The sequence below is a fragment of the Camellia sinensis genome, chromosome 2 (assembly GCF_055761805.1).
Source record: "Camellia sinensis isolate YWXY chromosome 2, ASM5576180v1, whole genome shotgun sequence".
Lineage (NCBI taxonomy): Eukaryota > Viridiplantae > Streptophyta > Magnoliopsida > Ericales > Theaceae > Camellia > Camellia sinensis.
This window is the reverse complement of record NC_138962.1, coordinates 115,334,370-115,406,458: the sequence shown is the minus strand read 5'-3', so window position 1 is coordinate 115,406,458 and position 72,089 is coordinate 115,334,370. Positions and strand designations below refer to the sequence as shown.

The 72,089-nt window shown below is 35.3% G+C and overlaps 2 protein-coding genes, 1 long non-coding RNA gene and 4 other non-coding genes across 7 annotated transcripts; 1 reads left to right on the top strand and 6 right to left on the bottom strand.

The window, feature by feature from the left end:
* Positions 1–15,607: 15,607 nt before the first annotated feature.
* On the bottom strand, positions 15,608–16,027 carry LOC145818832 (uncharacterized). Its single transcript, XM_082912921.1, has one exon. The coding sequence runs from the start codon at positions 16,025–16,027 to the stop codon at positions 15,608–15,610; it is 420 nt and encodes a 139-aa protein (XP_082769047.1).
* Positions 16,028–30,955: 14,928 nt separating this feature from the next.
* On the top strand, positions 30,956–38,337 carry LOC145820289 (uncharacterized). The gene is made up of 2 exons (XR_014361559.1): positions 30,956–31,611; positions 38,190–38,337. It is a non-coding gene; the product is annotated as an uncharacterized LOC145820289 (long non-coding RNA).
* Positions 38,338–38,531: 194 nt separating this feature from the next.
* Positions 38,532–53,751, bottom strand: LOC114265711 (uncharacterized). Its single transcript, XM_082915456.1, has 4 exons — positions 53,633–53,751; positions 49,391–49,456; positions 39,872–40,905; positions 38,532–39,752 (listed from the first exon to the last, which is right to left on the bottom strand). The coding sequence occupies exons 3-4, from the start codon at positions 40,870–40,872 to the stop codon at positions 38,669–38,671; spliced, it is 2,085 nt and encodes a 694-aa protein (XP_082771582.1). The 5' UTR covers positions 40,873–40,905; positions 49,391–49,456; positions 53,633–53,751; the 3' UTR covers positions 38,532–38,668.
* Positions 51,385–51,473, bottom strand: LOC114321326 (small nucleolar RNA snoR26). Its single transcript, XR_003650240.2, has one exon. It is a non-coding gene; the product is annotated as a small nucleolar RNA snoR26 (small nucleolar RNA).
* Positions 51,535–51,625, bottom strand: LOC114321329 (small nucleolar RNA snoR27). The gene has a single exon (XR_003650243.2). It is a non-coding gene; the product is annotated as a small nucleolar RNA snoR27 (small nucleolar RNA).
* A 12,267-nt stretch (positions 53,752–66,018) lies between the features above and the next one.
* On the bottom strand, positions 66,019–66,107 carry LOC145820779 (small nucleolar RNA snoR26). Its single transcript, XR_014362840.1, has one exon. It is a non-coding gene; the product is annotated as a small nucleolar RNA snoR26 (small nucleolar RNA).
* Positions 66,108–66,143: 36 nt separating this feature from the next.
* On the bottom strand, positions 66,144–66,234 carry LOC145820786 (small nucleolar RNA snoR27). Its single transcript, XR_014362846.1, has one exon. It is a non-coding gene; the product is annotated as a small nucleolar RNA snoR27 (small nucleolar RNA).
* Between the last annotated feature and the right edge of the window lie 5,855 nt (positions 66,235–72,089).

Here is a 72,089-nt window from a genome sequence, read left to right as displayed (position 1 = left end):
TTAAATTCAAATGTTTTTGGCCCAAAAAGATTAGAAGCCCAACCCAACCACACACCCGCGCCCAAGCCCAGGCCCGGCCGGACGGACGGCGGCGGCGGCGCGCGCGCGTGTGGTGATTTTTGGGTCCAATGGGTCTAGCCCATTTTGCCCATAACCTCTCCCTCTAAAACACTTGGGTACCCCTTGGGGCACACCCCAAGTATCTCACCCTAAGCCTTATAAACCCTTTCAAAACCTCCCACCAAATCAATGTGGGACAAGCCAATTTACAACCTTAAGGAATTTCCACCAAAACTCCATTTTCATGGAGCACACTTTGGCTTCAATTTCCCATTCACTCGGTAATGGTTTTGAGCAACCAAATATACCACGTGAATCACAACGCGGCATAGAACGCGTTACCACTTTGACCCGAGTAAATCGACACTCGGGGCCCACCTAAAAAATAGACCGAACTTGAGGAAAAATTAACCATTTCCAACACAATCGACGATAAAGTATGGGCAGGTCATACAGCGGAAAATAAACATATTGCTATCTGATCTGCAGCATGTACATTTACATAGATGAAAATTTGGGGTCAAGAGAAGTTGATGCTCTGGGTGACATGGGTGTCGCAGTTCATTGGGTAACTCTGCACACCACTCATGGAGAAAGAAGTTACATTCAGCACAATAAAAAAAATGGAGCAGAAATGGTTTGTGCACACCCATTGCAATTTTCATCGTTCTTCATCACCTCATTCAAGAGGGGCAATTTGCTCCCAGTAGAGCACGACTCACTGTCAAGTTGTTTGTCGAACAAAATTAAAGGGTGGCCATGACTAACATGTTGGATCTTTGTCGCCCATTTATATTTCCCTTGTAATCTAATGCCCTTGATAAATTGGGTCATCAGATCAACAAATTCATTGGGTACTGGCAAATTGATCAAATTAGGATAAAAGATTTCAGCTTTAGTATCTGCTTTGCGCTCCCTGAAACCACAAAATGAAAAATAATTGGGTAAATTACACTCACCTGAGGTTTCTAAAAATTATAGGAACCTCCCTTTAATTTTAATAATTACAGAAATTTCTCTTATTTTTTCTGACATTGTCAAGATTCCCCCTCTCCCGTTAATTTAAGCCAAATGGTGTTAACTTGATTGTGCAAATGACTATAATACCCTTTACACTTAATACTCTTTAATTGTAATTTACATATATATTAAATTATCATTTTATTTCTCGCAAACTTTTTTGTATTTCCTTGACTTTGTATTTTTTTTTATTTACACTATTAAGTTTTGAACTTTTATAAGTTTAAAAAAAATAAATAAATAAACCATTAATGAAATTAAGAAGAATATCCATGTTTCTTATTTGAATTAATTTTGAGATTTAATTTAATAAAAATAATTTGAATGAAAGAACTAAAGATTTTAGATGTAATAAATAACAAATTATTTGAGAAATTTATTATTTTCAAATAATTTATTTCTTCAAGTAAAATTCTATTTTAATTAGATGTAAGAAATGACAAATTTAACTAGTTTGTTATTCTCAAATAATTTATTTATCTTTCAATCCCTATCATCTAATTTTAATTTATTGTAATGTGATTAGATATTTTTTTTACTTTTATATTTATTTTGAAAAATTATATTATTAAGGTGAGATATATTTACTTTTTTTTAATGATAATTAAAATTTGAGAATAATATAGGATTGTGAAAAGATAAAATGATAATTTTTTTTTTATATATTTGTAAGGTAACATTTGGTAATTTTTATAAGTCAATTTTTTTATTATAAATATGAAATGTTATTATGTTTATTTTTCTTAAAAAAAATTAATACACAAGTATGTTTACAAAACAAAATCAAAATTTATGTTTTGTAAGTTTCTATGGTATTGGGTGATACTAGCTAACATTGATGAAAGACAAAAAATGATGAAAAAAAATTGAGAAAAAAACATAGAGAAGAGAACAAAATAATAATAATAACAATAAATTATATGGTGTTGCTAGTTACTGCAGTGACACTATGAAAAAATGAATGAGAAAATAAACAGAAAGAAAAATGAAAGAAATAAAATAAAGAAAATGGAAAGAGATAGATAATTTCTCCAAATATGCATTTTTCATATGGAAAAAAAATCATATACCTATATGTATTTTTAAATTTTTATTCAAACTCTAATTTCTCAAAATAATATTTATAAAATTGGTGGTCTTTTTAAAAAATAAAACATCTTTTATACTTTGCTTCGAAATTTTCAAATGAATGATTGTATTTAATCTAATATAAGGTTTAACGGTGATCAATTTATTAGCCCTTTTTTTTTTTTTAAGATAAGGTAATGTTTGGTTATTCTACTATTATATATATGATTGTCTTAACAATTTAGAATTTTTTTAAATATTGTATAGAATTTAATAATTTTGTTTAACATTATTAAAACGATGTGTGGGTCTTTATTAATTTTTTGTAAAGCATCAGGGAGGTGAGTGAAATTTACTATTTGAATATATAAGGGCAATCTTAAAATTGTTTACTCATAATACGTGACATTAGCATGACATCATCATATTCTGTTAAATAAATTAACAGAAGATTAACGGTGGGGAATCTTAATAATAGTTTCAAAAAGAAGAATGGTTTCTGTAATTATTGAATCTATATGAGAGGCCCTTGTAATTATTAGAAACCTCATGCGAGGTGAGTGTAATTTACCCAAAATAATTGAATGTAATCAAATAATAAGGAAAGAACTGATGAGACAATTAAAAGAAGAGTTCTAAGGGAAAAAGAAGGTCAACCTGGATAGTTTGTTATTTGATGCTGTTATCCCCAAATCAACAAGATTAAACTCTGGTTTGCATTAAAACCACATAATCAAGGATGAAACATAATTAATTTTTTTTAAAAAAAAAAAAAAAAAACCAATTAAGAGGATTATGAAAGAAAATGAGTTGCAAGAAAAAAGGGTCAACATGTAACGTTCAGTCTCTGATGTTGCACAATTTATATGGACAAAATATTCGGATTCAGAGTCGGAACAATAATAAATGCAATTTCTTCAGTACACTCGCTTGTTATAGATTGCGTGGATCGGCCAAGTTTCAAATGGAATAGAATAGATGAGGGTGAGAGGGTGAGGGTGAGGGTGAGGGTTATTATTGAGTTTAATGGTGCTAGGCAATGAATCAGCACAATTCTGGTTGACCCAGAACCCACAGGTGGTACAAAGATAGGAGGTGCCTTCATGTTTTGTACCGTAAGCATCACAAAAGAACATGGCTGGCTTTTGAAGAGAGATCAACTGGTGTTGTGTATGACTTTTGTGCTCAATCCTCTGTTGAATACTATATGCCACCGAAGCACACTTCAAGTCAACATCGAAGTCGCATTTAACTAAGTCTTCAATTGTAACATGTCGGGAGTATGAAAGGAGAGTAATACTATAAATATATTTTTTGGGTTTTTCTTTTTAAGAAAAGTACATATATAAATTAAAACTATTTATTGTAGTGAAATTCTGCATTTCTCTTTCTATTTTTGGTCCTCTTCTGATTGTTCCCTAATTTTCCTTGTTTAAACTTGGCCAAAAATATATTAAAGCTAGTTGCAAAAATAATAGTTGCAACCACATTTGATACAGGGGTTTCTGGGTGAGAGAAAAAAAGGGTTGGACTTAGACATACTTTTACCTTGAGCCAAGAAATTTGGCTGACAACCAGCAGTATTTAAAAGTGATGAATGTTAAATAACTGTTTAGTTAATTGAACGAGGCTGGAAATTATGCATGTTTAGTACGAACACTGGTTGTATACAAAAACACTCTTTAACTATGTAGCTGATATTGTATAATTAATTGTATGGTGTAGGTATACGCTTTTCACTGGTTTCACTTTGACAACTGCAATTACTGAGTGGAGCAGCGTCTTGTATTCGGTAATTTATGCTTCATTTCCTACAATCTTTGTTGGAATCCTAGACAAGGATCTAAGTAGAATGACTCTTCTAAGGTATCCCCAGCTTTATGGGGCTGGACAGAGAGGGGAAAGCTATAATGCAAAACTATTTTGGATAACAATGGCGGCCACTTTGTGGCAAAGTATAGCTGCCTTCTTTCTCCCCCTCTTTGTGTACTGGCACAGCACCATTCATGGTTCGAGCTTAGGAGATCTTTGGACACTTGCAGTGGTGATTCTGGTTAATATACACCTGGCCATGGATGTGATTCGGTGGACTTGGATTACTCATGCAGCCGTTTGGGGATCTATAGTTGCAACCTTTATTTGTGTCCTCGTTATTGATGCTATACCTGGATTACCTGGTTACTGGTAAGATCACTTTGCTAATTTTTTGTTTACATATTGAATATATCTATTTATATTTGTGCACATGTATTTGCCTTCCTTTCTTGTATGCTTCTGTTGCCCATGGAAAATGAATGCTACATCATTGAATCGCATAGCATGATGGACTTTGCATTTGTGCTCACCCTTCTTGCTTGTGTGCCTTAGTTGCACACGACAATTGCATGATAGAGTAATTTTGTGTTAGTTTGCATTGCCAGCATTCTTAACATTTGTTATTGATACCTTTGAATGTTAGTTGCTGCATGCACTATGGCCTTTCTGTTAGGAAGCTCCTCTCAAACTAATTTTTTATTTCAGTTTGATAAAAGAAAAATGTAAGAAGCATGATATAAGCTGAAAAATAAAAAAGAAACCAAAAACTGAACACAAAAGACTTGCACTTCTGTGTAGGGTTGTGTCCCCAGTTGAGAAGCACTTGGAAAAACTCATAAAGTTTTTTCTGAAGAGAGTCAATTTAATATCCATGGATCTCACTTTCAGTTTGGCCTTATAAATAAACTCCAGATACATATACAATCACCCACAAACCATATCAGTTAAGTTGAGTGTCATGCGCCCCATGAGAGTCAAATATGAGACTTTTTACTTCCTATGTTCAAACCCTTAGCCACAGGGCCACCTGTGTGGGTTCTTTGAAGCTCAGCTCAAAATAAATTTTTCTAGAAAGTAAATTGGTCAAAGTACCTAGATTATTTTTTTTAAAGAGTTCATTATATACAAATTTTAAAGCATCTACAAAACAAAGGTCGGGTTGTGATCCCTAACTAACCACTACAAGCAGTGGTTTGCTACCAATAGCGGTTCCAGAAATTCTTTCTATTGTATTCTCTACAGAGACACTCCAAAACATGGGTATTAAATGTAAGCAAAGAAATCTTTTCTGGGAACATAAAACTAATTGCAATTTTACAAAAATTTTGTGATGCATAATAACGAGAAAAATTATCGGTGATCAAACAAACATCACACCTAATTAATAGCTACACCATACATAGTTCTAGGGTACAATGTCTCGTTCAAAAATAAGATTAGAGAATCCACAGAAAACAAAGAAGAGGGAGAGAATATTACATTGTAGAGTAAATATTGGGTATAAGGGATAACATATTCAATCATATTTTTATTGGTTAGTGACACCACCTAGGATTATGTCATTGTTAAAAGTCAATATTTATGAGTGTTACATGGTCTCCTATTTTTCACCATTTTTTTTTTTTTTTTTTTTTTTGTTGTGTAAATTGTAAGGTAATTATAGAATGTGTTGGGATTTGTGGGTGATAGAGGTTAGAGGCAATCGGTCGTTGACCTCTGGGAAGATGGTAGGCACTTCAATGACTTAAGATCACCGAAGGTGGAGGAGTAGAAGACCAAGGCAAGCTTAGAGAGGGAAGAGGTGGCAGTGAGAGACCTTAAACACTTAATGTATGTTATGTGATTCTTGTTGCTCTTGCTGTGTGTTTTGGGCTGCACTTATGATGCCGTTATATAGACTCTAGGAGTATTGGAGACCAAGCAACCTCAAGACAGGTGGCAAGTTCTCCTTAACTCGACAGGACGGTGATATCAGCCCTACTAGCTGTGTCCTATGATTCAGGTCCTCGGGGAGGTTGTATCATAGGAACTGCAAGGGTAGGTGTGATATCTTTTGAGGCGTATCATATGTGCATCAAATGTAAGTGTAAGGTCAACGTCTCTTTCTCTAAGCCAGGTCAAAGGGGGAGCTATCACTGCAGGGAGATAGCTACACGACCTTGACGATCCCGTGGTCTTAGCCTCCAATCCACAATCCTCTAATGATCCCAAGCGGGAGTGCCTAGGTCCTGCTCCCGACCTAGGCGGCCAAGAGGGTGAATGCATGGGTGAGCCAAGGGCTCACCTCAGTAGCCAAGTAAACATAGGTGAGCCAAACATATGTGAGGCAAGAGTCTGGCTATGTTGTTATGAAGCTGGGTGAGTGGGTAGACAATACATTTCTTGAGTTATGAAGGGCCATGAAGAGCTTTAAGTGAGCCAGCTTCATGTGGCCTTGTTTCATTCTTGGTGGTGCGCATGCCCCTGCTTAGGCTAGGCATACAATCTCGACTCATCGTGGTGCCTCAGGGGTCTGCCACGTGAATGCGTAATGGTGATGACATACTCATCGTGGTGCCTCGGGGGTCTGCCATGTAGATGTGTAGTGGTGTTGACGTGACGCCCGTTGGTCTCGCCACGTGCCAACTATAGTATAGATACCCACATTAATGCCCCCCTGTAGTTAAAATAACTCATGCAGTTAAAAAAAGTTTTGATTTCTTTTGAATTAAAGGGAGAGATACATTTCAATTTCATTTGGCACGAACTGGCCGGACGAAAATATGGACTTATTGGGCGATAGCCTCATTCCATGGGATCTCTATTACATCACATGAGATTTCAACTTCATTCCATAGGCACCAAATTCCGCCTGTTACTCTTTCCATGCCGCTGGGAGGTGGGTTCATGGTCTTGGTGTTGGAGTAACCCATGATTTGGCTCATGAACTGAGCCTCGCTTCCCCTTTTTTATTTGTGTTAGTGATGATGATGAGGTAGAAGCGTCCGCTAGAATGTAGGTGCATGTTGTGTTGGAGAAAGTTAGGGCGAGCGACGCCCTCAGTGTTGAAGAAGACGATGTTAAGTGGAATGTTGTAGGAGATGTTTGGCTGAGCGTTGCGGGGAGCGCTGTCTTCTCCCATGTTGAGATCTGCAAAGTTCTCTATGTCCCACCCAAGTCCCAAATCTTCATTTGGGTTTTCTAATGGTGCTGACATGATGGAGATGTGGTGGTCTAGGTCTCTCTCTGTCGGTCTTTTCGAGAGGATATTGATGGTGATCCTCTCGAAATGTAGGATTAATACTTGATTTGCCTGGCAGGTGGATCCTTGGAGAGTGAGGCTGATTTCTTGGTTTCGCAAAAACCAAGTGTGGGACAGTGGTATTGTGTAAAGTTCTGGAATGGTTAGTGCCTTGTACCATCCTCTTATTTTACCCCGAAATTCTTCTGGTACCTCTACGACTGTATGAGCAGATATTGGGTGTTGGATCCAAGGGGATTCGAATAGCAGATCTTGGAATTGCCATGGAGGCATGGAGAGCATCTTTTGAAAGAACTCACACACCGGGCGACGACGGTGAGCAGGAATGGAGCTTGAAACTCTGGAGTTGGAGCTTGAAGCTCTATAGTTTGAGCCTCTCTAGTTTGGAGCCTTGTTCACCGACGGCCAAATGGTGTTATCTTGATGCCCCTCTCCTCCGGAAGCCATTTAGAGAGAATGGGTTGTTGAAGTTGAGAGGAGAATGTTGGCGAGTGGATATGAATTTGCTTGTGTTGTTGTTGTTGTTTTTTTTTTTTTTTTGATGTCCCGTATTTGCTCTCTTATAAAGATGAGATTGCATTGGGAAAGAGAAGGTGAATTTACTAACTTTTGCAGCTTTACATTGGGAATGGGCGATCTATGAAGAAGACAACTCATAAATTGAAGTTATAGGTTTAGAGTAGACCTATTGATTTTGAAGTTGCTTATAATATAATGTGATAGCTTGTGTAGCTATTAGTAAAGTGACTTTTTGAAGGCTTTAAGGTATTTGCAGTCTGTAGCAAAAGAGTTTGATTAGTTTAAGGATTCATCTTTGGAAAGGTGCAATCCTGAATATGTGCGTATATATACACATTATTATATATATATATATATTTTGAATTCAAAGAAGTTTGTGTATATGACTTTAGCTTGTTCGAAACTGTTTGAAAGGGGAGTTCACCCTTCTTCTTTTTTTTTTTTTCTTTTTTTCTTTTTATGTACTCTGTGTATTTTGAATTTGACCAGAGCTATCCAAATTCTGGTTATTTCGTCCATTTCTCCTTTTATCCTTTGTGTAGACCCTGTTTGTTTTTTTTTTTTTTTTTGAACTGGATAAGAGTGGGACTCTGTATTATCCGGTTGCTGCCCACATCTTCTCCTTTTGCCCAATGTGTACAAGGATGTTTTATTGACATGGTTATCTGTAACTGGGTTTCCTATACCATTAGGAAAACTGTTTGGCAAATCTGGGTTTTTATGTTTTTCTTTTCAGCTTGAGTTCTAGGTTCCTTCATAATCTCTCATTCCAAGTTGAGTTCTGGGTTGTTAGAGAGAGAAAGGAAAGAAAAAAGGCGGGCTCGACAGCCGTGAGAGAGGAGAGAAAGTTTGTTGTTAACAATTCGGTTTGTGAATCAAAGAAGCGGATCAAAATCACGAAGAGAGAAGAGATACTGGTTGTGAGAGAGAGGAAGGAGGGAAGAAAGGTGCCGGCTAGTTGTGGTGGTTGTCGACCGCGAGCCGTAACAATTCTGTGAGGTGCGACATTGGAGGGCTGACCTTAGATACATTTTGCGACAGAGCAGGGTTAATTTTTCCATCCCTTTGATTCACCGAAGCTAGGGTTTGGAAGGGTAGTTGCCGTCGTCGATTCTTAAGGGAAGAGGCAAAATCTCAGTGACTGACCGGCTATAGAGAAGGTGAGAAGAGAGAAGGCTGAATTAGGAAGTGGCGGGCCACAGTTGGGAGTTGGGTGAGGAGGAGTTTGCGCGTTTGAAGTTGAGCTACGATCTGGGAATCATCTTCTTGGAGTTGTCTGCCGTGAGGTATGCTTCGAATCTCCCTTAGATTGGCTATATATGTGTTTATTTATTCGCTATATATATATATATGTATATATGTTTTGTCTGTTTTATGATGAAACAAAGAAAAAGAAAAGGGGGCAGACTATTGTAAAAATAAATAAATAAATGAGGAGGTAAGTCAAAAATGAAGGGTGCACTTTGGAGAGTTGTACAATAATAAAATTGTTATTATTTTAGTAAAGAGCCAAGGGTTCGAGAACCCTTTTTTTTCTTTTTTTTTTTACATATTGGAGAAATAGTCGGGAAATAAAAATAAAATATTAGACCAAGATATTAGGGAGTTACAAAAGAGGATTTCCACGCTTAGAATATTAGGGAGTTATGAGATTGGAGATTTCGAATAAAATATTAGAAATGTGGGGAGCTATGGAATTGGTGAGCCATAAAACTATTAGGAGAGCCCTGATTTTTGAGAGTTTGAAAAATGTTGGAGAGTTGAAAAAAAATGAAGACCTCTAAAATTAATAATAAAATATTAATGAACTAAGAAATTGGTGAGCTATGAAAATAATAGTAAAATATTAGTGAGCTACGAGAATGGTGAGCCAACACATGAAGAGTTATGGAATTGGAGAATTTTAACAAAAATATGAAATTGGTGAGCCATAAAAATATTAGGAGAGCCTGATTTTTGAGAGTTCGAAAAATGTTGGAGAGTTGAAAAAATGAAGACCTCTAAAATTAATAATAAAATATTAATGAACTAAGAAATTGGTGAGCTATGAAAATAATAGTAAAATATTAGTGAGCTATGAGAATGGTGAACTAACACATGAAGAGTTATGGAATTGGAGAACTCTAACAAAAATTAATAAAATATTGGTGAGCCATGAAATTAGTGAGCTAGGAACATAATAATAAAATATTAGTGATCTATGAAAATGGTGAGCTAACCCATGGAGAGTTATGGAATTGGAGAATTCTAACAAAAATTAATAAAATAGCGGTGAGCCATGAAATTGGTGAGCTAAGAAAATAATAATAAAATATTAGTGAGCTATGAGAATGATGAGCTAACACATGAAGAGTTATAGACTTGGAGAACTCTAACAAAAAATTAATAAAATATTGGTGAACCATGAAGTTGGTGAGCTAAGAAAATAATAAACTATTAGTGATTTATGAGAATGGTGAGCTAACCCGTGGAGAGTTACGGAATTGGAGAATTCTAACAAAAATTAATAAAATATTGGTGAGCCATGAAATTGTTGAGCTAAGAAAATAATAATAAAATATTAGTGAGCTACGAGAATGGTGAGCTAACACATGAGGAGTTATGGAATTGGAGAATTTTAACAAAAATTAATAAAATATTGGTGAGCCATGAAGTTGGTGAGCTAAGAAAATAATAATAAAATATTAGTGATCTATGAGAATGGTGAGCCAACACATGAAGAGTTATGGACTTGGAGAACTCTAACAAGAAATCAATAAAATATTGGTGAGTCATGATGTTGGTGAGCTATGACAATAATAATAAAATATTAGTGATCTATGAGAATTGTGAGCTAACCCGTGGAGAGTTATGGAATTAGAGAACTCTAACAAAAATTAATAAAATATTGGTGAGCCATGAAATTAGTGAGCTAAGAAAATAATAATAAAATATTAGTGAGCTACGAGAATGGTGAGCTAACACATGAAGAGTTATGGAATTGGAGAATTTTAACAAAACTTAATAAAATATTGGTGAGCCATGGAGTTGGTGAGCTAAGAAAATAATAATAAAATATTAGTGATCTATGAGAATGGTGAGCTAACACATGAAGAGTTATGGACTTGGAGAACTCTAACAAGAAATTAATAAAATATTGGTGAGCTATGACAATAATAATAAAATATTAGTGATCTATGAGAATGGTGAGTTAACCCGAGGAGAATTATGGAATTAGATAACTCTAACAAAAATTAATAAAATATTGGTGAGCCATGAAATTGGTGAGCTAAGAAAATAATAATAAAATATTAGTGATCTATGAGAATGGTGAGCTAACCCATGGAGAGTTATGGAATTGGAGAATTTTAACAAAAATTAATAAAATATTGGTGAGTCATGGAGTTGGTGAGCTATGACATGGAGAGCTACGAAATTGGTGAGCTATTACATATGGCTCTAACTCTAACACTTAGGAAAATTCTTGAAGATTGGGAACGTGCTCTAAACATAATAATAATAAAATATTAATGAGCCATGAAATTGGTGAGCTAAGAAAATAATAATAAAATATTGGTGAGCTATGAAATAATAATAAAATATTGGTGAGCCATGAAATTGGTGAGCTATGACATGGAGAGCTATGAAATTGGTGAGCTATCACATATGGCTCTAACTCTAACACTTAGGAAAATTCATGAAGATTGGGAACGAGCTCTAAACATAATAATAATAATAAAATATTGGTGAGCCATGAAATTGATGAGCTAAGAAAATAATAATAAAATATTGGTGAGCCATGAAATTAGTGAGCTATGACATGGAGAGCTATGAAATTGGTGAGCTATCACATATGGCTCTAACTCTAATACTTAGGAAAATTCATGAAGATTGGGAACGAGCTCTAAACATAATAGGAGAGCTATAAAAATATGAAGCTCTAACAAAGATTAATAAAATATTAGTGTTGTAAAATTGAAAGTCTAGTTAGCATCACATGGTGAGCCAAGAATTAGGAGAACCGCATCCGACTTTGATCTGCCACATATTGGGGAGGCGGGACTGAAATCTGGTCCGCCCCTTGTTGGGAGCTAGGAACTGGGTGACTTGAGGAGGTCATTGAGGGGAGTAACTCTATTCATATTGGTGAGCTAATGAAATGTGAGCTAATAAAATCAGAGAGCTGGTTTGAGGGATTTGAGAAAACATGAAGTAAAGTAAAGAGCTACAAAGTAAAAGAGTTATTCTTATTTATTAAAAAAAAAACAAATAATTATTATTTTTATTTATTTAGTTGATTAATTAATTAATTAATTAATAATAATAATATTATTATTATTATTATTATTATTTTTTTTTTTAAAGTATAAGTGTGATTCATGAATGCAAAACTTACTTGTTGCAATTTGGGGTAATGTAGGTAGAAATTGTTTGCTCAGAATGAAGCGGAAAGCCGTTGTATGTTCGTCGAAGAAAGTGGCCAAAAAGTTGCAAGCAAAGCAAGTGGGGAAAAGGCTGCTGAGGTGCCTTCTGTCGAGCACTGGTTTCGTGCTCCTTATTTTGTAGTCGGGGAGAGATTCTGGCAACAATTGGAGGATAAGAGGACTGTTAATCGATCTCAAGTTTTGTTGGGGGTACCCGAGGCAGAAGAAGGAGCAGAGGGGATGATAGCTCCAGAATCTATTATGCGGTTACACATAGAGCGCAGCCTCTACCCATATGCATTCCCAGCTCATGACAGCTATGCTTTTACCAAAAATGGTGGGGGTTTTGATACTTGGGCTGAGGAAGTGCTGACTAATCCTTCTTCTAAAGAGGTTTTAAAGAATGCAGGTGTGTATGGTGCTATAGTGGCAAGTGTGGGGTTAAATGTGAGAAGGGAGCCATCATGGTTGAGTGTGGTTTTTTTCCGTTGGAGTTCTAGTTCTCACACCTTTGTTACTCGGTGGGGGAAATTGACACCTACATTGGAGGATGTCTGCGCATTGACTAGTTTGCCTATACTTGGTGTTGCAGATCCACTTTCTAATACATCTGTTCCGAGTCATCTAAAGATTGTGTCGATTTTGAAAGCCTCAATTTCAGAAGCAGGATTCTTATTGAGCGACTACGATAAAGGAGGAGTGTATCTTGGGCCGCAGCGTCGGGAGCATTGTAAGAATACCTTTGGGGGATGGCTGCGATATTGGTATCGAGATTTGAATCCATCTCCGGCAGAAGGAACCGAGATAGAAGAAAATGGGGTAAATGGGCCTGGATATGAAAAGTATAAGCATAATTCCACCTACCTTGCTGCTTTCCTTGTATATTGGTTGAGTCGATATATCTTGAAGGGAGCACCCAAGGATGGAGTAGACCCGTCTGTGTTTGATATTGCTGCTTATCTTGCAAGTGGTCTTTCAGTTGCACTTGGGCCACTGTTTTTGGGGACTCTATACAGACGGCTTGATATGTATCAGGTTGGAGCAAAGAACTCGAAGGGTCGGTATGATGTTATTAGTTTTGTATCGACTTCCTTCCTGTAGATGTTCTTGTATGAACGGTTTCCTAGGCTTGCTCCTAGGCCGACTGATTTTGAGCCTGGAGAGGGGCGAGAGCGCCGAGCTACAAGGTGGTACGGGACACGCATTCGGGGGCCGCTGATGGATATTTTTGATGATGAGAGTGAGTTTATAGCTCGTCCGTACGTTCCTCCTGTGGTCGGGGTGGTTCCGTTTCGGATGTATGACTCGAGAGATTCTGAGGTGGCTTTTGATAGTCGACTAAGTAATGCCGAGACAATGACGGCTTGTAGCTTCTTGTCATGTTCCTTGCCTTATTTTATAGGAAGAGCTTATGGCTCTATATCCTATAATCCGGCGAGAGTGGCTCGCCAATTTGGAGTTGATCAGGGGGTCCCTAGTCCTAGCATAGTCCTTCCTGTAGCTGATACTTTTGAGCAGTTATTTTGTCATACTCATCTTCCGAGACTCCAGAAGTATGGCAAGTTTATTCGGACGAGGACTGATCGTGTAGGTGGGGTAACAGTTGGTTGGCGACATTATTGGAGGGAGACTTTTGCCACCTTTCAAGAGTTTCTCGGGGGTGATATTGGGGACTTAGAGTTTATATGCATTCCATCGGATATCGAACTGTGTCAACCGTGCGTGAAGGGCCAGACTGAATTGGCTAGAGGCGAGTTGTCTCGATTTGCACGCTTAGAGTTACTCTCTGATGTGTTGACTTAGGTGAGGGTGGTTGGTACAGACGGTTTTCGAGGGGAAGTTGGTACATCCAAACGACGCCCAAGCCAGCCTAGGAATGAGCCTTCCCAGAGAATGAAGGTTAGCTTTTTTTTTCTTTTTTCTTTTTTGTGATTTTCTTTCTTGTTGTGTTTCCTTTATGTGCTTCTAAGTTTGGCACTTCGTTTCTTCAGGTACAAAGGTCAGCTATCCATCATGATGTTTCTGTGGCACCTAGGGTGGCGGGCGTGCCTTCTGAGGAGGAGAACTCTGCTGATGATTTGCTTCCACGTCGGCGATTGCGGAAACAAAGTAATGCTAAAGGTTTTAGTGATTCCAAAAGTGAGGGTGACGATGGGGATAGCTCAGAGGCCAATTTGAATGCGAGGGATGACGATGTTGTTAAGGTTACATTCGAGCGGGCAGATGTTCCTCTTGATAGGATGAGATCTGAGGTTGTTGCGCCATGTGGTGAGAGTAGAATGACTTTTGCGCCTCCTCTATTGCAGTTAGGGCATCTGGTGGCACAGTCAGTTAGGCTTGGGGAGTCCGATGTTGATGACCCGACTGGTCAGTTGCTTTTGTCTGATGTTCAGTCTCGCCTGCCTCCTGGTGGAGTCCCTACCATATCTTTATTCGGTGGGAGTAGTGGTTTTTCATCAGTTGATGCTCGTCTTAGTGTGCCTTCAGTTGTGGCTTTAGTTGGTGCTCAGACTAGCCTTCCTTTGGTGGATGTTCAGCCTGGTACTTTGCTTGCTTCGTTGGGAGTTGTTACTAGTTTGTCACTTGGTAAAAGTGGTAGTTATGCCCATGATGATACTATTACTCCCGACGGTCGGGCGAGTTTACCTTTCTTGGATGGCGAGTTTACCGTGACCCGTCTTGATGGTGGTTGCATATCCTTGGCAGGGGCTGATGGCAAGGGGCAAGTCCTCGATCCTAAGGTACTGTTTGCTGGCGTGCGAGATGAATGTTTGCCTAGACTGAGTTTTATTTTTTATCATAGGCCCAGCACTTTCATGCGTTTGGAGGCTATGTTCTTACGACGCTATTTGTTAGAGGCGTTCGGTGATATGCTCAGTGGGTTTCATGGTCTTACTCCGGAGACTTCTATTGATATGTTTCAATCATTTCAGGCTGCTGTGGCTGAGTTTCAGTGGCATGAGTTTGAGGTGAGCTGGCTGAGAGAGAGTTTGTCTCGTATGGAGGTGCAGGTAAAGAATCACCATCTCAAGTTTGAGCTAGCGGAAATGGACACGGCTTTGATGGAATCGGCGTCTTCTAGGGAAAAGGCTATGGTGGAGTTAGAGCGGGCGACCAAGGCATTGGCGGATGTGGACTTGGCGATATCGAGTTTGAGAGAGAGGAGAGCCATGGTAGAGGCTCAACTTATTAGTGTGGAAGATGAGGCTTTTGACTTAGATAGCCAGATAGGTCCAAGTTAGACAAGTTGAAGAATTTCTTGTACTGGTTGAGCTAAGACCCTAAGCACTGTATATATTTTTGTTTTCTCTCTCTATCTTTTTTTTTTTTTTGGATTGATAATTTATTAATAGTTACACAAAACGTAATGAGAATGGAGATAGCAAATGATTGTTTATTTAACATAAGCATGAGCTGATGTCTTACATTGCCATTACATCAGTAAGAGTAAATTTCTCAGGGGTGATTCTTCACTCTTATCCTAAGGGAAATAGGCCTTTAGCCATTTGGCATTGATAGGGCTCAAGAGAGCTTGCGAGTTTGGTTCAGAAATTCTATAATAACCATTCTCGTTGGCCTCTCTTACTACGTAAGGTCCTTGCCACTTAGGAGTGAACTTGTGGGTAGCGATTCCTCTCATGACATGAGGTGCAGCACGAAGTACCAAGTCACCTTCTTGGAATTGTCTGGGGCGCACCAAGGTATCATAGGCTCGAGCTATGCGACTTTGGTAAACTTTGAGGTTAGCCAGGGCCTTGTCCCTTCTTTCATCAAGGATCTCCAATTCATAGGATCTGGAGTCTGGAGTAACTTCACTTCGGAGGGCCATGCGAGCTGAGGGTATGGCAATTTCCACTGGAAGAACTGCTTCCGTGCCGTATACCAATGAGAATGGGGTCATTTGAGTCGGCCGTCTTTTGGATGTTCTGTAAGCCTAGAGCGCCATTGGGAGTACGTGCGCCCAATCCCTTTGATAATCCTTGAGAGTCCGTGAAAGGATTCTAAGGAGTGTTTTGTTGGTCGCTTCTGCTTGCCCATTCCCTTGGGGATAGTAAGGCGTTGATTTATGGTGCGTGATGTCATAGGAGACAAGGAGTTGTCCGACTTGGCGGTTGACAAAAGGGGTCCCATTGTCTGAAAGAATTACTCTAGGTATGCCGAAATGACATATGATGAATTCTCGGATGAAGTTGGAGATAGCAGCTCCTGTTGCCTTTTTTAGAGGGATGGCTTCTACCCATTTAGTATAGGTCTCTGTAGCCGCTACAATCCATATGTGTCCCCTTGATGGCGGAGAGATGGGGCCATTGAGATCCATAGCCCACGTGTGGAAAGGCCATGGTGGGCTCGAACTATGTAGATCAGTGGCGGGTGCATGAATGAGATTTCCATGGAGTTGGCAAGGTTTGCAGCGTTTGGCGTACATTTTGGCATCTGTCTCCATGGTAGGCCAATAATACCCTAAATGTAGAAGATGTTGAAATAGTTTCGCTCCCCTTTGGTGCTCTGATCCGTGAGTAAGTTCCAAAACTTTATGGATTTCGGCTCCTGACAAGCAACGTAATGGCTTTCCATCGAAGCCATGCCTGAAAAGTTGCTCTCCTTGCAAAAAGAATTTCGGAGCTCGCTTCTTGATTATTGCGGCTGCAGAGCGTTCTGGTGGCAATGATTCATCTTTGAGGTAATCTATGTATACCTGACGCCAGTCGGAGGTGATTTCTGTGAAGTTGCATTCGGCCTTTGGAGGGAATTCCTGACATTTGGTGCACTTCCCTTGAAGGTCATTCGCTTCCTTGGCCATGGTAGGCCAATAATACCCTTGTCGTTGTAGCCTCCTGTAGAGGCTTACATCTCCTATCCCACAGGAGCGATTGTGCACCCCTTCTAATTTGGACTTGGCTTCGATAAGGTCAATGCATCGTGCCAATAAACCACCGGGCCCTCTATAGTAGAGGACTCCTTGATAAACTGTGAAGTGTTTGGTCTCACTCAAAGGTAGTTTACCTGAGGGGGTACAGAGCTCATCAATGATTGGGGCTCTTCAATCGGTGGGTTCTTTTTCAGGGAAGATAGTTGTTACTGAGCATGGCACGGAGCGTTTCAGGACTTCTATCTTGGTTGATTCTTCTGAGAATTCCACCTTAGAGGCCAAGGTGGTGAGGGCGTCCGGGTGTCGATTGTTGGAGCGAGGAGCGTGTTCTAGCCTTACCATGTCGAATTTGTCTGTCAACCTTTGGACGATGGTTCTGTATGAAGCCAAAGGGGCTCTTTGATAGCATAGTCTCCATTGGTCTGCTTGACCACCATATTAGAGTCGCCTTTGATACATAAGAGACTTACTCCTAGATGGAGTGCTACCAAAAGCCCTAGTATCAGGGCTTCATACTCTGCCTCATTGTTAGAGCATCGAAAATCTAGTTTATATGACAAATTGACTTCGGTTAGGTTTGCGGAAATAAGGACTATTCCAGCTCATTCCCCTTTGGAGGTGGATGACCCATCAAAACTCAGACTCCATTCTCCTTCAGCGTTTACTTTAGCAGCTTGGAACTCATCTCCTGGCAGCTCATTCGGGGGCGGCTCATGTTCTCCCCTGGGGAAATGAGCCAGGAGGTCAGCTAGCGCTTGGCTCTTAATGGCCTTGGGAGCTTTACAGGTGATATCATATTCTGCTAGCGAGAGAAGCCAGTGGGCTGGCCTGCCGGAAAGAGCAGGTCTGGTGAGAAGGAATCGGATGGGATCACTCCTGGTCATGAGATGAATGGGGTAAGAAAGGAGGTAATGTCGGAGCTTTTTAGCAGCGAAGACTAGGGCAAGGCAATGCCGCTAGATGGGGGAGTATCGGATTTCAGCCCCTTGGATAACCCTGCTTATGTAGTATACGGGTCATTCAAGTCCGTCGATTTCTTGGGCGAGCAAAGCTCCAATTGACTTCGGTGTGAAAGTGATGTAGAGAAGTAAAGGCCTTGCTAGTTGAGGGGGAGTCATGGAAAGAGGGGAGGTCAAAGCTAACTTCACCCCTTCGAATGTTTGTTGGTGCTCTTCATTCCATGTGAACCTGACATCTTTCTTTAGCAATGAGTTGAAGGGTTGTATTATTTCAGCCATAGCAGGGATAAATCTTCTTAGATAAGATGCCCGACCAAGGAAGGTTCTCAGCTCATCTATACTCGTTGGTTGTGGCATATTTCTGATGGCGACGACCTTTGCTGGGTCGGGGTCTATCCCATGGCAATGAACAATGGAGCCAAGGAACTTGCCGGCAGTGACTCCGAATGCGCACTTAAGCGGGTTCATTTGAAGTCTGTATTTCTTGCAACGTTCAAAGACTTTTTGAAGGTCTTTGAGGTGATTAGCTTCTTCTTTGGATTTTACAACTAAATCATCAATGTAACACTCTAGGGTTTTGTGCAACATATCGTGGAAGATGGCTGTCATAGCTCTTTCAATTCAAAAGGCATTACGGTATAGAAAAAGTTACCTATGGAAGTGCGAAATGCCGTCTTGGGGGCATCCTCTGGAGCCATTTTAATTTGGTTGTAGCCACTGAAACTGTCCATGAATGAAAACATATGGTGTCCAGCTGCCGAATCAATCAAGGTGTCTATGTTTGGGAGTGGGAACTCATCTTTGGGGCAAGATTTGTTCAGGTCTCTAAAGTCAACGCATACTCGAATTTGTCTATTCTTTTTTATGACTGGGACGATGCTAGAAAGCCATGTGGGGTGCTGGATAGGTTTAATGAATCCTGCTCCAAGCAGCTTTACTACTTCGTCCTTGATGTTGAGCTCTACCTCAGGCTTATAAAATCTGACACCTTGCTTGACTGGGTGAGCCAGGGGGATGACGTTCAAGCGGTGCATGGTAACTTCTTTGTCTAGGCCTGGCATTTCTTCATATGTCCACGCAAAGACGTTCGAATACTTCTTGATTAGCTCGACGAGGGGCCCTCTCTGTTCTTCTGGCAAATCTTTGCAAATGAAGATAGGACGTCTGCGTTTTCCTTCAGGGGCTATGTGTAGACACCCCATTTTTGACCGACCTTAAGACTCAGACGTCACCGATTGAGCGCTCGGTGATGGTGCATATTGTGCTCGTTCAGAAGTTTTAGAGTCTCGGCTGCGAGCCTTGCTTCCGGACTTCCGGGCTCTTTCGTGTCTTGCCTCAGTTTGCGAACCAGGCTCCGTTTTCTCTGTTTTCTCTTCCTGAAGGAAGGGAGAGGTCTCGTAGATCATCTCTCAGTGGCCGTAGGCTACGTTTCGTGGTCGTAGGCCATTTTTCCCGTTTGGAGCTCGGTTTCTGGTTTTTCGGAGCCGTTGGCCGTGTGCCTCGGTTCGGGACCGCTTAACCACCTCCGTTTGCTCCGATTTTTGGCATGCATCTTATTTACTCCCTTTTGAAGGACACTGCGGTCCGAAAAACACCAACTTCGTGGTCATACGCCACTTCCGGTACCTAACAGTCAGTTTTCAGGGCCCCGGGCTGCGTGTTTCGGCCCCCGAACTTTCATTTTGCATCGGTTTGAGTTCATTTTTGGAAGGGACCTTTGTTTCATTGTTAGAAAGGTCGTAGAATGGTGGGAGGCCAGTAATTGTTTTGACAACCATTTTTATTCCTCCATCGCCCTCCGTCGCCCGTTTTTCTCACTTGAAAGCCAATGTTGACCACCCTAAGGCCACTTTTTCTAGCCCTAAACCACATATTTGTGTTGTAGACACTTGGGAGGCCACAAATATCATATGGCCGGCCAGTAATTGTGTGTGACCCTTTTGAACCCCTCCTAAAAGTGGCCTTTTCTCTCTCCTGGTTCATTCTCTCCAGTTTTTGACCACATGGTTGTGTTGTGCACACATGAGAGGCCCTCTTTTTGGCATGGCCGGCCATTAATCTTCATTGACCCTTTTGACCCTTGGCTGACCGGCCATGGAGAAGGCCGACCGGCCACCTAAACCCTAGATAAGCAACCGACCTTGATCCTCTCTCCAGGTACATTACAAATCTGTATTTTGTTTCCCCCCAGATTGTGTATTCGGGGGGGGCCAACTTTTGGGGGGAAATTTGAATTCCATTTCCCCCCCCCCTTTTTCCCCTTCTTTTGCATATATAACCAGCCCCCCCTAGCTGTGTTTTAAGGGTTAGAAAGTTTGGTTTAAGTCTCCTATATTGTATCTCTCTCTCTCTACACTCCAACCCTCAAAACCTCTCAAATCCTACACGCATTCTACTCCATCTCCAAGCCAACCAACCCACACTTTATTCTAGCAGCTTGGAGGTTCTTTCCAGAGGCTAGGATCACTACTTCTCAGGCCAAGAGTCGCTGGTTCATTGGTCTACAAGGGTGAGTCTCTATTTTCCCTCTTTTGTGCTTTATTTTGTTCTATATCTAAGCCATACTTGCTTACATTTTTGGGCTCCGACCCTAACTGAAAATAGCATTTTTTTAAGGTTTTTTTTCATGTTTGTTTAAGGACCTCTCCCTGTTTGAGGCTTTCTTTTTACACTTGCTTCTTTACCTCTCTTGTATGCCTCTTTCTTGCATAGTATTTTAGGCTCATTTGTAAATTTTTTTGAGCTTGGTTATAAACTGAAAAGTGGATTATTTTGAGCCCTTCTTCAACATTGTTGAAGGGTTCTTCACTGTTTGAGGCTTCCATCTGTCACTTGCCTCTTTATCTCTCTTTTTGCCATATTTTTGCATGTTTTGTTATCCCCTTGTGCTTGTATTTTTGGGCTCTGGTCCGAACTGTAAATATCCTTATTTTGACCCTCTCTTCATGTTTGATCAAGGGACCTTTGCTTTTTGAAGCTCCCTTTTTGCTCTTTGTGTTTAAACCTCTTTTTAGGCCTTATTTTGCATAGTATTTTAAGCTTGCATATGCACTGTTTTGGGTTTGGTCACTAACTGAAAAATACCATGTTTTGGGCCCCTCTTCAACTTTGTTTAAGGGCCCTCCTATGTTTGAGGCCAGAAACCATCACTTGCCTCTTTGTCTCCCTTTTGGCTCATTTCTTGCACAATGTTTTAGGCCTGTTTGTGTTTAGATCCGTGGCTTTCTGTAAACTGTAAAGTGCTTCATTTTGAGACCCTCTTCAACTTTGTTGAAGAGCTCTTGGCCATTTAGGGCCATAATATTCTACTTGCTTCATTACCTCTCTTACGGGGCCATTTTTGCATACTAGCTTAGTCCTATTTGTGTTCATTGTTTGGCCTTGCTTAAAACTGTAAATATGCTTATTTTGGGATTGTATTGATTCTTTATTCACACTTCATGTTCAAATAATGCATGCTTTGCATAGCCATAGGTCATTCCATGTACCTAATTTCATGTTTCGGGTCTCATTCCATGTATCGGGTGCCATGTTTCCATGTTCTGGGGCTGTTTTGCATCATATTTGCTACTGAAATTTTCATGCTAGTATGCCATATTCCATGCCTTGCCATGTCTTGTTAGAGTGGCATTTGGTGCCTTAGGGTCGATCCTCGATTTGCGTGCACGTGAGCACGCATTTCGAGTTGTCTCATTTTCATCGTATGGCCTCCTATGTGAGTGTGGCTGAGGTCCACTTGTGTTGGTGTAAGTCCATTATACATTGTGTATGCCATTCCATTTCATAGCATTGTGTATGCTAGGTTGTATGTTAGCGCATTGTGTATGCCATGTTACCTCGTGCATCGTGTATGCCATTTCATAGCATTGTGCATGTTAGGTTGTATCTTAGTTGCATTCATGCATGTCATGCATATTGCATTGTGCTTGGGGTAGGAGTTAGCCCGAGCACGAGAAACGAGGTATGTTTCGTACTCCGAGTGACGGAACGTGTCCCAATTCCCTGTCACCGACACTCCGGATTACCCATGATGGAGTTTAGGTCTTGTTGTGTTTATGTGCGCATTCATTTCATATTGAGTTGTGCAATTCGACTCCTCGGCCATCATGCATCGAGATGCGCGATTGGTGGCACGAGGATCAAGGCATGCATACATGTGTAAAAATACATTGGCCCTGTTTGGTAGAGCTGTGGGAAAGTGCTTATAGCTTATGCCTAAACAGCTTATGGCTTATAACTATGAACATAAGCTGATTTCTAACTTATAAATTAAGCATCTCCTGCCCCACTCAAAGAATAAGCTGATTTCTGACTTCTAAAAAGTTATAAGCTATAAGCTAAAAGCTAAACCAAACACATCAAAATAACTTAAATTAAGCTGAAAGCTGAAATAAGCAGCTTTTAAGCTACACCAAACAGGGCCATTGCCATGCCCCTTTCTTGCTCTCTGTTGCAGCAAATCAAGAATCAGCAGCCTTCCAGAGCTTGGCACGCATTCCATGAATAAATTGCAAACAGAGGCTAATCGGGGCATCGCCGTGGATTTCCGCGCAAGGCAACCCGAGCATGCATCATTCATCATCCGGAGCGGAGTCAAGGCAGTCCCTAGCTTGCATGCTAGTTTACAGCTTTCTTAGATTAATTTGTTAATTGATTAGAATTTTGTATTTATTCGGACTGTATTATTCATTTGGGACTGTCTATTATTTATTCAAACCCTCTGTGCGAGGGCAATGTTGTAATAAGTGTGCGTGTGTGTGATGTATGTCTTTCAACCCCACGTCTTTCTTCATTTTTATTTACCAGCTTATGATGGTTAGATTAGGGCATGTTTCAAATAGCATACAGTATGATAGCATGTTTGCATTCATTCATCTGTATTGCATGCACCGGGCTCGGCGCATCATACTAACTGCATTTGTATCTCAATTTCAAGTTGAATACATGTTAGCTGTTGCATCTCATATGCCGTGTTTAGAATAGCCGAGCCTGCTATAGTTGTATTTTTGGATGTGTTGCATTAGGCATTTCTGTATAGTTAGGATCATGCATGGATTTCTAATTAGCTTCTGTTTTGGCTTGGAGTACTCGGTGAGTTTTTACGCTTTAGCATCCTTGCATGTGTGTGAGTGAATGCCATGAATAGCATGCTTACCATGAGGCTATATGCTTATGTGATATAACTGCCTGAATGCCTGTGGGTGAAGGTTGGGTTATTTGGATTGGAACAAATCATTGACTGTGAGTTTTAAGCCCACTAGATAGTGGCAAAACCATCTTTTCTAAGCCCACCCGAGGGTGGCAAATCCACGTCTTAGCCTACTTGCGAGTAGCACCATCAAACCATCTTTCAAAAACAAACACGAAATGTTTTGTTCCAATTCAGGCGACCCGGTCTATACTTGTATATTGTGCGCGTCACATAGTAAACTTAGGCTAAAAAATCGGAATAAGAACACACAATGTTTTCAAAACTTGATATCATGGTTAGTAGAGGCCGATCTTTGATCGGGCGAGCAGGGGTGCTCACGAAGTGACCTTCCCCAATCGTACCCAAGTTCCCGAGCCGAGGCAACTTTGGTGATGACAGACACGTAGCCTTAGGCAACGAGTCAGGATTTCCTAAATTCTCCCAAAATAAATATTTAGGTGGCGACTCTGTATCTGGCAAAGCAGTCCATGTTTGGCACTTCTTTCAAAAATCTGTTTTCTCAAAATGATTTGCCGGATTTGGACTCTTTGGTTCAGACTTAGAACCGTGACAATTTGAGAGTCCGAACTGTAGTGAGCCCAAAATGAACGGAACGGGACCTCATCCCTCCCGGGGCGTTTGGGGACGTCTACACTATGTTGATTTCTTCCAGTTCTTGCTTTTGGGGCCGAGGGCCGTCTTGTAAGCATTCTGGAGCAGGCCTAACTTCTTGTAGTCCATCTTTCTTTGGGGTTACAACTGAGGTGGTAGGGGCTTGGTTAGGGGATGAAGTGGATACCTTAGATTCGACTTTTGAGCCCCCAACTCTATCCAAGTGACTTGTTGATGGACTATTGAATTTGTCGAAATGCTTTTCTATTACTGGGAGAGCCATGACTTTCTTTTCCTTTCTGTTTCTCTTGTCCTTGCTTTTTTTATTCTTTGCCCTTTGAGGGTGTTGGGCCAGTGTAGATAGAGTGCAGCAAAGATAGTCTCTTTCATTTGGTTTGTGATAAGCGATTGCCATTTCGTCTGGCTGGGGGTTGGCATTGGTGACACTTGCCAACCCCAGAGACCGTCATAAATGGTATACCACTCTGCCATCTTCTGTTTGGAGCCTCGTCACTTTAGGAAGCTTTCTTGAAGGTTCTGATCTGGCAAACGTCTTTCTCCGAGGTGGTGATGCATCTTCTTCCGAGAGGTCATCCCAATTTGGTATGGGAGTTCCTCGGAGTGGCAGGGGGGCTCGTCCTCATCAACATGATTGTAAAATACTGCATCCGCCATATGAGCTTCATCAACTCGAAAGGGTTTTTGAGAGCCAGTTATGGCCACTACCTCATTGTTGTAAATTGCTTTGACACATTGATGGTAAGTGGAGGGGATTGCGGCATATCTATGGAGCCAAGTTCTCCCTAAAAGATTTTGGTAGGTTGTCTCAGCCTCTATGACATGGAACTTAGTGGTGGAACGGATCGGTCCAACTGCTAATTCTAGTTGGATATGCCCTATGGTTTTGATTTTTTGATTTCCAAAACCGGTGATGGAAATGGGTTGTCTGACTAGGTGTTTTTGTGAGATCCCTGCTGCCTGGAAAGTAGAATAGGGCATTACATTTAGTGAAGCCCCTCCATCCATGAATTCTCTTTGAAACTCCATCCCATTGATGAACACTGGGACGTAGAGGGAACGATTGTGTGGGAACGGTACTTGCTTGTCTGCTTCAGTAAAGGTTATTGCCAAGGAGTTATCTCGGAACACTTTCCTAACCGATCCGCTTACACTCATACATGCCTCACCATTTTGCTCCGCAAGCCTTAGAAAGGCCTTGGTGGCTTCGAAACGTGTTGCTTCAGACAAACCGAATTGGTCGAAGAACCATTTGAACTTTGTTGATTTCTTAAGTGCTATCGCGCGCCGGGTCTCAAAGTTTGGACAAGTGAGGGGTGCGAGCTCAGAGAGCTCACACACTATTGGTTCTTCCGTCTCGTCATAATGCGAAAGCATCATGACCGTCTTGCCATTATCCTTGTGACGGGGGAGAGGATCTTTTAAGACGTCCTCTGTCTGGTGACGAGGTAGCTCCAAAGCGTCGTCAGCCATCATCTTTCTGACTAGGGATCTGAGCGCCTAACATTCAGCGGTACGATGTTTAACAGAGCGATGATATATGCAGTAGTCCGCCCGGGCTTGATCTTTTTTGGTGACAGGTTGCCTTGGTTCAAGGAGATGAACTTTTCCATCTTCTACCCAGGCGTTGAGGAGTGCTTGTGCCTCGGCCATCGAGATAGGCAACAGTGGGGGAACTTGGTCAAATTTTCTTTTCTTTGCTTGGAGATTTGTTCTTCCTCCATTGGAACCTCTTGCTGCATATATGGCGTGGTTGCGTCTGTTAGGCCTTCACGAGGAAGGTGGAGGTGCCGCTGTCCGCCATGAATGTTTCCCTCCGTGCCCCCGATCTTACTGTTTCGCTTATGTTTTGAGCTGCAGCGCATAAGGCAGAAAAGTCAGGGAAGTAGTGATTGACCAACTGGAGCTTGTAAGTTGTGAGCATCCCTTCGATGCACATTGACACCAGTTGATGCTCTTCCATCGGGTCTTGAATGTCTACTGCTTTTTCCCTGAAGCGGCGAACATAAACAAGGATGTCCTCCCCAAGTCACTGTGTTTCCCTCATAAGATGAAGAGTGGTTAGCCTTTCTTCAACGTAAAAGAACTTGATATAGAATTGTTTTACTAAGTCTTCCCACGAAGAAATAGAGCCAGCAGCGAGGTTGGCGTACTATGAGAATGCCCGATCTGTGAGGGACTTGGAGAATTCTCTCATGCGGAGGTTTCGGTCTTCTCAATGGGCACCAAGGGCGTCAAGGAAGCGCGAAACGTGCTCCGTAGCGTTCCCTTTTCGTCCGTCAAAATGAACAAACTTGGGTACAGTGTACCCTGCCGGATATGGGAGACTTGCGATATTAATAGGGTATGGGGGACGGAGATCCAGTTCTTGAGAGATAGGGATGTGACCTTTGTTTGTCTGAAGGAGGTTGTGTATGTGTTCCTTTACTTCGTCCAGTGTCAGGGGTTAGACTGAAGGAACCTGGTCTGACGGGAGAGCTGGAGAGCAAGTTGAAACCACCGCGGCAGGAGTTCCGCCGACCAAACCGACTGGTGGCAAGGGTGTTTGGCTTGGAGCCTGTGGGGGGTGCAGTACGGCTGTCTGCCCTCCTACTAGGTTTTGTAAGTTGTTTCGAAGAGCGGGGTTAGCCTCTGAGCCATTATGAGCTGATGGCAAAACTCCATTTTGTGATGACGAAAGGGGGTTAGATGTTGATGGAAGTGTAGGCGCCCTTTGTAAGGCTAATAAGGCATCCATCAAGAGTTGTTGGTTCTGTTGGAGAGAGGTGACATTCTCAACCAAAGCACGGAGTTGTTCCGCTATGGCCGGTTGAGAGGATTGTTCCTCCGGAAAGCCGTCGGGGTTGTGTTCCGAGGTCTCCACCAAAGCCTCCCTACCGCCACCTTGGGATGTTGCTGTACCGGTTCTGGTATTCTTTTTGGGTGCCATGTGAAGTGGGCACCACTCTTCCCCAGTGGAGTATAATGTGGGTGATAGAGGTTAGAGGCGATCGGTCGTTGACCTCTGGGAAGATGGTAGGCACTTCAATGACTTAAGATCACCGGAGGTGGAGGAGTAGAAGACCAAGGCAAGCTTAGAGAGGGAAGAGGTGGCAGTGAGAGACCTTAAACACTTAATGTATGTTATGTGATTCTCGTTGCTCTTGCTGTGTGTTTTGGGCTGCACTTATGATGTCGTTATATAAACTCCAGGAGTATTGGAGCCCAAGCAACCTCAAGACAGGTGGCAAGTTCTCCTTAACTCGACAGGACGGTGATATCAGCCCTACTAGCTGTGTCCTATGATTCAGGTCCTCGGGGAGGTTGTATCATAGGAACTGCAAGGGTAGGTGTGATATCTTTTAAGGCGTATCATATGTGCATCAGATGTAAGTGTAAAGTCAACGTCTCTTTCTCTAAGCCAGGTCAAAAGGGGAGCTATCACTGCAGGAAGATAGCTACACGACCTTGACGATCCCGAGGTCTTAGCCTCCAATCCACAATCCTCCAATTATCCCAAGCGGGAGTGCCTAGGTCCTGTCCCCGACCTAGCCAGCCAAGAGGGTGAATGCATGGGTGAGCCAAGGGCTCACCTCAGTAGCCAAGTAAACATAGGTAAGCCAAACATATGTGAGGCAAGAGTCTGGCTATGTTGTTATGGAGCTGGGTGAGTGGGTAGACAATACATTTCTTGAGTTATAAAGGGCCATGAAGAGCTCTAAGTGAGCCAGCTCCATGTGGCCTTGTTTCATTCTTGGTGGTGCGCATGCCCCCGCTTAGGCTAGGCATACAATCTCGACTCGTCGTGGTGCCTCAGGGGTCTACCACGTGAATGCGTAATGGTGATGACATACTCATCGTGGTGCCTCGGGGGTCTGCCACGTGGATGTGTAGTGGTGTTGATGTGACGCCCGTTGGGCTCGCCACGTGCCAAGTATAGTATAGATACCCACAGGATTCATGACTAATTTTCCACTCTTTGCATATGTCATATATATAGGTAAGCCAAAAAAAAAACTGAATATAATGAATGCCTAGCGCCACCCTACTAAGGGCAGAGGATGAACGTAGTTGTCTTTAGTGTACCATTGGTGGCTTTATCTGTTTAGTGACCATCTGTGACAGTTGAACTGCAAAGTTGCTACTTTCTTTAAAATTGCTTTGCAATTTATATAATGAATAAGCACGAGCATTTATTACCGAATCCATTTTCTTATAAATGGAAAAATGTTCTTCTGCTCTTGACTTTCATAATATCAATTCTCATTATTGTTTGCTTAGCAGATCAAAGACTGAAGTACAACTCTTAAAATTAATTTTGTAGGGCCATTGTACATCTTGCTCAAACAGGATTGTTTTGGTGGTGCTTGTTTGGCATCCCAATCGAAGCATTGATTCCTCGTTTTGTTGTAAAAATTTTTGTTCAATACTATGGAGCTGATGATATTCAGATTGCAAGAGAAGCCGAGAAGTTTGGGGGGTTTAGGGAGTTTGGAGGTGCAAAGATTGAAATGAACCCAATTTTCGATCCCCCGAGGAGATGACTAGGTGATTTTGCTGTGTGCATCTAATCTTCTTCTTTTTTGTAAAAACTGTAGTTGTCATATTCTTTTAGGCTTTTTTTTAAAAATTATTTTATTTTATCTTCTTTTTTTTTTCTCTGTGTCAAGTATATCATATTATTTAGGCTGCATCATAATATATCTCCCTTTCACTCTAGCCACATTTCGATTGTTTGCTATCGGAAGGATAGAAATTGTAATACTTGAGTTTGTATCCTTCCTATTGTAATTTTTCACAGAATGATGCAATGTAAATTAGAGCGCTGTTTACAACACAAAATCATTACCATTGTTATACATTTATTTGTTACGATGAAAGAGTTAATTTTCTCAGGCTTTGGAGTTGTGTATAGTATTCTTGGTTTTGGTGTTGTGGTTAATTTCATATGTTAATTTAAGATAACAGTGTGATACAAGGAAATGTGGTTAGTTTCAGATTTTATTATCAGAAAACATTTTGGGAACATGGTTTTGGTGTTGTAGTTATCACATCCCAACTGTTGTTGTGAAGATGAGTGTCTTCCTTTTCTATGAGCTTGCTGTTGCTGCTGCTGCTATCAAAATTGATTGGTGACAGCTGTGTTTGACTCTTTCCAGCTGATCTATGCTTTTTATTTATTTTTTTTTTAATTTTTTTTTTTATAAATATGTTTGTGACTGTAATGATTGTATTGTGTTAGCAGTCAGTGGATTGTTCTTTACCAAATGAACAATATTATGGAGGAATCTACATATTGGTGCACTTTTTTTTTTTTTTTTCTTTTTTTTTTTTGTGCTCGCACGCACATCTGAAAATTTTGAAAATCAATAAAAGCTTTGTGGATATCATAGAATTCTTACTGTGCTGCCGGAAAATATTGGGATATCATAGAATTTTTGTTTTGACCTGGCCCTAGCCGGCCGGGCCTACCCTCCTGCCTTAGATCATTTCTTCCATTCTGGATGCAAGCTGCTAGTGGGCATAAACGAATAAAGTCACCGATTAGGATTTAGGGTTTTTTTATACTAAATTTGAAAAAAAATTCTGTGATGTTCAGAAAAATAAATAAATACACTAACCATCCATAAGGTTCAGGCAAAAATTACAATATGCCTATAAATTTGGTATAATTACATTGATCTATTTTTTCGTAATGTTAAAGCAATAGGAATTAATGCATAAAAGTGTGTAAACATAAGCATAAACAAGAAATAATATATATTTCAGTGTAAATATGATGTCAATATCATTTTTTTTCATATATAGGACTAACGAATTCTTGATGAAAAAATGGCACAGTTTTAAAACCTTAAGGTAATCCAATATAATTATGCTAAATTAGTTTGATTACGTAAGCTTAATTAGTAATTTAAAAAATAATGTTTAAGCCATAATTTACTGGAATCAGTTCTTTTTTTTTTTTTTCTAAAAACCGAATTTTGCAAAACTATAAGGTAACAAGATCTTATATTATCATTTTGAATTCTTATAATGATTTTTTATTTTATTTTATTTTATTTTATTTATATCTTAATTTATGTAAGTGATAGAGACCCTGCAAAAGGCGTTGGAGAGCCTCTCTCTGAAGCGATTTCCAACGTCTTTTTGGCAAGCTCCAAAAATATTTTCATAGTGTAGATCTGGATTTTTTTATACCTAAAAAGAAAGGTTTGAGAGCTTAGAATATCTAACGTTTTGTTTGTTTAGGCAGAAAATATTTTTTGAAAAATATTTTTTGTACTTTCTAGTGTTTGGTATAATGAAAAACGAAAGTCAACGGAAAATATTTTCCATAATCAACAGAAAACAAGCATATTTGAACATAAAAATATTTTCCATTTTTACGAGGTGAAAAACGTTTTTTGAACTAAAATTTTACCATTTCCACCTCCACCAACACACCCCTCTCACTTTCACTACTACATCACCATCACCATGGCCACTGCCACCATCATCGTCGTCACCGTTACTGTCGTCCCACCACCACCACCAAACATAGAAAAATATTTTATTCGAAAAACATTTTCAGAAAATATTTTCTTCGAAAAACATTTTCAAAAAATATTTTTCGTTCAAACAAACAGAGCATAAGGTACGACACTCTCTCTCATATCTTCCCTACTCATTAACCAATCATATTAGTTACACATTAGTGATCTTGTAAATCATTTTTTAATTTAAAAAGTATTTAGAATGGTCTAAATAAATATATTTTTAACTTTTCATTAAAAAAAATATGCAAAAAAAAAAATAGACAAATAATATAGAATAATGCTTGGGACCCCCTTTTGGGGGTCACCCCTCGAGCAAGGATCCTCTAGAGTGATTTTTTCCTAAAGTTTCCTAAAGTACTACAGTGTATGGTTGAGATTTATTGGCAAGTCACATCAATTTTTCTGATGTGACTTGCCAGTAAATCTCAACCACACAATATAACACTCTAGGAAACTTTAGGGAAATTTTACTCTAGAGGATCCTTGGTGCACCCCCTCACCCCCCTCTTGCCACGTGGCGGGTGATGATTGGAGGAGCAGGAAAAAAAAGAAAAAGAAAAAAAAAATGTGACCAATGAGAGAGAGAGAAGGTCAAAGGGGTTGAGAGGAAAAGGGGATGAATCATTGTTAAATAATATAATAAAAAAAATTAAAAAAAATACACGTCGGTAGTGCACCCCAAACCTCTAAAAATCTAAAATCAGAGTGTAGCAGAGCTTGAAGCGTGGTGTTACTGAAAATCGGAGTGTTCATGGGTCGATGAGCAATGGGATCGGCGAGTTTCGGATCAAAATTCCCGGTCGATCGAGTGTTACGGTGATTTTTGGGAGGAAAAAAAATCTTATCGTAACCCTAACCCTAATTTTGTGTCTACTAGGGTTGTGAGAGATGGGTATTGAGAGAGGTTAGGGTTGGGGAAGAGAGGCGGTGGTAGTAGTGGTGATGGGGTGGGGATGAAGAGAGAGGGGGACCTGGTGGCGGAGGTGGTGGTGACGATTAAGGGATTGGGAGATGGGTTTATGAGGTTGGAGAGGATGAATATGGACATGGTGAGGGAAGTCGAGGCGATGCAATGGACATGGAGATGAAGTGGACCGAGATGCTTCTCGAATCACAGGAGCGGATTGTGGAGTTCTTTGGGAAGGCTTTATCGGAGAAGAGAAACAAGAAGGCTAAGAGGATGCCAACGCCAAAAGCTTAGATTTTGGGCTGCCATGGGAATTGCAGAGTTCATAGTTGGAAGATTCAGAGAAAAATGCTTTTTCAGGTGTTGTGGAGCTCTCTGAAGCTGGCAAACTTGGGTTCGCATAGCTCTTGTATGTAAGTTGTCTTTTTTGTAACTTTGTCTCAATTGATTTTTAGAGCAATTGAACAATTGGAACTGAATAATTGTAGCTTGTTTTAGATGAATTTAGGTTAATTTCAAACTTGACAATCAAAGTGTTCTTTTATTGTTTTTGATTCTTTGTATGAGAGTTATGCTTTTTATCCAATTGCATTAGTTTGCGATGGCTACTTGATTGGAAAACAGAAGACTTGCAATTTGGTTTTGATGGCTGGAAATTGATTTGATGTCTATTGTACTTAGTTTGCTAGTATAACTGGAAAACAGAAGACTTGCAATTGGTACTTAGTTTGCTAGTATAACTGGAGTTGGGAGATAGAGATTGGGATACAGTATAGGAATTGAAATTGAAGATGTGATACTAAAGATTAGTTGTGTGGTAGAGGAATGCTTACTAAGAAAGATGTTTCAATGGTTGTTGGCCATTTCAAAAGCATTTGAAGTCGATTATTATATCTAAATGCAATAAAATGCTGGGTGCTTGTTTTTTAAATTCTAGAAAAATATTTCATGTTGTAAATAAATTACATTTTCTTTTAAAAGAATTTCAAGAGGTTTTGCCCAAGTATTTTCTTGGGGTGCCAAAATGTTTTCCCCAAATATTTAGCCAATGTTTGGATCATGGGTTTTGATAAGGATTTGAATAGGAAAAGGTAAAAAGTGAGGACAATGTGACTGAAATATAATCAGATGGAGGTAGGCCACTATGTCAAAAAGCCATCATATTTCGTTGATGGATAATAGAGATGAGCTGCCATTGAGATGATACTTTAGTAAATAGAATATTACCTATAACAATTTTCCTAGTACTTATGTGATATTATATATATATATATATATATCATTGTCTGGTGGTGGTAATTATAATTTATAATCATTACTTTGTATTTTATAGATTGTATTCCAAATTCCAATTAAACTTAGATTATGTAAGTTTTGTTGGTTGCTCTAACCTTTGAGATTTTTGTTTTTGCTTAGTGTGTTTGTATTATTGGGTGAAATTCTAGAAGAGGGTTGAAAAGGTTTTATTTCGGGTCTCTAGGGTTTGTTGTGCATGGCAGAAGGGCAAGTATGTGAATATTTCATTTGATGTCGTAATTTAGCAGACTTGCAGTTGATAATTTCCTTATCTTTGTCAATCATATCCTTTAATTAATGATATTTAGGAGATATGCTCCATTTAAATTGTGACAAAAAAGGTTGTCCATTCTTACTGAATACTTCAGTTCATCTGAGAGTGAAGCTTTAGTTGTAGAAGTTTGTTTTGCAACTTCCTTTATCTTTTGTGGTTATGATCTCAAGACTGAGATGTCAATCCATTTTAGTTTGTCAAGTTGGCTTGTTGAATTTCCATGTTTAGTTTAGCCCATTTGTGTTAGCATAGAACAAGTCAAAGTTTGGAATTGGTTGTGCAAGTAAAAGGTTGTGAATTTCTTTAGGAATTGCATACATAGGGACACTTTAGTGTTTCCCAGTATACTCTTATTCAGGCACAAGAGTGATGTGATTTTTATGTAATCTGCTGGTGTATCACTTTTGTTTTTCATTTGTCTTCAATAATTACTTCAAAGGAAATGTGAGATTGTAGCACACCCCAAATTCAGATATGACCGGCTGTGGCCCACAGAGACTTAGCCCAAGGCACACGTAAGCCTAAATATGAACTCAAAATCACAAAGAATAAATGTGACGATAGCCCAAAAATAAATAAATCAAAACCTAATCCAATGACATGTCACAAGTATAAATGGTAAAACCAACCATAACTAACTTCCAAAAATATATACTAAACGGAACACAAACCGCCCACAAAATAAAATAATTCTAAATAAAATCCAACCACAATGTATGCACAAAATCGACATAACAAGCTAAAACAAAATAATGAATGTCCTAGAAATCCATGCAATTGAATTCCCGCTACGCTATGAGTCCACTTTAAGTCCTTCTAACACTTCGAAATGGTAAACAACTAAGTTTATAATTTTCTAGCAAGTATGTTGCAAGTTCAAGCCCAGCTTGATTCCCAAAAAACCCAACTAAATGTATGTCTCAAGGCATTGATAATGCAAACCGTGGTGGTGTTTTGATTCCTGAGGGAAGTTGGGGTCAATTGTGGAGTTTAAATCTTGCTGTAGAATAGAGGCAAATGGTTCATATCTGTAATATATGGGTTTCTTTGTGAAACTCTTTTATACATTTCATTATCAACAATGCTCATTGCATAGCTGACTATCTGCCAACAATTATCAATCAAGCTAATTAACAACAATAAATTGAAAAAAAAGATAAAATTAACCTAAATAATTAACTAAGGCATTATGCTAAGAGCTTGGACACAACGATATAAAAATTTTATATTGTTTCTCGTTTATCATTGATTTCAAATTACTTTTTCAAATTTGTAATGCGTGTGTTTCCAAAGTGTCTTTAAAGCATATCTAATGTGTAGAAATTTTTTAAAAACACTACAACAAAACTGAGTTTTTACCACATCAACAACATACGACAAATACAAGTCGTAATTTTTCAATTTTACGACTTTCTTTTTTTGCATGTCGTAAATAATCTACAATAAATGCAAGTCGTAATAAATTTTTTGATGATATGCATAGAGCATGCTGTTGATACATCAAATATACACGGCACACAATTACTAACCATTGAAAATATTTCACTTTATGCGACACACAATTGCTGTCGCGAAAGGTATGACTTAAAAAAAGTAGGTGGGAAAATAAAAGCTCTAGTGCCAAACACTAGCAAAAATATTAAGTTAAAAACAATCAAATATATCAAAAGAGCCCTAACTCTTTGTCTCCACACTCTACGTTTCTGATAACTAAATCACCCCTCCTCTTCTGTTCTCTTCTCTTGGGGTTTGGATCCTATGTCCTTTATCTTCACTGAAGGGAGCATTTTTGTTTAGGGTTTACAACATCTGTTCTCTCAACTCTCGCAACTGCTCTGTCAATGTCGATCGACGATCTCAAGTTTCGTCTCTGAACAACACTTGCTTCTATCGTTGGTGTCATCTGCAGCAAACAAAATATCTGGCATGTTCTTCTTCTTTGTCTAATCCTATCTTCAATGCTGTATTTTATTTGGTTTTTTGCCATAGATTCGTGCTCTTGTTTTATTCATGGTGCGTTCCCTTCAAAATCTGCCTACTATGTGTTTGACAATATGTCTACACAAGATATTCACATGTCTCTGCCTCCATAAATTGTCCACCAAGTGCTTGTGAATTTGTCTAAACCAAAAATTCAATTGTGTTACCATATCTCTTCTCTCAGCATAAATACAAATACAAAACCATAAAAAAATAAAAAAATAAATTCAGTCCTTGGGTATTTTATAGTAGGTAAAACCATACCGTCATGTTAAAAAAAAAAAAAAAAAAAAAATTCTTTTGTTATGATGTTCATACACTTGCAATGTTCAAGTATCTTCAGAACAACAAAAAAAACACAAAAATAAAGGCTCCAATTTATTTTATTCAAAGTTTATGTAGAAAGTTACTATTGTGATTGGGCCTTCAAATCCACCGGGAATTCGAAACAGATTCTTAGACATTCAAAAGCTTCCATTAATATCATTGACTTACAATCCACTTGACAGGAAATAAACCAAACAAAGAAACAAGATCCAAAATATGATGAATTTTCTAATACTTTTGAACCAGAATTTCAATTGTTTGGCCATGTCTCATTCCATAAGTGTAGATACAAATACAAAAAGATTAAGAAAACATAATAAATCAGTGACCATTGTTTGGCTGGCCATGTCTCATTCCATGAGCATAGATACAAATACAAAAAGATTAAAAAAACATAATAAATCAGTGGCCATTGTTTGGCCATATGTTTGGCTACACTTTTTTGAGTTAATTTCAGAATTTGTTTTTGACAAGTGTTTTTGGACAAGTGACCATTGTTTGATTGTTGGAGTTAAATTCAATTGCCGATTCAAATGTTAATTAAGAAAGTTTTTTTTTTTTTCTCTTGTTAAGAAAATAAAATAAGTTAGAATTCAAGTTGATAAAAATTGTGGGTTTAATTATTTAAAATGAATGCGTGGTTGTTTAGCTTGAAACAATAGTGTGGGAGTTTTCATTGTCTTTTACATTTAGGAATGTACATAGCAATGAGTGGATAGACTGCAATAGAATGAATTGACAATAGCCATTTTTCTCCACCTTCTTAAAGGCAAAAAGCAATTCCTTGAGTAGCATTCAATGATTATCATGTGGTCTTTTTGAGTTATCCATTTGAATGGGATCTCAGTCATTTCCAAAATTGAGATTATATAGCCAATGTATCAATCATTCATAGTTTAGTCTTGATTTTCATAGCTTTTGAGTTGTCTTCCAGAGGAATAGCCATGTAGTTGCAATTTTCATGCCGCAATTCATTATGTACAAAATTTTGGGACCTTTTGGGATGCTACTTTCCAGCTTGATGAAGGGATTTTGAATTGTATCTTCGCTAGTAGTGATTGAAGATGCAAAGCTATGAAGAGAGGCTACCTATGGATAAAGCGGAGTAAGTATGTCAATATGAACCGTTTATTTCCTTTTGCTCATTGAGATGTGAAGTAATTCAATTTAGAAAAATTGACTAGAGTAGGTTTGCAGCATCATTGGTGGTGTAGAATCACTCTTGAACCCACTCTTAAAGTAAGTCATGTTGGACCTCTCACCATGTATATTTGTTAATTCTGTAACTTTTAGTAATTCTTCTAGTTGAATCCTTAGATTTTATCTCGTCTGATGTACCAGACATTGCCATAATTGGTTATGCTAGCTATGATTCATCTCTTTTGCATCTTAAAATTATTTTGATACATAATGACTATGGAAAATTGACTGTGTTATTGGCAATATTTTAGGATGCTACTCACTAGATACCGGTAGCATCAATTTTTTTATTTTATTTTATTCTTTATGATTTGGATATAAGATATTTAGTAGCTCAAGGCACCTTAATTATATTGTAAGCATCTTATTCTTAGCTAACAATAGCGCGACCCCCACGCGTATGGCGTGTCTGGTTCTAACTAGTATATATATATATATATCAACGTCGCCAAGATTATCATACTCTATTACTGATTTAGTATTTAATCATTGTATAGCCTCTTAACTTTTAGAAAGCACTAATCACTCTGTTTGTTTTCATTTTTTAGAATTCACTTTTCAAAAAATTCTACTTCTTATTTTCCGTATTTTTTTTTGTTTTTACAGAATTTTTTTAATATTTTAAGGAATTTCTTTAAAAATTTTAGACACACCTAACATAAATACACTTAAAAAGTATAATTTTTGTGAAAAAAATCTTTAAAAAATTCACTAAATACCAAAAATACAAAAAAATATGAAAATTCAGTATATTTTTCATATTTTTGTGTATTTATTAATTTTTAAAAATATGTTTTCACAAATATTTTACTTTTTAGATATATCTAAGTAAGGTGCATCTAAAAAAGTTTTTTAAAAAAAAATGCTTAAAATTTTAAAAATATTCATTAAAAACAAAGAACACGAAAAACAAAATATCCAATTTTCAAAAAACAAAAACCAAACGAATTGAATAGTATCTCAAATGTTTAAAGATGTGAAAAGGCTATCTGGGATAAGTGGGCTTTATGAAACATTTGGGAACTATGGTTAGCTCACAGCAAAGAGTTTGAATGCAGAACCGTAAGGTATGTTCATTTTTCCTAACCTTTATTATCTTAATTCACGACTCTCTAAACAATTTTGAATCTTCCATAGAAGTTTCTAGTGTTATGTCATCAATTAGTTTGGGCAGTAAATGATTGGAAGCAGATAACGGGCATTTTGCTCTTTTAAGATATGCATTGGTTTCTTAGTATTATAGAACTGAACTTTCATAAAAGTTCTTGGAATTTTGTCTTTAATTGTAAAGTGTAAACCATGTGATTTATCAGCTTCTTCTATTGGGATAATTCTATGTGCTTCTCTAATATTTAAAATGTTGACATTGGTCCTTCTATATATTTGTTGTTTTGGTTTCAATCAAATGTTTTCTTTGGTTGATTTAAGGCATACTGTCTATTTATTTACTTTTTTACTTTTTCAGTTTCAATCAAATGTTCTTTTTTTGGTTGAATTAATTGGTTCATATTATTTTCAACTATTCATCTTTGCATCACTGGGAAACTTCGATTTATTTAGTGTGATCATTAAAGCAAACTCATTACCTATGCGAGTAGGGATGTAATATATTTTTATTAACTATATAGTATTTCTTAGTTTTTTAGTGCAAGACTATTGTAGCACTTTAGACATGATCATTGATTAAATAAACTAACAGGACTAAGTTCTGACTAAGTTCTGACTGTTTCTCTAACCAATAAGTTGTCTAATTTTATGTCGTTAATATTATTGTTTAGTCTTGAGATTTCTTCATGTTATGATTTAATTTTATCAATTGATTTCAATTTGGGTGAGTTGACTAAAGTTGTTCCCATCATAATCTGTTGCATTTCAGCTTGTCCACATTTGTCTTTCTTGTAGTCTTTCTTGTAGATTGTGAGACTTCCAAGTCAAGCTGCCAGGTTTTCTAAAGTGGGCGTTGAGCTGAGCCTCTTCCTTGTTCCTCAGGCTGCCGCTTGACGGGATGATATTTCGACATGGCCCGTAATAAGACAAAAGGCCCCTCATTAGTGGTTTTGAATTTAAGGATAGTTTTTAGATGGTTTAGAACTTAAAGAATTTTTTGGATCGTTTTGGATTTGATGAGAGAAATAAAAAGAAAAAAAAAAAAAAGAAAAAGAAAAGGAAGAAGAAATAATTGATAAGATTTAAATTTTAAACTATATTTAGTTTAGTTGACAAATGAAAAAAGAAAAAAGCCAAGTCCACTCAAAATACAAAAAGTGAGATTATTTCCCTCTCACTTTCTTTTCTCTTATACTTTCCATTATAATCAAACAAAAAATAAGATTACATTTTCTTTTCCTTTTCATTTTCTCATCAAATTCTCAAAACAAACACGGCTTAAGATATTATGGATGAGGACAATGTGGATGGAGCATAATGTTACACTGCTCACATTTGAAGCCTATTTCCCTCGCAATGAGTTGTGCTACAAGAGGCAGGGAATTGATATGCTTGTGACAGTAGGCACAGTTAAAACTCTCGTCTGTCACTGGAACATAGATGAGACAGTGTGGGTGCCTATCAAAGTTATAAGTGCTTCCCCACTTGATATTTTGAACTTCCTTTCTCTCCGTACAAATACATTTGGCACAAGCAGACTGATCGATGCAGTGATAGAACCACCAGTTGGGGTCTATTTCTTCCTCGCAAAATTCACAGATATACTCATCGGGTCCATCCTTAATGGGTGCATAAATTAGGGTGAAGGGATGATGTTCATCATACCTATGCTTAATTGTATCTGGTAGCAGAGCACATGAGGAGTGTAAGTTGAAATTGCAAATGTCACATCCAAATGCAAACATCCGAACCCTTCGAGGACATGCAGCACAACCTGCGCTGATACATTCTTTCTTTAGGAAGAGGGGATGCTCATGAACTTTATGAATGATAGCTTTGGGTAGGAAAGCGCACTTAACATCGAGGTCGCAATTGTTAAAGAAACTCAAACATTCATCTTTGATACATCGTAAGGCAAATCCATTGCAATAATAGCCGCAACCTTTGCAATTGAACAATCCTCTAGGTACAGGGGGCTTTTTGAGGAGGATGAGCTGGTGTGGGTGACACGGATGCTCCAATTCATTTGGTAGCTCGGCACACCATTTGTGGAGAAAGAAATCACATAGACCACAACTGTAAAATGGAGCCGAAATTTTTCTCACACAAGCATTGCATATTTTGTCCTTATTCAGCTCATTCAAGATAAGTAGTTCGTTCTCATAGCACAAATTGTTGTCTCCTTGCACATCGAAAAGGATTAATGGATGATGATGACTAAAATGGTTGAGGTCTGCTTCTCTCTTGTTGTCTCCCATGCTGCTTTGCTTCAAAAATAGGTCAATTGCACTAATTGAGTCATCAGCCATTGGCAAGTGAATCAAATTGGCCTCGTCAATATTCTCAACCTCAATTGCACTTTCTCTTTCCCTAAATCCACAAAATAACAATAGAAAACACATCAAATGAGGAGAAAAGCATGGTCAATAAACTTTTTCTTGTCAAAAGGGAAAATAAAAATCGAGATCAGGGTAAATGCGAAAGCATACTTTGTCTTTGTTGAGCACTTGACATCAATGCAATAGTGGCATCCTATACAAACATATAACCAAAACCTTCCTCCCACCATTGAATTTTCACAAATGTCGCACAGACTAAAACAGTAATGATATTCATGAGTAGGATAGATGAGGGTGAGAGGGTGAATGTGAGTGTGGTGTTTAAAGGTGGGTGTTAATGAAGCACAGTCCTTATGGATCCAGAAACTGCATGTGCCACACATATAAGACATGCCTTCACGCTTTGTGCCACAAGCATCACATTGGAAGGAGGCCAACCTGGACACGAGGCTTAATGGGTGTTTGTGACTTTCATGTTTAAGCTTCGGTGCCCTCAAAGCACAACATATGTCGAGGTTGAAATTGCAGATGGAACAACGATATATGAATTCTTTCAAATCTATATGACAGCCGTCACATATGAATTTATTAGCCACTACTTGGAGGAGGGCAAGCGGGTGCTCAGGGTGCATTGGGTGTTCCATCTCTGCGGGTAGTTGTGCACACAATTTGTGGAAATAGATAGAGGGAGAGCAATTTGTGCATTTGTACGCTGCTGTTGAACCTGTGATCTGCTCCAAACACACATCGCAAGAAACCCTCTCATCAACATCATTCTTCTCATCTTCATTGAGGATCATCAACTGATGTTTACTGCTAAAATGTTGGCCTCTAACCGTACATCTGATGTCCACGTCAAAATTGCAACGCCAACAACGATAGGCGAATCCACATATTTTTTTGCTACAAACATCACACCTTGTTGAAGACCACCTTGTTTGTTGGAGCGTAAGGGAATGGGCGTGGATCGGGTGTTTCATCTCCTCGGGAAATTTAGCACAAAATTTGTGTAAAAATAATATACAATTTTTGCAACTGAATGCAGAACCAGAGATGTTTTCCCAACACATGTTGCAGACAATTGCCTCACCATCGTCGTTCACTTCACCGAGGATCAACGGATGTTCATGGCTAAAATGTTGAAGCTCCATTTCTCTCTCACTACAATGTGGGTTTGTGTTTGTCTTTGATGATGTAAGTTCCCACAGCAACAAAAGCTTATTATAAGAATAATCGGTAATGATGCATTCTATTAAAAGTGGTGCTCTAGTATTACTAATAAGTTGACAAGCAGTTTAAATAAAAAAAACAAAAAAAACAAAACACAAGTAATGAATTATGTCCACTGTTACATCACTAATAATGTTTTTAGAACACTACTTTTAATAGTCTCAACATTATTGTAAAAATAATATATTGCACAGACTATAGTAAAAAACAGAAGTTGACATGTATGGATAGATTATTGGTTGTTGACAGCTGTTTCCAGCTTGACACAACAACTACATTGAAATATGTAAACCAAAATGAATTGTTTATGTAAGTGATAGAAATGCCAAAAAGAGTAGAATTAATAGAGCAAGGATTCTTTAAAGTGATTTTTTTCTAAAATTTTTTAGAGTGATACATTGTGTGGTTGAAATTTACTGACAAGTCACATCAATTTTTTCTGATGTGACTTGCCAGTAAATCTCAACCACACAATGTAACACTCTAGGAAACTTTAGAAAAATTTCACTCTAGATCCTTTGTGGAATTAATATATTGAAAAATGATTATCAAATATGCCCATGAATTTCATTGGTTGACGAGTACTGCTCAGCAAACATGGTATAGAGAACACTATCATTGAAGTGAATCATTTTTCAAGATTGGGTGTTATACGGAATAATAAAATTATTTAAATTATTAATTAAAATAAAATTTTAATATTATTAAAAATTATTAATTAACCTGAAGATTTAATAATAAAAAGACTTATTTATTATAAAATTAGAAAACTCAAGGGGCATAATATAATTTCTAAAACCACATAGAATAATTTGTAATTTAACTAAATCTCAAGAGGTGTGTTTGTAATTTATCCCAAAAAATTAGATCTAATTTTCAAGGCTAGTGATATGACAATCAATTAGGATATTCTCTCTCATATTTCTCCAATAATCAATTAATCATATCACTTACACATTATTAAATTTATTATAAAATAAATCTAAAAAATAAATTTATATAGTATCATTTTCTAGTAATTAATGATATACATGTTTTATGACAAAAACTTAAGCCGTTTGACATTTGTCAAAAATGTTTGGGACCCTTTTGGGGATAATTCTGACACCTTCAAAGTGATCCTAGCCTTTTATGTATGTATGAGGCCGACTAACATATGTATGAGATTCATATCACGAGTGATCCAAATTAAAAAAGTCTTGTGAAGTCTTATGAAGGTGAGGGTCTCAATCATTATTTGACATTTATATAAGGGACAATTACATTGACATCGTGTCAGTGTATATTAATTACAAAAATAATAATAATAATAATTTTAATTATTATTTTTATAATGCATTTGACCTTTTTGTAAATAGTTTTTTTCCTCAACCCATTATAAAGTTATTTCCTCGTTATATAACAGCTTCTACAATTTCGGGTAAATTATAAATATATGTTTTGAGATTTACTTAAAAAGTAAATTATCCCTTATGGTTTAGAAAATTACAAATACCTATCTGTTAGAATTTTTTATTTGACAGAATTAATTGAAAAAAATAAAAATTTCTAACTATTCATTTATACAATAATAAAATTATCTGCATTATTAATTGAAATAAAATTTTAACATTATTAAAAACTGTTAATTAACCTGATGATTTATTAATAAAAAGACCTATTTGTTATAAAATTATAAATCGTAGGAGGCATAATGTAATTTCTAGAACCACATGGGGTAATTTGTAATTTAAGTAAATCTCAGGGGATGTATTTGTAATTTATCCTAGATTATATTATAAATATATAAGTGATCTCATAAAAATGTGTAATTAAAACAAATTTGAGTAAGTGATCTTAAAAAAATTGAAACAATATAAAATCATACAAGTTTTCACAAACTCAAATAAGTAATCTCATAAAAATGACTAAGTTAACACAAATTTTCTATAAATGATCTCATAAATTTTTTTGTGGAAGACAAAATCACATAAATTTTCACAAAATCACATAAGTGATCTAACAAAAATACGTAAGTAACACAAATTCGAGCAAGTTATTTCAAAAAATTTTGATTTAACAAAAATATGTAAATTTTTACAAACTCACGTAAGTGATCTCATAAAAGTGCGTAAGTAAAACCAAATTTCTCCTAAGTCATCTCATAAAAATTTTGAACAATATAAAAATACGTAAGTTTACACAAACTCACGTAAGTAATCTCACAAAAATGCATAAGTAACACAAATTCAAGTAAGCCATTTGAGAGTGTTTGGTTTGTATTTTGAGATAAATTTTCAAAAAATAATTTGGGGAGAGAGTTTAGAAATTTTTTTGGTTTATTTGGTTATATATTTTGAAAATAGTTTTGGAGTTTGAGAGTTTGGGATGATTTGATATTTTGTTATAATTAAGTAGATGTGTGTGAGAGAAAAAATGAGTAAAAATGAGAGATGAGAGGAAAAAAAAAAGTGATTGATTAATGTATAAGAGAGAGAAAGTGATTTGGAAATTTTTTTTCAAAAAATTTGAACCAAACAAAATTTTGAAAAATTTTCTCAAAAATTATATCTTGAGCTACAAACTAAACAAGCTCTTTGATTTCACAAAAATGCACAAGTTTTCACAAACTTACGTAAGTGATCATGCAAATATGCGTAAGTGAACACAAATTTTTCGTAAGTCATCTCATAAAAATTTTGAACACAAAAATACGTAGTTTTCACAAACTCACGTAAGTAATCTCACAAAAATAAGTAAGTAACACAAATTTGAGTAAGCCATTTGAGAAAACTTTGATCTCGCAAAAGCGTAAATTTTTCACAAACTCACATAAGTGATCTCATAAAAATGTATAAGTAAATACAAATTTCTCATAAGTCATCTCATAAAAATTTTAAACAACACAAAATCAAGTAAGTTTTCACAAAATCAAGTAAGTGATCTCAAAAAAATGCGCAAGTAACACAAATTTGACTAAGTCATTTGAGAAAACTTTGATATTACAAAAATGCATAAGTTTTCACAAACTCACATAAGTGTTCTCACAAAAATGCATAAGTAAATACAAATTTTCTGTAAGTCATCTCATAAAAATTTTAAACAATACAAAAATACGTAAATTTTCACAAACCTACGTAAGTAATATCACAAAAATGAGTAAGTAACACAAATTCGAGTAAATCATTTGAGAAAACTTTGATTTCACAAAAATGCATAAGTGAATACAAATTTTCCGAAAGTCATCTCATAATAGTTTTGAACAACACAAAATCAAGTAAGTTTTCACAAAATTACACAAGTGATTTCAAAAAAATGCGTAAGTAACACAAATTCGAGTAATTCATTTGAGAAAATTTTGACCACACAAAAATACATAACTCTGTTTGGAAGGATTTTCAAATCCTAATTCTACCCCCACATTGTAACATCATGTTTTGATAGAGTTTTGGAATTAGTTTTCCACAACAAACACAAAACTCTGTGTAAAGCGCGATTTTCAATTTTATTTTTTTTTTAAATTTAGCCTAACCGGTCGTCCCACCGGACGTCCCACCAGTCGTCCGACCGATTGACCGGAATAGTGCAATTATTATTATTATTATTGTTGTTGTTGTTGTTGTTGTTGTTGTTGTTGCAATTGATATGCTAATTTTTATATATTCCAAAAAAATATTTCCCGAATTTTTAAAAAAATTTTATGTGCTTTAATAGAATTTTGAGTTTTATGTTTGGTTATAAGTTGTAAGTTTTTATATCAAATGTTATATCAAAAATTCCCCACTCAATTCAAAACTATTTTCAAAACTCTTTCACCAAACAAATTTTTCACACTCAAATCATAATTCCAAAACTCACAAACTCAAAATACAACTCATACCATCAAATCATAGTTAGAAAGCTCTACCAAACGCAACCTAAGTTTTCACAAATTCACGTAAGTGATTTCAAAAAAATGCATAAGTAACACAAATTCAGGTAAGTTATATGAGAAAACTTTGATTTCTCAAAAATGCTAAGATTTTTCACAAACTCACATAAGTAATCTCACAAAAATACATAAATGAGCACAAATTTCCCGTAAGTCATTTGATAAAAATTTTGAACAACATAAAATCAAGTAAGTTTTCACAAACTCACGTAAGTGATCTCATAAAAGTGTGTAAGTAACACAAATTCGAGTAAGTCATTTGAGTAAATTTTGACCAACACAAAATCAAGTAAGTTTTCTGAAAATCACGTAAGTGACCACACAAAAATATATAAGGAACACAAATTTGAATAGTTATTGGTCAATTTATCCAATCAATTGGCGAATCTAATCGATTGGCCAACTGATTGGTTGTGTCCAAGCCATTCGATCAATTGCAAAATCGATCGGAGTGGCCAATTTTTCCAATCAATTCTTTTGTAAAATTTTAGATGTGCAATCAATTGTAAAATCGATTGGTGGTGGCCAAGCCTTCCAATCAATTAGCAAATCGATTAGTGGTGGCCAATCCATCCAATCAAATGCACAATCAATTCTTTTGCATGGTGTTAGACCGTCATCAACAAATATTCAAGTTGGAGACAACAAGTGTTACTTGAAATAACGAGGGCACGTCAGTGGATGTTGGTGTATGGTGATGTCCATACAATACAATCGATAGATTGGTGATCTGATGGAAAAGAGGCTTATAATCAATTGGAAATATGAAAGACCTATGAGTTAAGGAAGAAAGATGTTGCCAGTGGCTTCATTGTCGAGTAACAAGCGAGTATAACAAACGATTGTCTAGATTTTTAATTATTTAAAGGTAATTTCATTTTTTTATTATTTTGTTGTCTAATTAATTCTAAAATATTAAATTACGAAAATTTTAATACTGTGTAATTAAAAGTTGATAGTAATAATTATTTCATTGTCTTCAACTAGTGAAATTTCATTATCTTTAAATAGTGAAATTTAACCTTAATATTAGTAACAAAGTGAAATTTTTACTAAAGGAGTAAAAATTATAAAATTAAAACCAAAGACAGACTAGCGAGTAAATGGAAAAACTATGAGTTAAACAGAAAGATGTTGCTAGTGATTTCGTTATCGAATAACAAGTGATTGTCACTAAATTTTTAATTAGCTTATGATTATTTAATTTTTTTTTAATTAATTCTATGATGTGTGTAGTTGCCAAAATTTTAATATTGTTTAATTAAAACTTGATAGTAATAATTATTTCATTATCTCCAACTAGCGAAATTTCCTTCTCTTCAAATAGTGAAATTTAGCTTTAATGTTTAGGTGAAATTTAAGTATTAGCAAGTGAAATTTCTAGTAAATGAGTAAAATTTATAAAATTAAATGCCAAATACGGACTAACGAGTAGATTAATATATTTATTGAAGGGTTTAATTGTATCATTTTATAGTTCATATAGTAAAGTGATACTTTGTGATAGTTTGAGTGGAGAGGAGTAAATTTATACTTCATGATAGCTTTAGGACAGTCAAATAATAAGGAAGTGTAGGATATTTTCGTATAGCGGGAGAGAGGCCTACAACAATGTAGAATTGCAGAAGAATCACGAGTTCAATGAGAAAAAAGTAAGTTTTGATCCCTTTGACAATTGCCTCTACAAATTTTAATTTTTCCATCGACAAAATAGAGAAAAAGAGACATAGAAAGGTAGAAAAATAAAAATAAAAATAAAGGCTCATGATGGATCTAGATGAATGTTAGTAGATCTAAAATTTTATTGCTGCAACAATGGTGATGGACAATCATGAGACAGAGCTTGCATGGTGATGAACAATCATGATGGATATTCAATTATTTATTTATTAGAATAAAAAATAATATATATATATATATATATTTTTTTAAATTTGAAAAAACTAATTCTATTTTTGATTTAGAATTGCAAAAATTATTTTTGAATTTTCAATACTTTTTTTTAAAGTGAATTTTATTAATATTTTAATTAAAAATTTTAATTTTTAAATTCAGTTAATCTAAATATAATTAAATATTAAATATTTATAAAAAAATCTATAAATACAAAAAAATATAAAAAATAAATGATTTTTTCTTTATATTTTTAAAATTTATACTTTTAAATGTATCTAAATTTTGTACTTTTTTTCCTCAAACTAAGTCATAAAACTCTAATAAAATAAAATGATAAACAATAAATAATAATTAAAAAATATTAATTTAACAAGCATAGCCTATTTTTTCCATTTAGAAACAAATTAGAAACAAATTTTTTCACAAAATTTTACCTTAATTTGAAATTTCCACTCAAAATTTGGACCCTCAAAATTTTGCCCTAATCTCTCCTACGTTTCTCATCTCTCTCTCTCTCTTTCAATTTTTTTTTTTTTTTTTTACTTTTTTAAGTGCACTTTACTTAGATATATATCTAAAAAATAAAATATTTGCAAAAAAATATTTTAAAAAATCAATAAATATATAAGAATACAAAAATATATTGAATTTTCATAATTTTTTTTTTTTGTATTTTTGGTATGTAGTGAATTTTTTAAAAAAAAATTTCACAAATATTATACTTTTCAAGTATATTTATGTTAGGTGCATCTAAAAATTAAAAAAAAAAAATTACTTCAAATATTAAAAGAATTAAGTGAAAATAAAAAAACATGAAAAATAAAAAATTTTAATTTTCTGAAAAGTGAATCCTGAAAACTCAAACCAAACAAGCAGATTGGTTGCTTAGGCCTTGAAGATGGTGCCATGCCATCCAGTTTGAATCCCATTAGTTTCAACTCCTCGGTTTTTATTTTTTGCATAGACATACCCCTTGACTTGATGGATAAATTAAATTGATGTATTTTTTTGAATTCTAAAATTAGTTTGATTTAGAAGAATTGGGAAATCACTTTCCAGACAATTCTACGTTTGACACTGTGTTGCATGCCTTGCACGTAGCCACCTTACTAGCATACATATGCATACATGTTTCTTTCATATATATATATATATATATATATAATGTGAATTGTAGCAAGTGTGAATTTTTTAGAAATGTGAAAGTTGTAATTGTGAACATTTATACTTAAAACTGCAACACAAAATCCTTTTTTATCAATAAAACTTACTAAAACACTATCACATTTTAAAATAATTTAAAAAGAGGATTAATTACATTTTACCTTTTTGTAGTTACGTCTAAAAATATATGGACTTTTAAAAATTAACTGTGTTTGTTTTACAAGCACTAAATTGAATGCGTGAGGCAGATATTGGCCTCAAATAGATTATTAAAATGACATGTTTGCCCTTTTTTCTTTCTTTTCCTCTTTTTTCTTTTCTTGTCTGGCCCTTTCGTCACTATACTGCAACATTGCTGAACCATCCACTCTGCCCTTCTTTTGTTTTTCTTCTTGCCACTACCTCCTATCTTCTCTCTCTCATTTTTTTCTCTTCTTTTTTGCCATGGCTGCTGAGTATATATATGTATATATTTATATATTCGTGGGTTGTGTGGGGTCTTTTTCTTGCCTAGTTTGGCTGAAACCAAAAAAAATAAAAATAAATAAATAATACTAGGCCTCGTTTGGAAACAAGCTATTTTAGTAAGTTTTTGACTTTTTACGAAAAGATGTGCAGAAAAGTAGAGAGATGATGTGACAACTTTTAGTAACTTTTTAACTAAAATAGCCACTCCCCAAACGAGGCTTAAGGATCATTCACTCACCTCCCTGATGTTTTACAAAAAATTAATAAAGACCCATACATCATTTTAATACTGTAAAACAAAATTATTAAATTCTATATAATATTTAAAAAAATTCTAAATTGTTAAGACAATCATGTATATAATAGTAGAATAACCAAACATTACCTTATCTTAAAAAAAAAAAAAGAGCTAATAAACTGATCACCATTAAATTTTATATTCGATTAAATACAATCATTCATTTGAAAATTACGAAACAAAGTATAAAAGATGTTTTATTTTTTAAAAAGACCACCAATTTTATAAATAATTATTTTGAGAAATTAGAGTTTGAATAAAAATTTAAAAATACATATAAGTATTTGATTTTTTTTCCATATAAAAAATACATATTTGGAGAAATTATCTATCTCTTTCCATTTTCTTTATTTTATTTCTTTCATTTTTCTTTCTGTTTATTTTCTCATTCATTTTTTCATAATGTCACTGCAGCAAATAACAATACCATATAATTTATTATTATTATTATTTGTTCTCTTCTCTATTTTTTTTCTCAAATTTTTTCTCTTTCATCAATGTTAACAGAAGATTAACGGTGGGAAATCTTAATAAAAGAATGATTTCTGTAATTATTGAAACTATATGAGAGGCCCCTATAATTATTAAAAACCTCATGCGAGGTGAGTGTAATTTACCCAAAATAATTGAATGTAATCAAATAATAAGGAAAGAACTGATGAGACAATTAAAAGAAGAGTTCCATGGGAAAAAGAAGGTCAACCTGGATAGTTTGTTATTTGATGCTGTTATCCCCGAATCAACAAGATTAAACTCTGGTTTGCCTTCTCTGAAACCACATAATCAAAATGAGATAATTAGTTGCTCACGCGCAGCAAGAAATTTTCACAACACCATCATCATCTTATATGTGCTCTGTTTTGAGGATTAGGGGATGGTCATGGCTGAAGTGTTCAAGCTCCATCCTCTCTCTGCCTCTGCCTCTCTATCTTCCTGACAACAATTGATTTATGATTGTGTTCATAGATTTACAGATTCCTTTGGACTTTCATGGCCTACAATGTTCAAACTAGGCATGCTCATACTTTTCTAATTTATTCCACATGCATTGAATTGATTGAGCAAGACAATTATTGTTTTGAATAATTGTAAACATAATTTTCCTATCAAAAAAATATATATATACAAAATAATGTGATCTTGTGTAACTCTTTTATTTCAAAGCAAAATATTCATTATGTTGGATCATTTAGCATAAATTTTATGTATTAAAATTATGTTTGTAGATTATTTTTTTTTATAATTTTAATTTTTCAAAGAGTTCATAGAACAATTTATTTTATTTTATTTATTTGTATTTGTATATGTATTTGAGTATATTGGGAAAATTTAGCCAAAACCTTTAATTGGACCCTTATTTAGCGAAAAGCAAAATACTCATCATGGTTAAATCATTCAGTATAAATTTTAAGAAAATTGAGCAAAACTCCTCCATTAGACCATTATTAAGTGAAAAAGACAGTCTAATTTATTTTGCTTCATAAACTCCTTAAGGAAAAAACATATAATTGAGTAAAGACAAAATAAAATTTCTTTTTTTTCTTAGACAATATTGCCGAGTATCATATTATTGTGAAATAAAATAACATGTTACTGTTAGAGTAATTGTGAGCAGAGTAACATGTTACTGTTTAAATCAATTTCAACGGTAATATTTTTTTTTATAAAGAATTTCATAATCAATATGGATCTTATTTGATAGATTTTAATGAGAAAATTTTAAAAAACACTAATTTTTTTTAAAACCAAGCATCTACAATATTATTTTAAAATTTAATATTTTAATAATAATAATAATGTGTTAGATATTTTTTTTAAAAAAATTTATGCTTATCTTTAATATATTAAAATTTTATTAGGAGTGAATTTTGACTAAATCACCTTATTTTTTAGACGGATAGTTGGGCAGAACTGATAAGGTCCTGCTACTTGCTATCTAGCCACGACTTTATGATTACTTCAAAATATTTTTTAGACAGATAGTTGAGCGGAACTGTTAAGGTCTTGTTGGCTGCTATCTAGCTACCACAACTTTATGATTACTTCAAGATTGCTATCTACCTGCCACAACTTTATGATTACTTCAAGATATTTTTCAGACAAATAGGTTCAAAAACTTTTCTGACGATTAAGACTTTCTAATTTTTTTTAATCAAATTAATTATTTTTATTGTTTAATTAAAATAAAAATAAAAAATCGTTAAATTTTAACACCATTAAATTAAATATCAAATTATTTATTTTATTTTTGATAGTTTTGGCTCAATAAATATAGCTAATAGACTAATAGTTTTGGTTAGACATATATTTATAAAAAAAATATTATTTATGATATTTTGGAGTTAGTCATAAATAATTGAGAAAATTGGTGAAAAATTAATTCTTGCAATTGTCTAAGCTATATTGTGTACGAAATAATGTTTACTTAAAATTTGCAAAGCTATATTGTGTCCGGTGAAGGTTTTACCCAAACAATAATACTACAGAAACTATTCAAATGTACTTTGTTTTACTCAAACAAATATACATTTGAAGGTTTTCAAAATGTATTCTTTAATGTTAGTTTGGCCATTAGAGTGGTTCATATCATCAAATGAAAGCATCATGCAAAAAATATTACTTTGAAGTGGTACAATAATGAAGTTGAAAACACAACCTAGAGAGAAAATAGGAGAAAACAGAAAATGACAAAATGAAAAGCATCTCAGAGTTAACATTCCCCATAGTTTTCTTCACTAGCAATCAAAGTGCAAGGATAACAAAAGATTACTCATCACTGATCCTCACATAAATCCATAGCTTCCATAAAAGAACACATAAAAACTAATGAACCAAAAACAAGTGGTAAATGGATCTCAGAATAATATGAATATCTTCAATCCCTTTAAAGGGAATTATAGATAGATAACGTAGTTTTTATCAATCATCATTGATCCTATCCAAAAAACACAATTGAGCAAAACAAAAAACTTTAGTACTTTAAAAAAAAAAAAAAAAAAAAAAAAAAAAAAGCAGCCAAGCCAGACAAAGAGAGAGCTATATCCATAGATTTCTGAAGCAGAAATCAAAGCAAAACAACTAACAAAGTAACAAACAGATCAAGCATAAAATAAGCTGTTAAAGCATAAAGATTGAAATTTTTTACACAATACAAGTGATAGAATTTTCTAAAAATCAGGAATCAAACACTTTAAACTCGTTATATGGACTTTTATATTCCCCAATATGAACCTTTGTTAACAAGACATAAATTGGGTATAGGTACGAGATGTATGGGACACATGAATTTTGCAGTAGTTTTTTTGTTTTTTTGTCTTAACGGAATAACAGAGCCATTTTCGATTGGATTTTTTTTTCTTTTATGAATTGCAATTCAAGGTTATGTTTTGTCTAGATTCAGTACAGCTTCCTAATCTCTGAGAGAGAGAGAGCTAGAGAGAGAGATATGCAGGTTCATTGTATTGTGGATGGTGTGTTAAGTTTACATAAGCTTCCTAATCTCTGTGAGAGAGAAAGAGTAATGTAGGTTCACAGTAGTCTGGATTGTGGTTGTGGATGCTTTAAATTTAAATACGGTTAAAAAACTGAGGAATTAAACTGGTCCGTGAATGTTTTCAAAAACTGAGGAATCTAACTCAGCCTAATCAGATTTTTTTTTTCTTTTCTAGTAGTGAAGCCCAAAGAATAGCAACAGCCAGCACAAGTTTTCCTAAAGAATCATTCCAATAATGGTAGCCTTGACAACACCTAAAGTAATATCATACAATGATGGAACAAAAAGTTACTCTAGTAATGTCTTTTTTAACCTTCCTCACACTAGCACCTTCTACATGCACAAAATTATAGGTCCAATGTGTTGTTGATCTGCTTTAATAAATGTAAACATCTAAAACTTGACTCTGCATTTTGTACATTATTTAACAATTATGTCATCTACAATGTCTGACTAGGGGTGTGCACGATGCGGGTCGGTGCGGTTTAGGAGAAAAATAAAAATCGTATGGCGGGTGGCGGATTAATAAAAATGTCATTAAAATTTGCCATTTTTCTTATAAAAAGCTGGCGGTTCGGTTGGCAAATAATGGCGGATTTTCCTTGGTAGTTTGGATGGATTGACAGTTTATAAAAATATAATTCAAATTACAAAACTTGAATCAAATAATAAAAAGATTTGATTTATAAATTAACTAAAATAGTCAAAATTAAAATATTCATCTAACATAACATTAAACATAAACAAACTAATAAACTAAAAAAAATAACCATGCCACTTCAAATCAACAGCAATTTAGTGATTGCAATATGCAAATATCAATGACATTATTAATCAGTGAACTAATGTTGCAACAAAAGGGCATCTTACAAACCAAATGGAAACATGTTACAAAAAAAAGGGGCTCATTGCTTCACTGCTAAAACTTTTAAAATCAAATGACTTCATAAATTTTAGAATACAACTTGTTTTCACAATCCCTAATGGTTCATCATTATCCAAAGAAGTGAGACATACCATTACAGAACAGAAAATATTACAATTTATAATTGCAAACAGACCATCATCCTATGCTGTTGGTTTACATCAGGGAAAATAAACAACCAATTAACTTTACTTATTCGGCATTGCAAAGAAATTCCATGAGGATGTTAAGTAATGCGTGTGACAAAAACTAGACCTAATAACAGTATTCTTACCTCAAAAGAAAGTTCATAGTCATCATACTCTTACCGGTTTATGTAGAACAGCAGATAAATAAACCTATGGTTTCCCCGACCCATTCCCCTTGTCTCCCACAACCCATTTGGTCTTTTTGTACCCAAACCGTTCGATTAACCGGGTTAAAGCCATTTTCTTTTCATCAGCGAGAGAAAAAGAAAAAAGCAGAGAGGAGAGAGAGATCAGCGAGAGAGAGAAGAGCAGAGAGAGAGCAGCGAGAGAGTCACGTACCGACGCGACGAGTCGACGACGACGAGTAGGCGCCGATCGGCAAGGGAAGGAGACAGCGGCGGTGGTGACAGCCGATCGGCGAGGTGAGGAATGAGACCAAAGACAGCTATGAATCGATATGAATGAATGAGATGAAATGTGTGGTGTCAATTAGGTTTAATTGAAGAATTATTCTGTGTGTGTGAGTATATGTGTGTGGGTGTAATCTACGGCTGAAATTTCTTGCTGTGTGTGTATGTGTAACACAGTTTTTTTTTTTTTTTTTTTTGCATCAGAGGCGGTGCGGGTCGGTTACAACCGCGGGTTGGCAAAATTTCACCCGCCACCGGCATTGAGCCGCCGACTTGGAACCCCAACCCGCCCACCAAAGTTGAAAAATGCACGGTTCAAAGCGATTCAAAGCGATTTTGGTAGTTTTTTGCGGTATTATGCACACCCCTATGTCTGACTATGAAATTTTAGTCATTATATTCAATAAAGTAAAATAAAAATATTTAGGCCTCGTTTGGGAACATGTTGTTTTAGTAACTTTTTGGCTTTTTGGCCAAAATGTGATATAAAAAAAACTAGTATGTTTGGGATAACTTTTTGACTTTTTATAAAAAGATGTGCAAAAAGTAGAGAGAAAAGAGAATTTTTGACTTTTTGGTATGAATTATTGGCTTTTTAATTTTTTTAGTAACTTTTTGACTTTTTGGCTAAACCGGCCGCTTCCCAAACGAGGCCTAACTTTAGTATTTCATTAACACTTCAAAGAGATAACAAGTTCAAAAGTCATTACAATCACAAATCATAACTATTCGGTCAGAAATCAAATTACTCAAAACACTTTAAAAACGATTAATTTTTACACGAATAATTTAAAACTGAGATTTTCTTGCCAAATAGAGTACAAGTTTTTCGAGTATCACTATCCCTGTGATTATCCAGCTTCATCATTTGGATAATCAGCTTGTAGTCACTACATTCCGACACTACTTTCATCTTAATCCAGTCACAATCCATTCATCATCCATATCTTCACTAGTTCCATAGTAATCAATCCTAATCTCGAAAAGGCCTAAGCTTTCGCACATTCAAATTATTCAGCAGGTCATGAATAGCTACTAATTCATCAATAAAATTCAACATGCAAACATATAAATTGATTTAACCTATAATATTTTAAATGAAACATGTCATGATTTGTAGCAACATGAAAATAAAAATTACAAATAAAATAGTTCATACTTTAGGTAGCTGCAGAGGAGCTTTAACCATGGTTCATCCTTCAAATAATCCCCCAACACTAAGACTACACCAACTACTGTACCATCAAAAGATGTAAATTATTGATTTCACCTGTGGGTTGGAACTATTACTGTTCATTGTATCAAACTGGACAAACAACAATCAACATGCTTGTTAAACATGTAAGCTAACTATACTGTCAAGCTGCCATAGATGGCCATATATTCAATGAAAAAACAAAACAAAACAAAAACATATGTTTACATATACTTGTACAGATATATCAATAGGAAAATTGGAAAAATCATGGATCAATCCATCAAAACAATGAGCTAAAGAAGAAATTGAAAAATTAAACTGAGAATTGAAATAGAACTGAAATACTAGAACAATTTTTTCAGCAAAATGAACCTCGCTTTTGCTTCGAATTAGGAGATGACTTCTTCGTAGTGAACCACTAAGTATCCAACTTCTCGATCTCTAATCTTCATCAAACCTCAACTCACTCTACTATTACTCCATCTTCTATCGATTTGTAACACCCTCAAAAATCCCCAAATTCATCTACTTAAAATCAACAGTGACTCAATGCTTAACACACACATTTCGAGAGAGAGAGATCAAGAAGATATTGAGAGATTCATACCAGTTTGTGAGACCGAGAGAGAGAGAGAGAGAGAGAGAGAGAGAGAGAGAATGATCAGTGTTGTTTGTGAAGAGACTAGGGCAAATGTAAGGAAGAGAGGAAAATAAATAAAGGAAAATAGGGAATAAATTGACTATTTGCGACTGCTAGTATGGTGGTCACAAGTTATATGGTAGCAAAAAGTCATTTTTCTAGTAGTGTCATGATATTTTTTTTCATGATCGCTAACATTAGTCAAAAAAAACAAAAAAAACAAAAACAAAAAGAAGACAAAAACTATTGGTAATGTAGCCAAAGAAAGAATTGATGGATAATTTCAATTATGCATATATGATATACATATACATACATACATTTTAATTGATATATATATAGTACATGTTTATATATATAGGAAGGAGTGTGTATCTATATATATAAGCGGTGCTTTTGCATGGAAGGCTTTTTTTTGGTATCGATTTTACCCTTCTATTTTGCGGAGGGTCAACATTGTTTTGCTAGGAATGGATCCAGATTTAGCTAATGAATAGCACAATAGAGCATTAGTAGTTTTGGGTTAAATTACTTCTTTGGCTTGTTTACATTAACTATCACGTCCCGAAAATTTACACCATAAAGATTCACCAACTCCCATTGTTAAACGTAAACATAAGTAAGTTTTCAATATTAACATCATCTATAAATCTCCAACATTTGTATTCATTGATCATTAAGAGATTTACAAAAGATATTCCATATGCAAATATACATTCAACATCCCTAGTATATGAATTTATAGCATGTGACATAACAAGTTAGGTACAAATAAATGCTCTCAATGGTTACAAATTCCAATGCTTAAACACAAAAGTGGTTTCTGAATCCATACATAATAAGCCCATGGCTTATCAAAAATAATTACAATAAAGAAAATAGCATTGTGCTCTAAAAACATATCCCACGCCTCTAACTCGGCGGGACCACCACATCCTTTCCTGCATAAAATCCCATGGGGTGAGCACAAAGTCTAGTAGGAAAATCTCAACAAAGTATATACATTTTATACAATCTCATAGGATGAATGCATATGTCATGCCATGTTTCAGAAACATAAGTCTTTAGCATTTGAAACTATTGTCTCAACCTTAAGAATTTAACAATTCAATAATTTCAATGTAATTCAAAGGGGCAGTAAATACGACTCAGGTAATCCCCAGAGGTTGATGTTTGCAAGTAGACATAACAAGCACTACCAATCCCCACTTCATCGGTAGCTAACAGGAAGGCACGTGGACTCTGCGCGTGTTTTCAGTCTTTCATCATGGATACTCAGGCCAACTTAACCAATACTAACTGCAACCCCTATCCAGACTTACTAACATAGTTACCCTAAAAACAATCAATATGATCTTGTTTCACAAAACAATTTCCTTTCTCAAAACAATACATTTTTCCAAGGCAATATTTAAATTCAATTGTATCAATGACAAAATTGAATGATTATGCAAATGCCCAATGCAATAATAACGTTCCATTTAAACATCTCAACAATGCCAATTCGAAAAGTGATAATAATTTAATCAAGTGTCAATGCAATATATTTTTATATCAATGCCTTGAAATGTCTCAATTTCTCCATTCATCTACACAATCCTCCATTGCGATCAAATTTCTACATCTCTTATCAATATAATATCATAGTATATTTTTCCCAAGAGACAATATAACAATAACAACATTCATGAGTTCTCCACATGTTAAACATCATTTTTTTAGCATTTGTTCTTCCACAATAATAACAATACGCTCAAGCTTTTCAAATCACTTCATTTGATACAACTATAGAATTTCCTCCATCATTTACTCCCATGGTAAATTATTTTGCCAATCTCACAATTTTTTCCCAAAATTTCCAAATTCTAGGGTTCTCATAAAAAATAAAGTTTTTGTTCCATTTTTTAAAAGATTTGTCTAAAACAACACTCACACCTTAGAACATACTCATATTCTCAAGAGTTTTGGGAAAAATACATGAAATCAACTCCTAACATCATCTAGGGTTCAACAACCCAAAATCATAACTCAAAAACATGATGAAGTACTCAAAACATGAATAAACTTGCAAATATATATAACCCAAAGATTATCCTTACCTCAAGATTTGGAGAGGAAGAGGATGAAACCCTAGAAATCAAAGTCGACAAAAACGCAATCCAATCGGTCATAATCGTAGCCCTCGTTGCCCTCTTCGATTTGGTGTAAGAAGCCCCCTCAAACTCTTGAAGATTTGAGCTAAATCTCAGAGAGAAGTTGAATTTTTGGTGTGTTTTTAGAGAGAAGGAAGATTTGAGACAAAAACACTTTTGGCATCAATTTTGAGGAAAAGAGCACAAAAATCGAGACAGACAAACTGAAATCTGCTGGTGCAGTTTTAATTCCGCATGAGCATAAATTTTCTCCTTAAGGGTGGAATGCTCCAGAGAGCTGCCTAGAAATTTCACCAAAAATCTGCTCAAGCGAGACCCAAAATCATCTTGAGTGGTTTCCCGCCTAGAAAACCTAGAAAATTTTGGAAAATCCTGTGAGGATCCATGCTGGCGGTTTTCAAATCCGCACGAGCGATTTTGCCCAAAAACTCAGAAAAATGATTTTGTAACCCAAGGTAAGTTCTAATGCCCAAAACTCAAAAATTTCAACCCAGAAAAGTTAAGAGAGGTTAAGTAGGAATAGGAAAGGAATCTCAATGACCCGATTCGGTAACACAGCACTGAAAGAAATGCATACAACTCAAGCCCAAAACCCCGGGACATCACATTAACAATATTAGTTTATATGTTGGTAGGGCTTGTTGTAATTGTGTTTGTTTTTCAAGTTTTTTTTTTTTTGTCCATAAAGTTTTGATAGCTTTAATTATTTAAATTTACTACTTTATCCATACTGATAGTTATATGTTGTGGCCGTGTGCAATATGGTGTGTGGTATTCACAACTTGTGGTGGTATTCAAATTTTTTTAACATAATTTTGTATGAAAAATATTAGAGATTTATAATTTAAGTATTACAATTTACTCATAATGATACGGTAAATTATGAGTCTCAATTTTTTTCCCAAATCTTCTAATCTTAGGAGTAATTCCAATGATGAAACTTAAATTAATTTTGTCAATACAAACAATTAGTACCTAATTATGGGTTACACATGTCCAATTAAGCTAATTTTTTAAAATAAATAATATACTTCATGAACCCTATAATATAAATGATTTAATATGTTTAATCTTCTATTGGAAAGCAAAATCTTTTTCATAATAATAATTTCAAATAATATTTAATTAATTGAAATGAAGGCTAACTGCCATTGAATTGAAATAAAATTCTTCTTCTTCAATCTCGACCAAAAAATCAAATTAACAAAAAATAAATAAATAATACTATACAAGTCCCCTGTGCCTTGCATCCGCCTACTTCACTACAAAACAAACAAAAATTCATTTAAACAGCGATTTTAAAAAACCAAATCAAATAGACTTTTTTTTTTTTTAATATTAGAATCTGACCCTTTTAACAAATTAAACTATAACTTTGTAATTTTATGAGAATTGACTATTTTAGTTGACACAATTAAATAATTAACAAATAAAGTCTCACGTAACATAAATTTCAGAAATCATTAAAAATTATTTGTGAAATTTGTCATGTTTTGCATATAAATAAAAAATAAAAAATAAAAAATGAAATTAGAAATCATAACATCTATTAGTTTAAGTTGTTGTTACTAGTTCTATATATTTGCATTCTTATTATAAATAAATATATATACGGGTAATGTTATAGTACACATCTCTAAAAAAATAAGTGCTATATAGTCATTCTTCTTTAACCTTTGCCAAATAATCATTACTATATTTCTATAAAAAAACACTATCTTAAAATATTAAAAAAAAAAAATTAATTAAAAAAAAAAAGTTGTGCCACGGGCCAACCAACCTTGTATATATATAGATGTGTGTGCGCGCGCGCATGGTTTTAATTTGGAAAAATATTTTGATTATAATCTACAAAATAGAGGCAGTAGGTATGTAAAAATGAAAAATCTTTTTGGGTTGATTCTTTTAGCTAAAAGAAGGGGAAAATGTCTCATAGCTCAAATTTTGTGGCTCAAAAGTGGCTCAAATGGCCAAAACGACGTCGTTTTGGCTATTTTTATGTTGTTCTGTACTTAAAACGACGTCGTTTTGACCATTTGAGCCACTTTTGAGCCACAAAATTTGAGCTACGTAGCATTGTCGAAAAGAAGGGATACTTGCTGTGAGCTAATGGAAGAGAAAGGAGAAAATGAGGAAAAGAAGGAAAGAAAAATAAAGAAAAAAAGATAAAGTCAAAATTTTGGTTCTGATTGTGATGGCATAAAAAGGAAAATTTAAGAAAAAGGTCAGGGTAGTACAGAGCTTTTACAAATATTCTTCACAGAGTTGGTTTTTCCCTTCACTCCAAATTATAAGGGGTTAAGTGTATATTTCTAAACTATAAGGAGCTAGTGTGTTTTTCAGCCAAGTCACAGGGAGGTTAAATGTAATTAACCCTTCAAAAAAATGCGAACATTTACACTTCATATATTGAAGTTTCAAAAATATCTAATAAGTTTGAACATTTAGCATTTTTTATTTTGAAAATTATTCGAAAAAAAATTATGGTCTCGTTTGGGAAGTTGGCAATTTTAGTACGCTAAAACTTTTGTATTTAGAAAGATATTTGGATTTTTTTTTTTTTTTTGTAGTTGGATGTGATTTTTGTGAGAAAAAAACTAAAATGATTATGAGTTTGATATGACATTTTGTCTTATTGGCTATTTTAGCCTATTTTGTCTTTTTATAGATTTTAGTTAAAAAATAAAAAATAAAAAAAATCCTTTTGCCAAACAGGGCCTATATAAACTTTCACATTTTCTTTACATAAACAAAAAACAAAAATCATCAATAAAAAGTGTATACCCCAAAACTAAGCCTAAATTTAGAAGAAAAGTTGCAAAGTTTGCCCTTCCAATTTTGTCATCTCTAAGCAAAGCCCTTATTGAATGGATATCTTTGAGTAGGAGAAATTATTTTCACACACTTTTTAATTTTTGTGTACACCCTTTTTAATTTTTGTGTACACCCTTAATAAAAAAAATTATTATAATTTTACCATAAAACAAAATGCCTATAACGGATATCAATATACAATTACAAAATGACCAAACAAAAAACCAACATGAACAACCCTAGAAAATCGAAATTCTCATCCAATAAGCCAAAAAACCATCTGGGTAGTTCTTAGAATCCCAATTTGAATATGATGCCTTGCACTTCCCTCCTTTATTAATGTAAGTTGATGCTTGTACTTGTTTATTTTTCATCAATAAAGTTTCCCTTCTTCTTTGCTGATCAAAAAAAAAAAAAAAAAAAAGTCAATAAAATGGACAAAATTACAATCACTGTGCAATTGTTCGCGTAAGGAACTGATATTAGATTGTTCAAAAAAAAAAGAAAAAAAAGAAGAAGAAAAACAATAGTGTTTTAGCGAGTAAGAAATACTCACCCTTGACCAAGAAGATCAACAATCTGCCAAAAAGGTTGTGCTTTTTTGGGTTTGAATGTATCGGAAGAATCAGCTAGTGTCCGCAATTTTATTTTTTTGTGTAAAAATAAAAATAAATAAAATGAGTTAGTTTTTAAGACGGGTCGGTTTGCGGGGGATGGAGATACACATTCTTTATTTTCAAAAATGCGGTGGACTTCAATGTAGGTCTTTAATGGAGTCATGTTTTGCTAGAAAGTGTTGGATTGCCAAAAGATATCTGAGATCATCAGAGTTGGTCCTTAGGGAAAGCTGTGCATAGTGAATGATTTAGAGGTTTTAAGGTGTAGTATGTAAAAATACCTATTTAGTGGTGTGTACATATTATGAGTCAGGCATAATGTATGGAATGAGAATAATAACATATAATTAAATTCATAAATGTGTAAATTGAGATATGATATATAAAAAGAATAAAGGGTGTGTGGAAATATAATTTCCCTTTAAGTAGGTAACGCTACAACAAGTTGGAGAGTTATTTGTAATTCCACTTTATTAACTTTCTATAGCGATTTTGGTTGGACCTGACCCATTTGTTGTTTTAGATCTGGGTTTCATTGTCCTACATAGTTATCCATGTCTTGTTTCCCTTTATATCTCTTTGAGTTTGGCTTTTGGTATGTGTTGATTGCGTTTGGAACAAATTGGTATCTTTTTTTTTCAAACTTTTGTTGCCCATATTTTTGTTCCTTTGCTCGAGCGCCACTTCTTGCGCTCGAGCGGTCTTTGTGAACCTCCAGTAATTTTGCAGGTCTGCAAAAATATTGGGAGTTTGTATTCTTCACTCGAGCGACGACCTCTGTCTGTAAAACTACTGGGAGTTTGTATTCTACGCTCGAGCAAAGCTTCTTGCGCTCGTGTGATAAAACTTATTGTGTCTGGTCGCTCGAGCGATACATCTTGTGCTCGAGTAAACTATGAGTATATCAGTTCATAAACAGCCCCTTTTGAGTCACTTTTTCACCTCTCTCTCTCTCTTTAAACATTTCAAAACCCTAATATCTCTCACTCTCTCTCTAAAACCCATCTATTTCCCTTGAATATACATAGATCCGTCGATCTTTTCACCAATGTCCCTTTGTTAAAAAGGTAGAGCTTGATGAGGGCTTCGTTCTAATTGGAGCAAAGTTGATTTTCGACATCTTTGAGAGTCCACCCCTCCTTTAATCATCTTCTAAGCTTGAGGTAGGGATACTTTCCACACTTTTTTTATGAGTTTTAACTTAGTTATTTGTTATTTCTAAACAATATTGAGATTATTGGAAGATTTGGAATAATCTAGGGTTTTGGGTAAAAATCAAAAGAGGTTTATTTATTTATTTATTTATTTATAAATGGATCATTGAAAATGACTTTGATATGGAAAATAATGTTGAGTTGGGAATAAATAGTTGATTTTGATCTTTGGGATTGATTTTGGAAAGGAAAACTATTTTGCCCTAAATGCTTAAAATGTTGATTTTATATAAATTATGAAATTGATATTGAATTTGTGAAATTGGATTGAGGTTGATGAAGATGGTGGAGTTAGATATGTATTGTCACTCACCTCTTGAAAATTTGGAGAGTTTATCTTTGTTGATGATTGTATATCTGTTTAGAAATATTTGTTTTGAGCTATCGGTCGAGGATAACTATGATTGTGGTAGAAATTACATGTGAATTAGGAGAATTGAAACTACTTTCTCATTCATTTGCATTGAGCACTATCTTACGCTTATACATTAGAAATGTTACTATTTGGAGAATATGGGTGAATCTGAGAAGAAATTGTTGTTACATCAAATAAGTTGGCCTGTGTGTCCAATGTGAAAGTCCCGAAAATCATGCGTGTACATGGGTGCCGATCCCGCAGACAAAATTTCCGCGAAATGGTAATAGTAGTGCTTGTATAGCCTACGTTTACATGGGTTCCAGTTTGCGGTTTCCTTCGAACAAAATTTCAAAGAAAGGTTATATTGTTTTGAAATTCCAAGAGCATGATTCAAACCCTATCTTTTTCTTCCAAGGGAAATGATTTATGATATTATTATGGCCTTGCATAGTTTTGGAAAGAGATATAAAAATGTTTTGGCACAAGCATTGCATATGCATTCACCTTATATCTTTGTTAAGATTCATATACTGTGTTAGATTATTTATACTGGGTTTTGGCTCACCCTATGTGGGAAAAATATTGCAGGTGCTGATGATATGCCTCCTCCAAGACAATAGTTTGGGAAGACTTGAGAAGAGAGCTTCTTTTGTCTATTTGCTATATTTATTTTTGTACAAGCTGAGGGCATTAATTGTATTAGACTTAAGTCCACTTTTGTTGTAACCAAGCATCCTCTTGGAAATCTGTAAGCCTTTAGGGCATTTCTTATTTGTCTAACTTTCATCTTGTCACTCTATCATTTTAGTATTTTGTAAAGCTTAATTATAAGTCAATGAAAAATAACTACTTTATTATTGTGATCACTTATTGATGTTGAGTATGGGTTGTAGTAATTATTTTGGGGCGTTAAAGCGTACCGAGTTTGAATACTTTAGGTATGTGGGAAGTGGTTATTACCATAATGGGTTTGTCTCGCTTGATAGAGATATTGGTATGTATGGTATGCTTATGTGGTTATATAGGTATGTGATTTAATTCCTAAGATATTGATTAGGTCTACGGGTTTTTAGAAATCTTATTAGAAGAGCACTTGATCACTGTTGTTTCTAATTGAAACTCTGGCAATGCCACGGGACGATCATTATTTAGGAAGGAAATTCGTATGTGTTTATGTGACTACGTACTTATGTGGAGTGAATTACTAACGTGAGTGAGTTAGCTTCGGCATATTTGTAAATGTGCTAATCTTTTTGTTACCTTCATTAGGATGTTCGGACATGGCCTTGGTGGTGGTAGGCGTGGTAGGCCCAGAAGGCATGAGGTGCCTTTACCGAATGAGGTTCCAGCACAAGAGGGAGGGATTGGTCAGGCCAATGTGGTCGAACCAGTTGGTTAGCAGGCCATGGGTGCTTTGGCCCATGAGATGGCTGGAGCTTTGCGGGAATCTATGGACATTCTTTGAGCTGAGAATTAAGTCCAGGCCCAAGTTGCTGAAGTAGGGCTGTCCTTCTTGAAGATGGAGTTTTTTTCGATCGAATCTGGACGAGTTTTTAGGTGTGGATAAGTGGTTAGAACAGATGGTGAAGATGTTCAAGATGATTGGCATTGAGGACGACGGTTTGAGAGTGACCTTTGCATCCTTCCAACTGAAGAGAGATGCGGGTCAATGGTGGAAGTATGCGCGTGGGCGTAATGGGGTGACTTGGAAAGCCTTTGTCAATGCTTTCCAGGACAAGTACTTGCCTCTCACTGCTAGGAAGAAGTTGAGAGATCAGTTTTTGAAGCTCAAGTAGCTTAGTTTGCCAGTAGCCGAGTTTGAGGCAGCTTTCACAAGCCTTTTTAGATATGCACTGAAACTCGTGGCAATAGAGGAACGTTGTTGTATCGAGTTCGAGAAGAGATTGAGGAGCATGCTTCTTTTTAAGGTAGCTGGGTCAATGATTAGAGACTATGGACACCTTGTGGAGGCGATGACTCATCTTGAGACCATAGTTCAGGCAGAGGAGGAGTGGATGAGGGGCTCCAAGAGGAGTCAAGAGGTGTAGAGGGAGAGTCGAGACAGTAAGAGATAGAGAGGTCCCGCTCCACAACAGTCCCAAGTTGCACAGTCTAGATCCACCTTTCCTGTGCCGAGTTCAAGTTTAGGATAAAATTTCTTTTTTTTCTTAGACAATATTGCCGAGTATCATATTATTGTGAAATAAAATAACATGTTACTGTTAGAGTAACTATGAGCAGAGTAACATGTTACTGTTTAATCAATTTCAATGGTAATATTTTTTTTTATAAAGAATTTCATAATCAATATGAATCTTATTTGATAGATTTTAATGAGAAAATTTTTAAAAATACTAATTTTTTTTAAAAACAAACATCTACAATATTATTTTAAAATTTAATATTTTAATAATAATAATAATGTGTTAGACATTTTTTTTAAAAAAATTTATGCTTGTCTTTAATATATTAAAATTTTATTAGGAGTGAATATTGACTAAATCACCTTATTTTTTAGACGAATAGTTGGGCAGAACTGATAAGGTCCTGCTACTTGCTATCTAGCCACAACTTTATGATTACTTCAAGATATTTTTTAGACAGATAGTTGGGCAGAACTGTTACGGTCTTGTTGGCTGCTATCTAGCTACCACAACTTTATAATTACTTCAAGATTGCTATCTACCTACCACAACTTTATGATTACTTCAAGATATTTTTCAGACAAATAGGTTCAAAGACTTTTCTGACGATTAAGACTTTCTAATTTTTTTTAATCAAATTAATTATTTTTATTTTTAATTAAAATAATAATAAAAAATCGTTAAATTTTAACACCATTAAATTAAATATCAAGTTATTTATTTTATTTTTGATAGTTTTGGCTCAACAAATATAGCTAATAGACTAATAGTTTTGGTTAGACATATATTTATAAAAAAAATATTATTTATGATATTTTGGAGTTAGTCATAAATAATTGAGAAAATTGGTGAAAAATTAATTCTTGCAATTGTCTAAGCTATATTGTGTACGAAATAATGTTTACTTAAAATTTGCAAAGCTATATTGTGTCCGGTGAAGGTTTTACCCAAACAATAATACTACAGAAACTATTCAAATGTACATTGTTTTACTCAAACAAATATACATTTGAAGGTTTTCAAAATGTATTCTTTAATGTTAGTTTGGCCATTGGAGTGGTTCATATCATCAAATGAAAGCATCATGCAAAAAATATTACTTTGAAGTGGTACAATAATGAAGTCGAAAACACAACCTAGAGAGAAAATAGGAGAAAACAGAAAATTAAAAAATGAAAAGCATCTCAGAGTTAACATTCCCCATAGTTTTCTTCACTAGCAATCAAAGTGCAAGGATAACAAAAGATTACTCATCACTAATGCTCACATAAATCCATAGCTTCCATAAAAAGAACACATAAAAATGGATCTCAGAATAATATGAATATCTTCAATCCCTTTAAAGGAAATTACAGATAGATAACGTAATTTTTATCAATCATCATTGATCCTATCCAAAAAACACAATTGAGCAAAACAAAAAACTTTAGTACTTAAAAAAAAAAAGAAAAAAAAAAAAGAGCAGCCAAGCCAGACAGAGAGAGAGCTATATCCATAGATTTCTGAAGCAGAAATCAAAGCAAAACAACTAACAAAGTAACAATCAGATCAAGCATAAAATAAGCTGTTAAAGCATAAAGATTGAAATTTTTTACACAATACAAGTGATAGAATTTTCTAAAAATCAGGAATCAAACACTTTAAACTCGTTATATGGACTTTTATATTTCCCAATATGAACCTATGTTAACAAGACATAAATTGGGTATAGGTACGAGATGTATGGGACACATGAATTTTGCAGTAGTTTTTTTGTTTTTTGTCTTAACGGAATAACAGAGCCATTTCGATTGGATTTTTTTTTCTTTTATGAATTGCAATTCAAGGTTATGTTTTGTCTAGATTCAGTACAGCTTCCTAATCTCTGAGAGAGAGAGAGAGAGAGATATGCAGGTTCATTGTATTGTGGATGGTGTGTTAAGTTTACATAAGCTTCCTAATCTCTGTGAGAGAGAAAGAGTAATGTAGGTTCACAGTAGTCTGGATTGTGGTTGTGGATGTTTTAAATTTAAATACAGTTAAAAAACTGAGGAATTAAACTGGTCCGTGAATGTTTTCAAAAACTGAGGAATCTAACTCAGCCTAATCAGATTTTTTTTTTCTTTTCTAGTAGTGAAGCCCAAAGAATAGCAACAGCCAGCACAAGTTTTCCTAAAGAATCATTCCAATAATGGTAACCTTGACAACACCTAAAGTAATATCATACAATGATGGAACAAAAAGTTACTCTAGTAATGTCTTTTTTAACCTTCCTCACACTAGCACCTTCTACATGCACAAAATTATATACAATGTGTTGTTGATCTGCTTTAATAAATGTAAACATCTAAAACTTGACTCTGCATTTTGTACATTATTTAACAATTATGTCATCTACATTGTCTGACTAGGAGTGTGCACGGTGCGGGTCGGTGCGGTTTAGGAGAAAAATAAAAATCGTATGGCGGGTGGCGGATTAAAATTTGCCATTTTTCTTATAAAAAGCTGGCGGTTCAGTTGGCAAATAATGACGGATTTTCCTTGACAGTTTGGATGGATTGACAGTTTATAAAAATATAATTCAAATTACAAAACTTGAATCAAATAATAAAAAGATCTAATTTATAAATTAACTAAAATAGTCAAAATTAAAATATTCATCTAATATAACATTAAACATAAACAAACTAATAAACTAAAAAAAATAACCATGCCACTTCAAATCAACAGCAATTTAGTGATTGCAATATGCAAATATCAATGACCTTATTAATCAGTGAACTAATGTTGCAACAAAAGGGCATCTTACAAACCAAATGGAAACATGTTACAAAAAAAAGGGGCTCATTGCTTCACTGCTAAAACTTTTAAAATCAAATGACTTCATAAATTTTAGAATACAACTTGTTTTCACAATCCCTAATGGTTCATCATTATCCAAAGAAGTGAGACATACCATTACAGAACAGAAAATATTACAATTTATAATTGCAAACAGACCATCATCCTATGCTGTTGGTTTACATCAGGGAAAATAAACAACCAATTAACTTTACTTATTCGGCATTGCAAAGAAATTCCATGAGGATGTTAAGTAATGCGTGTGACAAAAACTAGACCTAATAACGGTATTCTTACCTCAAAAGAAAGTTCATAGTCATCATACTCTTACCGGTTTATGTAGAACAGCAGATAAATAAACCTATGGTTTCCCCGACCCATTCCCCTTGTCTCCCACAACCCATTTGGTCTTTTTGTACCCAAACCGTTCGATTAACCGGGTTAAAGCCATTTTCTTTTCATCAGCGAGAGAAAAAGAAAAAAGCAGAGAGGAGAGAGATCAGCGAGAGAGAGAAGAGCAGAGAGCGCAGCGAGAGAGTCACGTACCGACGCGACGAGTCGACGACGACGAGTAGGCGCCAATCGGCAAGGGAAGGAGACAGCGGCGGTGGTGACAGCCGATCGGCGAGGTGAGGAATGAGACCAAAGACAGCGGCTATGAATCGATATGAATGAATGAGATGAAATGTGTGGTGTCAATTAGGTTTAATTGAAGAATTATTCTGTGTGTGTGAGTATATGTGTGTGGGTGTAATCTACGGCTGAAATTTCTTGCTGTGTGTGTATGTGTAACAGTGTTTTTTTTTTTTTTTTTTTCTTTTTGCATCAGAGGCGGTGCTGGTCGGTTACAACCGCAGGTTGGCAAAATTTCACCCACCACCGGCATCGAGCCGCCGACTTCGAACCCCAACCCGCCCACCAAAGTTGAAAAATGCGCGGTTTAAAGCGATTCAAAGCGGTTTTGGTGATTTTTGCGGTATTATGCATATCCCTATGTCTGACTATGAAATTTTAGTCATTATATTTCATAAAGTAAAATAAAAATATTTAGGTCTCGTTTGGAAACATGTTTTAGTAGCTTTTTGACTTTTTGGCCAAAATGTGATATAAAAAAAATTAGTATCTTTAGTATAACTTTTTGACTTTTTTATATGAGTTATTGGCTTTTAGTTTTTTTAGTAACTTTTTGACTTTTTGGCTAAATCGGCCGCTTCTCAAACGAGGCCTAACTTTAGTATTTCATTAACACTTCAAAGAGATAACAAGTTCAAAAGTCATTACAATCACAAATCATAACTGTTCGGTCAGAAATCAAATTACTCAAAACACTTTAAAAACGATTAATTTTTACACGAATAACTTAAAACTGAGATTTTCTTGCCAAATAGAGTACAAGTTTCTCGAGTATCACTATCCCTGTGATTATCCAGCTTTATCATTTGGATAATCAGCTTGTAGTCACTACATTATGACACTGCTTTCATCTTAATCCAGACACAATCCATTCATCATCCATATCTTCACTAGTTCCATAGTAATCAATCCTAATCTCGAAAAGGCCTAAGCTTTCGCACATTCAAATTATTCAGCAGGTTATGAATAGCTACTGAATTCATCAATAAAATTCAACATGCAAACATATAAATTGATTTAACCTATAATATTTTAAATGAAACATGTCATGATTTGTAGCAACATGAAAATAAAAATTACAAATAAAATAGTTCATACTTTAGGTAGCTGCAGAGGAGCTTTAACCATGGTTCATCCTTCAAATAATCCCCCAACACTAAGACTACACCAACTACTGTACCATCAAAAGATGTAAATTATTGATTTCACCTGTGGGTTGGAACTATTACTATTCATTGTGTCAAACTGGACAAACAACAATCAACATGCTTGTTAAACATGTAAACTAACTATACTGTCAAGCTGCCATAGATGGCCATATATTCAATGAAAAAACAAAACAAAACAAAAAACATATGTTTACATATACTTGTACAGATATATCAGCAGGAAAATTGGAAAAATCATGGATCAATCAATCAAAACAATGAGCTAAAGAAGAAATTGAAAAATTAAACTGAGAATTGAAATAGAACTGAAATACTAGAACAATTTTTTCAGCAAAATGAACCTCGCTTTTGCTTCGAATTAGGAGATGATTTCTTCGTAGTGAACCGCTAAGTATCCAACTTCTCGATCTCTAATCTTCATCAAACCTCAACTCACTCTACTATTACTCCATCTTCTATCAATTTGTAACACACTCAAAAATCCCCAAATTCATCTACTTAAAATCAACAGTGACTCAATGCTTAACACACACATTTCGAGAGAGAGATTAAGAGAGAGAGAGAGAGAGAGAGAAGATATTGAGAGATTCATACCAGTTTGTGAGAGAGAGAGAGAGAGAGAGAGAGAGAGAACGATCAGTGTTGTTTGTGAAGAGACTAGGGCAAATGTAAGGAGAGAGGAAAATAAATAAAGGAAAATAAGGAATAAATTGACTATTTGCGACTGCTAGTATGGTGGTCACAAGCTATATGGTAGCAAAAAGTCATTTTTCTAGTGTCATAATATTTTTTTTCATGATTCCTAACATTAGTCAAAAAAAAAAAAAAAAAAACAAAAAAACAAAAAAAAAAAACAAAAACAAAAAGAAGACAAAAACTATTGGTAATGTAGCCAAAGAAAGAATTGATGGATAATTTCAATTATGCATATATGATATACATATACATACATACATACATTTTAATTGATATATATATATAGTACATGTTTATATATATAGGAAGGAGTGTGTATCTATATATATAAGCGGTGCTTTTGCATGGAAGGCTTTTTTTTGGTATCGCTTTTACCCTTCTATTTTGCAGAGGGTCAACATTGCTTTGCTAGGAATGGATCCAGATTTAGCTAATGAATAGCACAATAGAGCATTAGTAGTTTTGGGTTAAATTACTTCTTTGGCTTTTTTACATTAAATATCACGTCCCGAAAATTTACACCATAAAGATTCACCGACTCCCATTGTTAAACGTAAACATAAGTAAGTTTTCAATATTAACATCATCTACAAATCTCCAACATTTGTACTCATTGATCATTAAGACATTTACAAAAGGTATTCCATATGCAAATATACATTCAACATCCCTAGTATATGAATTTATAGCACGTGACATAACAAGTTAGGTATAAATAAATGCTCTCAACGGTTACAAATTCCAATGCTTAAGCCTGGTTACACAAAAGTGGTTTCTAAATCCATACATAATAAGCCCATGGCTTATCAAAAATAATTACGATAAAGAAAATAGCCTTGTGCTTTAAAAACATATCCCACGCCTCTAACTCGGCGGGACCACCACATCCTTTCCTGCATAAAATCCCATGGGGTGAGCACAAAGTCTAGTAGGAAAATCTTAACAAAGTATATACATTTTATACAATCTTATAGGATGAATGCATATATCATGCCATGTTTCAGAAACATAAGTCTTTAGCATTTGAAACTATTGTGCACAATTCAAACTTAAGAATTTAACAATTCAATAATTTCAATGTAATTCAAAAGGGCAGTAAATACGACTCAGGTAATCCCCAGAGGTTGATGTTTGCAAGTAGGCATAACAAGCACTACCAATCCCCACTTTATCGGTAGCTAACAGGAAGGCACGTGGACTCTGCACGTGTTTTCAGTCTTTCATCATGGACACTCAAGCCAACTTAACCAATACCAACTGCAACCCCTATCCGGACTTACTAACATAGTTACCCTAAAAACAATCAACATGATCTTGTTTCACAAAACAATTTCCTTTCTCAAAACAAAACATTTTTCCAAGGCAATATTTAAATTCAATTGTATCAATGACAAAATTGAATGATTATGCAAATGCCCAATGCAATAATAAAGTTCTATTTAAACATCTCAACAATGCCAATTCGAAAAGTGATAATAATTTAATCAAGTGTCAATGCAATATATTTTTATATCAATGCCTTGAAATTTCTCAATTTCTCCATTCATCTACACAATCCTCCATTGCGATCAAATTTCTACATCTCTTATCAATATAATATCATAGTATATTTTTCCCAAGAGACAATATAACAATAACAACATTCATGAGTTCTCCGCATGTTAAACATCATTTTTTTAGCATTTGTTCTTCCACAATAATAACAATAAGCTCAAGCTTTTCAAATCACTTCATTTGATACAACTATAGAATTTCCTCCATCATTTACTCCCATGGTAAATTATTTTGCCAATCTCACAACTTTTTCCCAAAATTTCCAAATTCTAGGGTTCCCATAAAAAATAAAGTTTTTGTTCCATTTTTGAAAAGATTTGTCTAAAACAACACCCACACCTTAGAACATACTCATATTCTCAAGAGTTTTGGGAAA

What these genes read in the sequence shown, in the direction of transcription:
- LOC114265711 (XM_082915456.1), bottom strand. Translation starts at nt 40,872, where the DNA reads ATGGAGCTTCAACATTTTAGCCATGAACATCCGTTGATCCTCGGTGAA. An exon ending in AAGTGCTCAACAAAGACAAA is followed by an intron (nt 39,753 to 39,871) that starts GTATGCTTTCGC and finishes TTGTGGATTTAG; the next exon opens with GGAAAGAGAAAGTGCAATTG.
- LOC145818832 (XM_082912921.1), bottom strand. Translation starts at nt 16,027, where the DNA reads ATGACCCCATTCTCATTGGTATACGGCACGGAAGCAGTTCTTCCAGTG.